Raw genomic sequence first — 58,161 nt, forward strand, 5'->3', positions numbered from 1 at the left:
CTGCAGCCAGATGTCTGCTTTCAAGTAGCTGTCTTGTTCAGCACTCTAGAAAACAAAGTTGCTGTGCAAGATTCAAGTCTGTGTTCTGCAAAACCAGTTGTATTTGATTTGGGAGGGCTGGGCCAGGGGAATAGTTGCGAAGAAATGGCCAGGATGGTAACTGCTGGGATATAAAGCTTTCATGGCTAGGCTGCTCTTTGACTCTAAAGCCAGCTGATGCCCTCCAATTGGATGGACATAATCACAGAAGCACAGAAAAACACCTTTAATGTCATCCAGTCCAGCTGTTATCCCAGCAATGCCAAGCCCATCACTCAATCCAAGTGCCACCACACCTACAAGTCTCCAGAGCTGGTGACTCCATTTCCCAGGACAGCCTCTTCCAATGCTTCACAACACTTTTGGTGAATAAATCTTTCCAAATATCTAATCTAAACCTCCTCTGACACAACTTGAGGACATTTCCTCTTGTCCTGTCACTGGTAACTTGAAGGAAGCGACCAACACCCAAACACAAGCAGAGAGACAAAGATGTGATTTCAAAGTAGTGTTGAAATCAGACCAACACCATGCCTTCCATTTTAAAAACCCCAGTTCACTGAAGAAAAGGAGCTTCCCAAACTGTTCTTAAAGAATATGTTCCATTGGCTTTAGGTTAGAAGCAGAATTAAACCTTCTCAGGTGTGCAATGAGAGCAGACAGCAGCCGTTCTCACTGACATTCCTGGTACACAACACTGTAAGTCACCTGCCAGAGAGCAGGGATGGACAGACAAAGGTAAATTCTTACATTAATCTGTCACACTGAGCCCTTTAATGTATTTACTACCAGCTGAACTTCTGGCTAGCTGCTCCTGTCCCACTACAAAGGAATCAATCTGTTGGTATCAGAGAGAGAGGATGATAACAAACAGAAGTTACAATCCATACCTGATCAAGAACACCACATGTACAGGCACATAGAACACCTAAACACCCAGCTCCCTCTCACCTATCTGCCACGTGTGCCAAGCTTCCAGACCAGGTCCTGGTCCCCAGCAAAGCAGAACTGGGTGCTGTGCAGAAGGGACAGAAGCAAGAGAAACACCTCCCAGACAACCTGCACCCCACACTGGCTGCACCCATGCACACCCCAGGCTTCCCCTGCACGCAGCCCAAGACTGCACAGCTGCAATTTCTCTTGCATCACCTCCAGAATGTGAGCAGTGTTTGAGGGTTCTAGTGAGAGTTTGGAATTGAGTAGTTCCCATACACAGCAAGCTGTGGCAAACCCCAAACACGACACCAGTGTGATGAGGCTGGAAGAAAGGGACTTTACGAGCAGCCCAAAACAGGAGGAAGGAATATTTACATCACCCAGGCTCTAGCTGCCACTTTAACTTCCCTCTCTTTGACACCTCCCTGGCACCTGCAAGCTGCTGCAAGAAAAGTGATGGGAATCTGTGCAGAAAGCTCTGTCACACCTTGTCCCTCTGCAAAAATTCAAATTTAGCCTTTTAACCAGGCAGCATCTATGCACGCTCTAATCACTGGCAGCATAAAGCTGTGCACAGTGCTTGGGTTTGGGCTCCAAAACTCACATCCCACCTCAGCTCATGGCAGCTCAGGAGGCACAGCCTGGAGAATGCAGTACCAGCTTCTCCTTAGCCCTTGCACTACAAGGAGGAAATAGTGGGAACTTAGGGTCAGAAGCATGGAGGATACATTTGTTGTGTGTTTAAGCTGTGTTGCTAAAGATGTTTTGCTCGGCTTTGCATGTGTGCCTGTTCCAGATGGTTTTCCTTGTGTTTAAAAGAAATAGGCATACTTAAAATCGACTTTACAAAACCTCAGCAAATTAACACTGATCTTTTCCAGACAATTCCTCAAATGAATGTTCTGCAAATGCCTCTTCACTGCATGCAGAGATTTAGATATGCTGGGAAATGGCTCTGCAAAGGATGCTCTCTAACAAGAGGAATTTAGGCACTGAAACCAGTTCAATTTGCCGCTTTTTGATTTTAATATGAAAAGAAATACTTTCTGCAAGGAAAGACTCAGCTTTCATCACCAGAACCCTAGCACAGACTTCACAGACTAAAGCAGTTCACAGATAAGTCCTTTCCATAAACATGACACATCTCTCGGCTTACAGAGGTTCTGGAGAAGCAAAGAACAGGCTGTGCTGACATCTGGTGGCTTTCTCTGCAGGCAAAGAGTTCATGGCAATAGGTCTTGGCTTTTCACTGCCCTTTTTTTTTTCTTTCCTGATGTAACTCCTTCATTTCCTTACAAGATTCAAACCATTATGATAAAACCATTTTTGTTTTCACTGACTGGGGGACCATGCTGTCCTGTGCAAGTCTTGCTGCAGAGCAAGAAAAGAGCCTTTGTTGGTCACTGTTAATCATATTGTAGACAAAGTCTCCATATCAAAGCATATTTTCTCATGAACAAATTGTTAAAAGTGTGCATTCCCTGCCGCAGGAAACGCTGCTATTGCATATCAGATGAGGTGCAAACCTCAGCATTAAGGCAAACCAGAAGTGGCAGCAAGAAGCAAAGGGAAGTGATTGGGGAAACGTTTGAAGCTGCGTCTGTGTCTCTGACTCAATAGGAAATGGGGAGTAGAGAGAAGGCAATATCCTGATAAAATGAAAAGCAACAAAAGTTGTCTACTGGGCGTTTCTTGACTCATTAATCGCTTGTAAATCTGCGCCAAGCAATTCTATGGAAAGGAAGCAATGGAAGGGGGATCTGTTGCCAGCCAGGAAGTAGGAGCTCAGTCCAAGCTGTTCAACAAACAAAAGTGTGCATTTGTCTCAGGCTTTTGTGACGCCTCCAGTCATCTGCCCACTCTGTATCTGGGATCCTGACAGTCACAGGAGACCAAGAATGAGCATCCTATGCTCTGGATTTAGCTTCTTGATCTTTGGACACTGAATTTCCGTGGCTATTTTTTTCCAAGGGCAGGCCATGGATGTCCCATCATGGCTGTGGGAACTCTTGGACTGCTACTTGCAGGCTCATTTTTAAGCAAGTAAGTGATCTGTCAGGGGGTGTTAAATACTGCCAGAGAGTGAAAGAGAAACACCACAGCTTACAATATATTTCTGGATCACCTTTATTCACAATGTTTACATCAGATAAAGCAGTTAACTGTAAAAGTGGTGCTTATCAGATCTTTGAGTTCTCCTTTATGCCATTGGTCAGCTCAGCTGTCCATGTCAGCAGATTTTTCTTAACCCTTGCTTCTTCAAAAGGCAACTTAACTACCTCTGGGCAGAAAAAAATCATTAAAACTGTGGATGCAGAAAGTATAATGTGACAAAGCCAGAAAAAATCAAGATGCCTATTGGAGCAGTTCATTAATACAGTTCCAAATTTATGAAAAAGCACCATTTTTATACCTTTAGTTCTACAGAAAGCAGCACTGCTCTGGCATCTCTGCACCAAGAGCATTGCACATGCAAATTTTGCTGTTTATTTACTTACACTGTTATGTCTTCTTCCTGTTTATGATAATTCCTTTCAAAACTTCCTCTCTTCTTCTTCAGTTTTCACACCTCCTAATCAAAACTCCAGTCTCTCTGGGGTGATTTTTTCTCCAAGAAACAGCCAAGCCAGACACACCACCCCAGGGTTCCAGTTTGACTGCCTTTCCCTACTGCAGTGTTACAACCCAGGATAAATTTTATCTTATTTCAGAGTCCTCTCTGGATATTGCTCTTCTGTTTAACAAAAAAAATGGTGAGTGGTTCCAAGAACACCCCAGTGTAACAGGAATCCTTATTAACCCCACAATGCCTAAGACCACTGGCAAAGCAGTATGACTTACCCCACTGCAGCTCTGATCAAAAGCAGCTGTAAACCAATGCACTTCATGATTTCTGCCAGGATAACAAACCACAGTACTAGCCCTGTGATTTCCTTCAACAGAAAGAGGATTTCAAAACAACATGGGCAAAGACATCTCAGTCTTTACTAATTTATTAACCAGTGTTCAGAGATTTCATTCAGTACTCAACAATCCTGGAACCAAACATACTTGGATACAAGGCTGTACCATATCCCACCAAAAAAAGGGTGGAACATCTTTCCTAACAAGTTTTCAGTTATTATCTGTGGGTTTGTGGTATTTACTAGAAAGAAGCATTACTGAAGCTCACAACTTTTTTTTTTTTTTTTTTTTTTAATAAACTAAATAAATAAATAAACACTGTAGAAAAACACTTCAGGAAGAAACCAGTTTACAAGTATGGCCATTGAGAGCATTACAAAAGGCTTCACTGTGCTGCTGGAGAAAGAAGCCAATGAAGTGCCATTGCCAGAGTGAACTGAGCTCACAAAGCAGTAGTTTAACTCTTCCCTTGGAAAGAGAAATTAATCTGGAGTGCCAGTCACATCATTCTTGACTATTTGCAGTAGAACACTTACAGTTTTTCTCCCTGATGCTCTAGAATTGCTCTTCCACTGTACCACACTTGGTGTGACACTGCAAGTTCGGAACTGTAGAAGCCCAGAAAGGACAATTGTTAAAATGTGGTGACTCTTTCAAACACAAATGCTTTAGAGAAAAGGGATCACAAAACTTATCCAAATCTGTCTGGAAGGGCTGGAGACCAAACTCAGTCATGCTCAGTCTGAGAGCCTGCATGTGCTGACAGACACCATTTAGATGCCTTGGCAGGCCAGCCTGACACACTGATGTCTCTGGTACACTATCTGTTCTTACAAAGTTTCCTTCCTTATTGTAAATTTGGCTGAACAAAGATGAGATAGTCTGGAGTGCAATGCATCAGCCTGAACTGTCTGAGAAGATGAGCACAAGCTTGTATTAACCACATAAATCTGCAGACATGGGAGACTGTAAGAGCACTGAACGTGGGCCCGTGTTTGGGAGCAGGCACCAGCAACAGAGAGGCTGCCTGGACAGAAAGAGAAGGCAAGAGGTAAATTCTCCTCATAAATTCATCAGGGCCTGCATAATGGCATCTACATCCCAGGAGAACATAGGTGGCTTCAGTGGCACAGGAATTCTCCTTACAAGATAAAGATACAATAATTTAATCCCAGTTGAGAAAGTAGTAGAGGTCTTCCACTAGAGAATAAAACTCTGAAGCAAAGCTGTTGGTGAACAAAACAGCCTAAAGTTGTCAGGAAGGATGAAGAAAACGAGGTGGGAACAATACACAGAGGGTTCTTTGGCCCTACATCTAAAACAAAGGGAAATTTTACTTAGATACTTTGGAAACCACACATGTCAATAAAAACAATAATCAAAGCCTAGGAAATGGCAGGGTTACTCCTCCAGGAAGTCTCATGGCTATAGCATTGTCAGCCCTCTCCCAGAGCTCAGCATAGATGTGTAGGTCTAAAGCAATTGCACGTGAGGCCTCATTCAATTCAGCAGAGCCCAAAAATCCTGCTCAGGCAGAGAGCCAGCATCACTCCTATTTCAGTGAGGGGAGGCTTAAAGGCACAGTGCCCCATGCTGGTACCCACTAAAAAGCATTTCATAAGTGATGTCTACCTAAAGGTACTTTATTGGATGCATGATTATTTTCTATTATTCCTAATTTGGTCCATGTAGTAGGAAAGGCCAGCATTACCAAGAACAAACACATAGCAACAGAGTATTTGGCTCATGGAAAGCACAAAAGAATCAATTCCAGTCTTGAAGACATGTGGCTCACAGGCTGGGCCTCTCCTTGCAAAAAATGCAATCATTCAGGTTTTATTCTTAAAACTGAACCATGAGCTTTCACTCCACTTGGAAAAATGCCCAATCCCTCCTTAGGCACACTGATGTCCTGGCAGAACTCGAGCTGCTAGCCTGGTGTGAAGGTGGCTCCATGAAGTGAAGCTAGAAACAGGCGAGCTGGTCTGTGGACACAAAAGCCTCCCAACAGACATTTGTCCCTTTCAGCATGCTAATGGAAGAGAGGATAATGGAGAGCATTCACCACTGAAAAGCATGAAACACTGGCCAGTCTGCACTATTTAAACAAAAGAGACCAAACAAAATGAGAGAAGTAAAGCTGTGACTTGAAACAGGGAGATTCTCTTCTCAAGTTCTTTAAAACACCCAGTGATTTGGTCATAAAATATTTCATTTCATTTGAAGGAGGTCTCACTTCATTTTCATTAGAAGTTAGTACTGTGATGGGATCATCCTGTGCACTCTATAATTTCCACATGCAGTTACTGTGTGCTGTGGGATCACACCAAGAACATGTGTCCCAGGTCAGGGATGGCACTGCCTGAGGCTCAAAAGCCAAGCACAGCAAAAAGAAAAGGGAGGAAGAAAAAAAGTCATTTATGTCCCCCAGTTTTTCTTCTCTCAGCCTTAGCATATTGACAGAAATTAATTTCTATAGGAAGGGAATTGCACTGTTTGCAAAGAAATCCTCTAGGATTTATTGATCTTTAAGAAAAATCTCATTAAGCAGAATAAGGAAAATTTACAACAGGTATGGGAAAACAAAACAATCTCTTGGGATCTTCACCAGGCCGAAACAGGATTAGCTCTGTAGTTTCTGTAATCTTCCTCACAGAAGAATGCTAATTCCGTCTCATTTTCTAGAAGGAATAAAAAATTAATATTTAGCACACCAGTAAATGAACCAGCAGCCAGCTATTTAGAATCTTAGAAGACAATTAGCAACTTTATGGTCAAAGACAATTATAAATCACCACCCGCTTTTTTTGAAATATTTTTGAAAAAGGTTGCCAGTATTAAAGATGTCGTTAAATTTCATTAAAAACATCCCAAACAAACAAAATCACCAAGAACATGAATGTATAGAAGTAAATATGTACAAAAGACCCCTCAAGATTTGTTTAACACAGTCTTCAGAATTGTTTGCAAAAGCATTCAGCAAATTAGGTGATGGCATTTCTAACACCTTCAAATGCCAGGAAAGTAATGAAGCGTGACACATTCTTTTTTTGTGCATTTTTCTGTTAGGAAAGGGAGAAAGAAACTTCTTTTTCCCATTAAATTAGCCTGTAGGTATAATAATTTAATACTTAGAGGATCAGTAGAATATTTTACAGATCACTTTACATTCTCCCTCATGACCCATCAAAATATGTGTCTGAAGAAGTTAATTTTTTGCCCTGCTGATGATTAATTCATGAGGCTTCGACAATATGCAAAGTGAAAGACACAAATTGGCTTCTCCAGCAATACCTTCAAATACCTCTAATTATTCACAGGGGATATGGCAGAGCTAAAGGACCCACAAAGGTTCAGAACAGTCACAATTCTTTCAACCCAGTAGGTCAAGGACTTCCTCTTCTAAAACAATAAGTCAGCAACATTACTAATTCAGAACAGAGACAAATCTGATGGAATGCCTTCACAATTATTAAACATGAAATTCTTTAAGGTGCTGAGCCAATAAATTCCACATTCATTTTTTAAATTAAACCAAGTTAATGAACTCTGCCCGTCTTGTAAAAAAAAAAAAAAAAAGAAATAAAAAAGAGCAGAAGGGATTATAGAATCTCAACTAGAAAACAGACACGACTATTTGTAATGAATACTGAACACTTTATTAACATACACCCTGCTTTTTTAAAAAAATGCAAGCATTAACTTTGCTGACTGGATAATAACTGTAATAATAATCACTACTACAGAGGCTTTCCTGAGGATACTTATCTAATGTCCTCATAATTTATAACTCTCTAGCCCAACCCTGGATAGTGCCAAGGGCAATCAACTGCAGCTTAGGAAAACTGTTCTGCATGTAGCAGAATTTCCCAGATTTTCTAATGGTGATTCTGATTGTTTTATTCTAGTATTTTTTTTTTCAACATCTAGTCTTGTCCAGATTAGATGTTGAAAAAAAATATCTCAATAGGAGATTTCAAATCTTCCTACTGATTTAAAGAAAATGTACAAAATTTATTGTTTTGTACAAAATGAGGACCAGTGGTACATGATACATGATATCACTTCCTTGTCTTACTCTTTTCTACTTCTTGTTGAAGGAAAAAAGTAAAATCTTCAATATTTTACTACAAAAACCTCACTCCTAACTTAGGTAATTTTCACGTCAAGATACACTGGAACATATCCAAATTCAAAATGACACAATGGCACATTGCATTTTCCAAAGAATGGGTTTTCCTCTCCTATCACAAATATCCTCTATACACTAATGACTAATAACTGCTGTTATTCAGAAAAAAAAGAAAAAAAAAAGCAACTTTAAATCATTTTCTGCCCTAAATGAACCACGCCTCCCTTTGTACAGAGACTGAGAACAGGCTGCTGCATTCCTGTTTCCTTTCAGTGTAACATTTAGACTGATGTTTTGACACCTTTTTTGAGATCACATCCAACTGTTTCACTGCTGTACTTACAAACCCAGTTTCAAAGACAGAAAATGTATACAAATACTCATCCACACCTTTTTGAAAGAAGACAGCTTTGTTATTTCTAATTCAACATTTGGCAATGTCATCAGTCCCTCTCCTGAACTGCACTGTCTCTTATTCCTTACACCGATAAAGATCATGATTAAATTAATCTTTTGCTAACTAAATTACAAATCTGCAAGGCTTGAGTGCCAGTAATCCTCTTTTTTTTTTTTTTTTTCCCTTCCTGCAGACAAAAAGACCTGGTGTGTAGTAAAAACTATGATTCATATTACAGGAACACTCAAAGACCTTTAGGAAAGGTATATTGGTGCCAGTTGTAGTTCACACCAGAGAAAAACATTGAAAAGACATCTCAAGTCACTTAAAACCAGAAAAAAAGAAAAACCAGAAAACCAGAAAAAAATTAAAATAAATCACAGGAAACAGGAGAGCCAAGTAACCTAGGAGAAAGAAATCCCATTCTGTAGCTGGGGAGCAATCAGTGAGCAGCAGGAGCAGGAGGGAGCCTCCTCTGTGAAGCCCCTGCACTTAGAGCACAGGCACTTAAAGCTTTCCAGCCAGGCAAATCAGATTCAAATGAGCAAATGTCCATATCAAGGTGGAATGTAACCAGATCCCCTAAGTACCCTGCTGCCACAAAGTCATTCAGCCACATTTCTGAGAAGCCCAAAGGACATCCAGGGACCATCAATTTTATCATGACAGACATTTCTTTACATTATTACCAAAAGACATGCCCTGTGTGTAGTCTCCTGTCAAAATGTGAGAAATCAGGTCAAGTTTCAACTGTTTGCTATGTTCAGCACATTCTCTAAGTGATACTGCTCGAGCTTTCCTGAGCAATCTGGCTATCAGACACTGTATGCTGCACATTAAACAAATCTAATCTTATTTCATTATTCCATGCTGGTTCCACTACTTACATTACTAACCAAAACATCAGTTTAAATGTTACTGATAAGACCAAGCAGGCACGGTACTAATAACCTATCTGTCAATCATTTAAAATTACTCTCAGCAGAATTATAAGCATACCCTCTAAAAATCACAATTTGCATTCTGAACATTTGGAGTGCAGATACCTGCTGCCCTCAGACCAATGATTTGAATAATGCTTCCCTGAATAATTATCAAGTCGTGTAAAGAGCATCAGAAATAGCATTTACTTTTCAGCAGCCTGTCCAAACATAATCAGCCAGCTATCAGTTTAATGCTACCACAAGGAACAGCATCTTCAGTCAATACAAATGTACTCCTACCTACTCCAGCTGCTTTCAGTGTGCTGTCTTCCTTCAAAATCAGTTTGTCATCATCTTCCAAACTCACTACAAGCTCACCAGTCTACAAATCAGAGAACCAGAATACAAAAATAAGAAGAATTTCCTGGGCTCCAGTCTTCTTTGACAGTGCAGAGATCTGTCTGCATCAAAGCATGCAAAAGGGGAAGAACACAGCTAATAATCTTACCTTAGATTTGTGTGCTTGGTGAATAATCTTCATTGTATCTGAAAGAAAACACAGTGTTTTCCTAAAATAAGGCCTAATAAGCACACAACACTGAAAGTTGTACTAGGGGAAAGACAAACAAACAAAGGGAGAAGCTTCAAAATCTTTTGTTATTTACAATTTTGTGTATTCAACCTGAAGGAGGAGAAAACATCTTTATCTCACAGTTCTGTGGCCACAGCCTTAAAGCAGTCAATGCAACATTAAGGTACCACATCCTACTGGACTTCTGTCTGCTGGCTGAACTGCAACAACCAACTAATGACCATCTCAATTGCCAGTCAAAACACATCTATTTAAATGCCACTTAGGGTGCTTTAACCTAACAGATTTTACACATGCAATTGGGGCAGGACCAACAGCATTTATGCACTGTCAGCTGCTACAGCTCAGTTGATAGGCAGCAAGTAATTAAGACACAGTAAACTTGATCACTTCAGATCATCCCTTGAAATTTTCCTTCTCATGAATACAACACCCACCATCCACAGAAGAAATTTCATTAAGCAAGTTCATTTTACATGAACATCTACAGCCTCTTCTCTTTAATGCTACACCCTCTTAAATAATTTTTATTTTACGTTTGTGTAGTGTAGTGCTTTTAGAAATTAAAAAAAAAAGTATCACTTTCTCCTGGCAACAAGGGCAGGCCTTAACAGAAGGGAAAACAGGGGAAAATAAGACAGTCACTAAAGGAACTGGATGAGTGCAAAGATCCAGAGGGAACAGCTTAAAGCTACGCAACACTAAAAAAAAAAAAAATTGAAGACTGTGTTTGAACAAATCTGGAGTAACACATCAATACCTTCCCAGCAAAGAAGAAAAACCAGTTCTGCTTGTCTGCTCATTTTCTGCTCTAGTTTAGTTTTGTGCATTGAGTGAACATTACATGTTGCAACAGTCTGCTAAGAGAAGGATGCAGCAAAATTAACTATTGGCTAATCCAACTTTCAAATTACCAGGAGCAAATATTCAGGTGTTCAGAATAACAGAGATCACATTCCCACTCAGAAGTTTGCCTCCATACCATTCTGGCCCATTTTGAACACTATTTAAAACATTACATAAGGTAAGAAGTACTCTGTATTCTCACTGCAGAGGTCACTGAGAAGGCAGCCCTGGCATGTTGTAATAACTGTGGTATAAGAAGCAAGACAGACATCAAATTGCAATTACCAGGACCCATCTTGCACAGAAACATTACAAAAAGACCAAGCAATCACAGAAAAAATATATTGCAATCATGAAACCTACTACAGCAAATAAACTCAGCCTGTGCCTGTTAGTTTTAAGCTCCTCTGTCTACTTTGATACCTTCCCTTTTCTCTAGTCCTTGTCCATCATGCCCTGAAGCATTGTCTCAGTTCTACTTGCTCAGAGCTCCACCACTGGCACCCAGCAGTTTACCATGGGTTCATCTGAGCTATTAAATGGCTTCTTTAACTCTGTTACAGGGATTAAACTATAGTCTCTTCCCATAAGCTAAGTCCTCTGACTGGCCTTTGCTATTTCATCCCCACTCAATCATACTGCCAAGGTTTTATCTTGCCTTTTCTGATAATGGGTCTATCATGGCAATTGGTAAGATACCACTTTCTAAATGATTTTATGAACTACCTGCCATACTGCTCCACATTCATGGATGAAAGAAATAAAATTTAGAAGCAGTTTATGGAACAAGCTGGCACCCAGACTGCCAGCATCAGTGAAAAGATGGCAATGACAAGGTGCTAAGATAAAACTGACTCAGAAGAGTTGTAGACCAAGAACCAGAATAATCCATACAAAGAAATGAAGAGAAAATGGAAGTCAGAAGCTTTGGGATGTGAACTGGAGCACTGAGCCAAAACTAAAAACGTGATGGCATTATATATGATGCTAAAACAAAGTGGTGCTGAATTCTGCAGGGAAGGAAGCTGAAACAGTCAAGGTGGGAGACAACCAGATACAACTGAGATTTCTGGCACTGCCAAACAAAACAGGAGGAAAAGTCTGGCTTTTGCTGCAGAAGTCTCACTGCCTTTCCTCACAAAAACATAGGAAAGACAGCAGAGCACTGTACAGATAGCAGAGATGCCAAAACCACGAACCTGGATGATTCACAGCCTGAGGGGAAGGTGAGGAACCTGGCTTTGATTTCCTGTGTGAAAATTTTCCTGCAGTTAGCACCATCACAGTAAGAGCAGGCTCCCAGTAACTGGTGCAACAGGTTTTAAAGTTATGCTCAGTTCTACAGGGCACAATCAGGCCCTCAGCCACCAGATATGTCTTGGGAAAAGCTAAACTGATCTCCAAGTGATGAAAGAAGCACCAGGGATACAACTGAGAGCAGCAGTTCTGGACAGGAACTCCTCAAACAGCCAAAGCCACAAATGGGGTGAAGGGCACCTCCAAATTCAAACTTACACTTCCAGATGTTATGACCTTAAGTAACACATTAAAAATAATAACAACATTCAAGTCCCTGCCACTGATGTAACATCAATCTTAATCCCTAACTCTTTTTCTAGCTTCAATTTGCAATGTTTCACCATCAGCAAGAGCACAAAATTAAATCCTTTGTTTTCTGGGAGTTTTTAAGTTGGCAAATAGAGATTATTACCCTTCATAAGTATTATAATTCACATGTAGATTTTTCACTCAGTTCTTTGAATGACCATAGAGGAAGGAGTTTGTCAACTCCAAGAACATGGGACACAGGATCACTTGCAGGAAAACTCCATGGGAGCTCTGAGAATTGCCAAGTTTAGGAGAAAATATGTGACTGACACCTGAGTTTACAAACTCCAAGAAAGGAAGTAACTCAGTCTATTTAAAAAGTTTTCTCTATTCCAAAGAGATGAATTGGACATGTTCATGCCAATTTGCACAAAAAGGAAACATAAACATAGCTTTGATAGAGTCAGCTTAAATTTCACATCATGCTATTTCATTCCACCAGCTTGTATATCTACTATGAGCAAAGTTCCTTTGTTTCTCTTATATTGTGTAGGCTATTTAAGACTTGAGCATTTTCTACTTTTTGCCTTCAGTTTCTGCTTCACCATCAGTAAATAGATACTGAAGTATAAAAGCACACAGAGAACTACAATTTCAAAGTGTTTTGAGACCACAAGCCGCTCATTAGGGTAAAGAAAGAGTTAAAAGGCACTTTAAAAAAAGTAATAAAAAATTAATATCAAAACCCATCCGTTCCCAATAGCAAATAATGTAAACCATGCAGCCTAATTCAAAGATTCAAACAGATTTTCACAGTAATGGTCAAGTTCTGCAGACAAGATCCCAGTGGCCTAACTCCAGCTACAAGAGCTGGACACGGTTGCAAACGTAGGCAGGCACTGGCACCAACAATAGTATTGTACAGCAATTATCTTTTAAGTTGTATAAATGCTGGTGTAAAATATCATGTGGTCATTTGATGGTAATTACAACAAGAAAAATAAAAACCACCTACCATACTTGTAATTTCTGAAAGGAGGAGGAAGTCCTGATCTTGAAGACACATCTATTAAAATAAAAGCACAAAGTTAAAACAAAGTTCTCTTTCTTAATTATTCCCAATCCTTCATTTTCCATTATTGTGCAATGTATGCATCCCCTGGGCAGCCTTGAAGTCAAAATAAATCTGCAACATAGGAGAGTTGTTTGAGCATCAAATGCTAAAACACAGCCTTTGGCCCAGATTCTGTAGTGACTCCATATGTGAATAAGTTCATCTGAGCATGAAGTCTCTCTGAACAAAACACCCCAGGAGGACAGTGAGTCAGTGCAATTAGGGTATGACCACAGCAGACTGATCCTTCAGAAATCTGCCAGGAACATCCTTTAAATGGTTTGCCCAGCATCTCTCTTTACCTTACACAAACAGCTGACAACTGTCATCCAGAACTGAATCCTTAGGTAAATATGCCACAAAAAGGAAGCCAAACTGCAGAAAATTAACTCTTTAGCTGCTTGCAGGACACAGCCCATAGGTAACTGCAGGAACATTGACACTTTCCCTGGTTCCTGTGACTTAAGCAGGACTCAGAAGGCCCAGCCACCAGCGGGGTGCCCAGCAGCAAGGTGGCTGAAGCCATGATTTCTTCAGTAGTTTAACCATTTATCTTAAACTGCCTCTTCAAAATAGATTACTATAAAGGAAGGAACAGGGCTTTTGCACCCCTGTGGAATGAGGTTCTAAGTCTTGTTCAAAACACTGGCTTTGTCTCAAATAACAGCAAGTTGCAATATTGCCCACATCAAAAGCAAGTTTCATAGCATTGGTTTTTATTTTCTTGCTCATAGCAGCAGCTGTGCCATATGTTCTGAAAGTGCTTGCAGTTTTCCAACATCATCCTAAGACTTTGCCATGCCTATCACTGTCTGGAAGTATGGAAATTGCCAAACACAAGACACCCATTGTCCCAGGGCAATGTCCTAGGAGTTGCTCAAATGTTACCAACTATAACAGCTCAAGACTTGTTTAAGATTACTTCATGCAAAAAAAAAAAAAAAAAAAAACCACCAAAAAAAACCCAACCAAACAAATTATGTTATTTTGTACCCTTTGAATGTCTCCATTGAGGTGTGTGGAAATACACCTGCAAGATTAAGGGTAACACCCTAATAATCACTGTGTGGGCTGGTCTGCAGTACTTGACTTTTACATTCACTGTCACTTTCAACCAGGCTTATAAAAGAGAAAGCCCACGGATGAGTAAATCTGCACCACAAAGCTCAGGACAGAGACAGAAACTCAGAAACAAACATGCACTGTGAGACCACACAGTGTCAAAAACAAATTTTCAAGATTTTCCTTCCTCACAAATAGCAAACAGCCTTGTGTTCCCACATTCCACATATTTGCGTAGTTAGGATCAAAGACATTCTAAATTCTATTCACTTAATAAATTTATGAATATTTGTCAGGAGGAGGAGCCTGAGGCACTGAGCTAAATGCAGCAATGCCCTTGTTTCTTTCAGACTAAACATGTGGATTTGGGCATAGGGGAGCAGTCCACCCAAATTCAAGCATGGCACATGGAAGCTCTCATTAACTCCAGACCTTTCACCTAAGGAAGGACAGCACACGGGGGGATGCAGACACGAATTTGGCATCTCCACCAGAGCCATTCCCATTCACTCGCTCCACAGGAAGGTGGAGGCACTTGGGAGCAGCACTTGGGAGTGAAGTGGAGGAGGCAGGCAGGGCTTACCCTGGCGCACGAAGGCCATGAACTCGCGCACGGTCTGCTCCAGGGGGACGCCGTGGAACACCAGGGGCCGGAAATTGCGGTGCTCGAAGGAGCGCACCAGGCGAACCGTGACGGTCGAGCCCTCTGCTGCCATCAGAACGAGTTCTGAATGACCTGGGAAACACCAACGGGGGGAATTACTGCCTTTCCTCTGCCTACGAGCACAGCTGGAGAAGGAGGAGCAGGCAGGCCTCCTGTAAAGAGTAAAACGTGAGAAATCCAACAGCATTGTGCCCTTCAGGATTGCACTGCTGTGATTCCCACAGGGTCTCAAAACAGATTCTGCACACCACACACTCCAGTACCTGTGCTGTGCAATGCTTCACCAGACTCCCCATTACACATGCAAAAGTGCTCTGGATAAACATAGCCACATTTCTCCTCACAGAGAAAAGCAAGGCACAATTCTTCCCAAGAATATTCATTGGGTTTCACATTCTCTGAACCTCAGAGAAAGGAAGAACAATTCTTATCATTTGCTGTGCCTGTGTTTGTGCAAAAGTAGAATGCAACATGGAGATTGTTTACCCAGAGTGATGGTGTTTTGTTTCCTTGGCCTGTCAGGGCTGTGTGTGTGTCTGTGTATCGGGACTGCTGGCTGACAGTCACAAAATTCTCTGCAGTTCAGTGCTTGGCAGGTTCAGTTTAGATGTAACGTAACATAGTGGAATATAATATAGAATAATATCGTATAATAAAGTAATTAATTAGCCTTCTGATAAGATGGAGTCCTCCCCATCATTCCTCCCTGCCATGGGGGTTGTCCTGTTTCAATAGATAAATGCAAGTGTGTTGTGTGGGTTTTAAGTGACTGAAGACTTCACCTGCTGGGCGCTAGAAGAATGTCCTAAAACAAACAAACCCAAAGACTTTTTTAACCTACTTGTGTTGGAGAGGGTAATACTCTGAAAAATGCCTAAGCTGCTACACAATGCTCATTTTTACCTCCCCAGGAAAAGTGAAAAACCACCCCCACATACACAGGCAAATCATTTTCCTGGTATACTACAGCATAATTAAGGGATTTAATTTATAATAGTCAGTCTCTAGAATGGCTCTGTGGGCTTATACTAGAGAGCAGAGCCTAAAACAGAGCGGCCTTGGCAACCCAAAACCCTCGTCAAACAAGCCCGTGTATTGTTCCATTGGGTTTTTTCTCCCCACAGGAAAATAAGCTCTTTTCTACCTTGATAAACATCTCTATCTTTGGTGCTGGGCATCCCTCAGCTTCCTGGCCACATGCTGAAGTGCCAGAGCTGCTGCAGCAACGGGCAAGGACTGCAGCCCATGTGCTCCAACATCAGCACGACCTTTGCACCTCCCATGCCTGAGCAGGATCTCAGAGTCCACCTCCACTCCTGAGAGACAACCTTTGACCCATTCATCCCCAGATGTTGGTTTTTGTGTGCCTATTTTTTTCCCCTTTTTTTTTTTTTTTTTGCTCTGGGGTTATTTAAGTGCCCCACCATCCTGCAGGTGCATCCCAACCTTGGCTGTATTTGCCCCAGCCATAGCCTGGCAAAGCAAACCACCAATATTTTCATCAAGCACTCTCTGCAGAATGAGGACAAAGACCTTCCACCACACATGGCAACTTGATTTTGCAGCACCTTGGCTAATAACCCCGAGTTCCAATTCCATTTTAAATGGGTGCGTATCACACACCACACAAACAACACATGCCAATCAAAAAAAGCGTACTTTGCACCTGAAAATGACTCGATTTATACTAAACAGCAAAGACGGATGTTTTCTTGGCGCTATTCCACGTGGGCTGGTGACTTGGCGGGTGCAGTAAAGGGCACAGCACTCAACTCACTTGCTCCTAAGCAGCATGAAGAAACACTGTGGGAACACAGAATGGGGAGCTTAATCAGAATTCGCCAATTTTCACTTTTACTACTCAAACCGATCGCACGGAGCGCTGGGACCACGTACTACCCCGCGCCCCCACGGGGACAAGCAGGCAGGTGGGAGGCGCTGGAGGCCCGTTCCTCTGGGAGAGAGGGCCCTCCCCTGACCCGCAGTAACACCGGGACCGCCGCCCGCCCGACCGGGCCCATTACCGCTCTCCGCCGGCGCTTCCGGGTCCCGCCCCGCCCACCAGCTCCGCCAATCGCATCCTTTCGGTGGTACCCTCGAGACGCGCAATTGGCTGAGAGGGCTCTGCCCCGCCCCTCGCGCCGCCGTTGTCTCCTCATGCGCTGATGAATGCGAGGCACCCGCGCCGCCTCCGCATTGGCTCCTTGCCCGCCCTGCGCCCGCCCCTGGCCCGCGCTGATTGGTGCCCGCGGGGCCCTCGGCGCTGCGATTGGCCGGCGGCCGGTCTGGCGAGGGGTGAGGTGGACGCGCGGCGGGGGCGACGAGGCAGAAGCGGCGGGGCCGGGACCGTGTGGGTTCGTCGCGATGACCGAGGTGCGAGGGGCGCGGGGAGCCGGGGGCAGCCGGGGGGCTCCGCGTACCTTCCCCTCACTCACCCCCTGCCGCCTTCCCCCCAGGCCGCGTTCCAGAAGGCTGCCGAGGAGGTGAAGCAGCTGAAGTCGCAGCCCACGGACCAGGAGATGCTGGACATCTACAGCCACTACAAACAGGCCACGGTGGGCGACGTGAACACCGGTAGGCACCGCCCCGGCGGCGCTGGGGACGCCTCGGGAGGCAAAACCTCTCCGTCTTCGCGCTTCCCTCAATCCCGCGGCGCAGCGAAAGTGCCTCAGAGCCGACTTGGCAGGGATTTGTGTGCGGGAGGGCACAGGCTGACCCGATAAGGCTTTGTGCAATTCCCGGTTTTTAGATTAACCCGGCTGCCGCCGTCTGTTCTTTGCAGTGCGGGCCTGAGGATGCTTTGTGTTAGCTGTGTGCAAATATTGGGTTTGGGTTTTTTGGAGACCTCTATTAGTGAGTAGCTGCTCAGGCCGAGGGGTGCTGCTTTAAAGCAAACACTTGTCGGCTATACAGACTTAAACAGCAAGGCGAGTGTTACAAAAGGTGGAATTGCAATACAAGGGTGGAATTGCAGTACTGGAGGGGATGACACATTGAGTTTATTTAGACTGAATTGGCTGCTAAAAATAGTACTGGAAAGCAAAACCAGAAGAATAAGAGAACTTTTATACGAGCTGCAATTAAATATACTTCAGAAAGACTGTACCAAAAATAAGTCTTCAAGTACACACTGTAGGATGTTTCTGCCTTCTTCTCTCACTACAGTGCTGTCCATGGCAGCTCAGTCTTTGGAATAACATTTAAGTGGAGCGTGTCACTATCGACCTTGTGTAACGCTGGAGTAGCTAGAATTAGAAAGGGAAAAGGTCATTTCTTTGGAGTGCTGGCCTCCTAACCCAGTAGCTGGCAAAGTTTATTGAGCGTCCATTGATTTAAAAGCTGGCAGTGAAGGGTACAGGAAATGGTAAGTAATTTAATATCCTTTTTTCAAAGCTGGCAGTGTGAGGGAGAAAATAATTTACTGTGGGTTTAAGATGTGGTCTTTTTGGTGTGGCTGGACATCAGCATTATTAGTGCTTGGCAGGGTGCAGCAGTGCTGTGGATATGCCACCATTCCTGCAAGTGTCTGCACTCCTGTGAAGCAGCAGCCAACGTGAGTTGGCCCGAGGAGGAGCCTGTGGGAGGGTGACTGGTGGGGTTTGTGCTGCAGACAACTGGAGCTGCCAACTGGAGCTACAGGTCACTGTGCCGTGGGAGCTGCACAAGGGTATTTGTGGATACTGCCCAGGTCTATTTGTGAGCTCTAAGAATTATCTTTAAGGAGAGAGAGAGAGAGAGGAAGTAAAGCCACAAAGGGGACTTTACACAAAGATTAACCATATACACGTCATTCACTTTCTGCTTGCCCACACCACAGCCTGCAGTGAAGTGAGTTAAATTTCCAAGGTTTTCAAATGCAGAAGTATAGGTTAGAAACACACCACTAACTTGATGATAATGAGTTCCAAGCTGTATGTTACTACAGACAGCTGTCTGTGTCTGTGTCTCTGCCTGTAACGGACCTCAGGGTGTTTCTGCTTTACTTTACAGCCTGTGTACTTTAATGGGACAGCTCTTATGTGACAGCAGGCTCTTCAGAAAGTACAACTAAACCAAGTGACAGTAGTTAGTGCTCTCCTGCTCAAAGGCTGCTGTCTCAAGGGACTTTTTAAGAGAGTCTGTTTCTGTTGTCACCAGCCATGTTGTAACATATTCCCCTGAGGTGATCTCCTGGCTACAGGTTAGCAAGCAACAGCTGCAGAGATGAGCCATTGTATTTAGTCACAGCTAAGAGCCAGCTAAGCCTTCAAGTGGGTATTACCTGCAGCCAGATCACACAAACTAATCCTGCTGCTTTATCCTGTCTTTCTCAGAGCGCCCTGGTATGCTGGACTTCAAAGGCAAAGCAAAGTGGGATGCCTGGAGTGCATTGAAAGGTAAGTGTCTGATTAAAGAAATTAATAAAACTACTCCTGGCAAACTAGTCTGAAAGACATGTGTAGTTCAGCAGGAAACAGGATTGTGTTGCCTTTTAATGCAAGAGTTCTAGAAGTTCAGAATGCCATGATAATAAATTTTAATTACCTCTGCAAGGCAGAAGTAATCCTGAAAAATATGGCCTGTGTGAAAGGGAATTGGGGTGCAAAATGCCCAGCTGGCCTAAGATGTTAAATAAATAAAGAAGAACAATAACAGCAGCTGAAATTGAAAGTTGTTTTCCTGGTCCCAGCCTAGTACCCCAGAGACTGAGCTCTCCCTCCAGCTGTTATGTATCTTCCAGTTAGGAAAGCTTTTTAAGACACAACTGAGCTCCCAGCTCTAAATGAGGAGCCAAACAAGTGGTCTGATCTGTGACAATGGGGCTTTTTCTGGTCTTTTAAGGAATAGCTTTCCTGTGATAACTGTCAATGGCATTAATAGAACAAATACACTGATTAGTTGCTGTCTGTGCAAAACCAACTTTGCTTGGAAGCACTGTGTTTTCACGACAGATAAAACATATTTGTTTAAAACTTTAGCAGTGGATTCACAGCCAAGTGATCTTCCTGGCTCCTTTGCTCTCCAGTGGCACAGACTAGAGCAAGGAATTGTGACTTGTAAAAGGTAATTCTTAATCTGTGAAAGGTATCTGACTGCTTCCTGTGTTCTGTCCTTCAGGAACGTCCAAAGAAGATGCTATGAAAGCTTACATAGCAAAAGTGGAAGAACTAAAGGGCAAATATGGCATCTGAGGACTGGATAAATCAGCTACATGCACGCCTGAAACCTGCCTTATTTCTAATGTGGAAAACTGGTTTCTAAGAGTAACCTTAGATTCCTAGTATATCATAGTCAGTTCTCCTCATGCCTGTAGTTCAGGAGAAATTATGTACCTGGCTAATGTACTGACACGGTATAAATTCCTTCTGGGAACAAAATCTGGAACTCATTAAAGTGCATTTGGTACTTCAGCTGTTGTGCTGGTGGTCCCTTAGCGCTCGCGGTGAGCTCATCCTGTGAGTGCTGCCGAGCCGAGCCACCTCCCCCATCCTTGTGCCGCTAGAGGGGGACGGTCCCCTACGTTCGGGCACCGCCGGCTCCTGTCCAAACCACTCCTCTCAGGCCGGTGAGTGACAGCCCACAGAAGCTGGAGCACCCCTGAGCTTATCTGGAAAAGGTTATCTCTAATGCTGTGTGTGCTAGGAACAAGGTGCTTGATTCTTATTGCCTGGAGCCTTCAGAGACTTAGTCAACAACTGCCAAATCATCTTTCATAAAACACTTCTGGGACATCTTATTTCCCAGCAACAATGTTGGGCTTCTAGAGTAAAGGCAAATGCTGAACACAAAGCCTTCCCTGGGCAAGGAGAGATCCCAGAGGCGGTGGAGTTGATCCTCTTGATGCTGTAAAAGCAAGAGAATCAATTTGATGTTGCCATGCAGTTGGCTGCAGTGAGGGGTGAGTCCCTATAGACTGGCTGAACACTGGCAAGACTGCTCAAAGAGACTTAGTGATCATCAACAGGAGTTCAATTACAAAACACACCGTTGTGACTGTCTCTAGTTGGCTCATGGTTTTGGTCTGCCTACTATAGTCTCTTGGAGCTGCTGATGATGGAAAGATTTTGCTTTCAAAATGTGACATTGAACTATTCCAGCATAGAGCATTTGAGAAGGCAATCACAACCTTATGCAGAAATAAGGCATTATAATTCCTGCTGTACTGGTTAGCATCTGAATAGGTGAGGACTTTAAGAACTCTTCAGATAAGCATTTGATTTACAGAACTACATAGGGATGAAAACTATCATTATGTATCTGTCTAGGTAAATACAGTTTTGTAGCTAGTTATACATGGTGAGTAGTAGATTTAGTGATTACTTCACATGCTTTCAAAAATTTTAACTTTCCCCTTTAGTACTTTTAATGGGAAATGCTCTTAGAGCTGCTTTTAGTCCTTTAAAATGTGTTAGGATAAAGAGAAAAAAAAAAAAAACAGTTTATTCTTGTTCCTCCTTGTTTTTCTGGGTAAGTAAAATAAGCATTTGGGGTTTTTTTACCTGCTCTTGTATCCTCTGTTACTTGAGATTGTCTTAATTAAATTCACTTTGCGAAAGAGGGGTAAGAGCAGATGTTCACCATAAGAAACACTTTTACCTCTTCTCTAGCCCTAAATTCCACATCTTCTACAGCTCCATCTTGGCAGCTGTATTTTGTGAAGCTGGTTACCTTTGAAGGATTCTGCCAGCCTTTACCAGGACAGAGCTCACACAGCAAGTGCTCCCACGTTGCTCTCCTTTGCTGGGAGCTGAAGCTCTGTGAGCACACTGTGCTTTGCCAGCATGTTTTCTGTCAAAACAGGTGTACTCAGAGTTTTGGCTGCTAAAGTAGTGGAGCTGGGTCTAAAGGATGGGCTGGGGGTAGCAAATTCTATATCCCAGGCCTCATTTGGATTCGTTTCCCCTGTGACAATTAATTGTTACAGTGCTGCTCTCCTTTCTCGTACCTCTAGCATTAGAAAAACATCACTTTGTACACAGTGCTTGTCCCAGAGAGGGTTTGCTCTTGGCCAGGCTTACAAATAATGCTATTTGCCAAGAAATACAAGTGACTGAGAATTCTACCTTGTATGTCTTTATTTGGATACTTAATTTTTTGCTGTTGTAACACCTTTCTGCTTGCAGCTTCACCATCCTTGAGAAAGTTACATCAGTGGTCTTACTATTTAGCTTGCCCTTTGACAATCAACTGTCTTTCAGGAGCAAGCTGAAAACTTCAAGATGTGGCAATAGCTCTGCAGTAAGTGGCTACAAAAGGCACGAAGGCAGAAGCAAAGGTACTGGTGGTGGCTGTGCACAGTGTTTGTGACAAGAAGCAGCAACACAAAATTTGGCTGGATGGGTAGTGATTGTTGAAATAGACTGAGCTGAGTTAAGGGGCTCGTTGTGGTTGGCTGGCAGCAGGATGAATGTCTGTAAATGTGTAAGGATGCTGGGCTGCCTGAAAACGTTGCTGACCTAGTGACCGCCTAGTGCTTGCAGGTAAGGTGTGTGAGGCACCTGGGCTGCATAGATAACACCTGGGCAGCAGTGACACCAGGGCAGTGGTGGTTTAAGGGCATCTGCAAACAGATTTGTAGGTTAGAGGTAATTGCTTTTATTAAACTAATAAGGTGGTAAAAATAGACAACCTTTATCATATACAGCCTGAGATTGGAAACAGAAGCAGCAAGCCTCAAACCAAAATATAATCCAGAGCCATTGCTCAAGGTACTTGTGGTGGAGGATCAGATGCTTTTGATGGCTGGGCAGTGCTGCAAACAGGGGATTGTTCTGACACCCGCTCAGGGAGTTGCTGCTATTTCCTCTTTATTAGATCAAAGAAAGGCCAGCAATATCCTGATGCTTGCAGAGCTTGGGAAGGAGGGGAGACGGAGACAGAGACGTGCGCTGAAGCCAGCCCAACAGGCAGGAGGTCAGAGGCCAGCTGGCACACACACACTCAGCTCTGCTCTGCTGAGTCTGCAGTGTGCAGGACAGAACCTGGACTTTGGATATGGCAGTAATAAATGTTAACTCTGTGTGTGATAAGGCAGTGTTCCTTCTATCACGCGTCTATGATCAGCTCTTGCACAGAGCAACACAGAGCTGGTTGGCACCCACTGCAGATGGAGATAAGAAAGGGGATGATGTTTTCCTTGGAAATCTCTTTCTGATGGGTTTTGCTTGCTTTTAACAAACATGTGGAGGTGCAACACTCACAGCACAGATTTAACAAATCAGTATTGGTGTGTTGCTTAAGGCCCATAACAGGTTTTTCAACGCTGTGAAGTAAATTTTTCACTTGGGTTAAAAGGCTCTCCAAGGCTGACTGCAGTGTGCAACTAACTCAAAATTCTTCAGTACTCATCTGGAATGATCCTGTTTCATGATGGAAGCATTTTAAACTTTGAACTTATATGACCCTGATGATACTGCTAAAAATAAATGGCAATTGCATTTGCTGCTGTTCAAAATATTTGCTCTTCCCCCAAGTGTTCAGAGCAAACAGTATTGGGCAATACTACTTTGGGGTGACTGACCCATCTAAGCCATTTTGTGAGATTGATTATAAATTAGGGAAACAAAGTGTGTTTTTGCTGGGACAGTTTTCTAAATACCACAGCTGTCACCCCAGAAGTAGGTTTCACACTCTTCCAAGTTGTCAAAGCTGTGTAGAAGTAAGACAGGTCGGTACTACATCGATGGAAGACATTTGAGTGCATTCACAGTAATAAACTCAGAAGGGTAAAAGTTAATGGAAAAAAAAATAGAATCTAATTTTTTTCTTCCCCCCACAAGTCTATGAAGTACCTTCCCATCTATGAATTAGCCAATCAGCTGCTCACTTAAAGTACAAATACCATCAATCCATTTTAGATGGGTCTTCATCATTGATAGAATGAGCTTGTATTTCTGTTAGAATCAGGGTATCCGTGAAAGTTAAACACAGCTTAAATGTTTTGTCCTTAGAATACAGAATTCACGTGGAGCTTGTCTGCAGTGATCTTTTAACTTTCATTCCCAGCTACTCCCAGTACACATACATTTATGGGCTGCATCAAAAGAAGCATCACCACTTTCTTTCTACACCCTGGAAAGAAAAACAATTACATTACTTGGCCAACGCAGCCAATGTAATTAACAAGCACCTTGTTTGGTGGGGACAAACAAGGCAGACACCTTGTTTGTCCCCACCAACTGTGCAAGGCACCAACTTGTGTTTCCCAAAAGGCTGAGACAATGGTATGTCATCTCCTCCTAATAAACACTGCTCCTTTGAGTAAGTTCTGAACTTGGGAGACAGACTAACCAGTTCAATGTACTTGCTACTTTTAAATCTTCTGATATGACTTTTTACTGATAGAAAAAATGTGTGACAGCTGAGAAACTGAATTATTTCCCTCAACTTATGTAGTATTGAAGTATGGACCCAAATTTTTCTAGTAGTGCTAAAGACTTAAAATTGGGTTGGGTTTTTGTTTTGGGGTGTTTTTTTTGTGGGTTTTTTTTTTTTTTGTTGTTGTTGTTTTTGGGGGTTTTGTGGTTTTTTTGGTTAGTTGGGTTTTTGTATTGAATGTATATTTCAAAGGAGATTTGTCAGAATGGTCAGATGCAAATATTTTGAGGTATTTCCTAAGCCAGTGTAACTATTAACAGAGATCCCTGAAAAAGGCTGATTCTGAAGCAGAATGTGTGAGCACCCAGTGCTGGATCTCTGCAATGTGATGCTGAGGTAGGTCTAAAAACTGAACAGAGGTGAAAACACAATTCTTGCTGGAATATAACATCTATTCCTTTAAGCCTGTCCCACTTAGTCTCTCTTCTTCTTAGACTTAACTGAGCTAGGGGATAAAATCACTGTAATGGAGTCCCATATAATCAGCATGTTTCTAACCCAGCTCTGAGTCCCTCAGCAAGCACTGTTTGATGAGGGTGGGCAGTAGGACCTAGAGCTGGCTGCTGGGTATAACTGGGTATTATCACCCTGTGCAGCAGCCCAGGGCTCTCATGCACAGCCAGCAGTGAGTTGGACTGCAGGGACACGTGGTAGCCCCAGTCTGGTGGCCAGTCTGCCTTCCTGTGGCACAGCAGAGGTGTCCAGGCAGGAGGCAAAGTGAAACCATCTGGCCCAGGAGCTTTCTCATCTTTAGTGCTTTTGCATGCCAGGGTGAGTTTGTCCAATTGGCTGCAATAACTTGCAGTGATGGGAGGAAAATCCTGAGGTAAAGTAGTTGTGATAAGGGGCTGCTCGGAGCTGTGTGGGCCTTGGCACAAGCCAAACCCCCTTTTGGTATATATGCTGCTGCCTGGGGCATGGTTCACCTAGGATGACTGCCTGAGTTCCCAGAAGCTGCTGGGCTTGAGCAGCTCGCCAGCAACTTGCTGACTTTTTGCCCCGTTCCAACCCAGCTAGGCTGAACCCAGCTTGAGCTGAATGCAGCTTCTTCAACCTGGATTTCCAGTCTACTACCAGGAAAAAGAGAAGGCAAGAGAACAGTGACAGGAGACAATTAGCCTCTTCCTTCTTTCACATAACACTTTCTACATGCTCACTGCTTTGGGAAGATGCAAAAAAATAAGTAACGTTTTTCCCCCTATAGAAACCTTGGACACCTCCCGAAGTCTCACTCTTCAAGATACTCAAGATCTATTTGTTTCAAAGGTCAGGTCCACATCTCTCTGCAGAGATACCTTGAACTAGGGATCTGACAAAAATGAGGGTTTAAATACCTCATCAGGTGAGTTGCTATGCCAAGAATTAAAGATGTGATCAGAAAGAATTTTATTAAATAGTAAAATGCATTTACAGAAGTAACTGGCTTCAAGGTCAGATGAGGCTGGGCTGGTGGTGCCTCAGTCACTTGTGTTCTGCTTCAACTCTAAGTGATTTTACTTAATTGGGCAATTGCTCCCTAAGCCCCTGGTGAGGCTCAGATTTTGGTCCTGAACCTTCTCCAGGCTTCTGCAGGAGAAAAGCTGGAACAGATTCTTCAGTGTTAAACTTTGCATAGTTTTAAATGAACCAGATGAACCTATTTCTGTGTTGTACAACAGTCTCTGGTAATTTCCATTATTTATGAACACATTTCCCTGAAAACTTTCTCTCCAGGGATAGGATGTGAAATGCCTAGTTAAACAATAGAGAAAAGGGACTTTCTAAACAAAATAATGAAGCTGGCAGAATACCAAGATCTCTACATTAACACAACCAAAAATACTTCTAAAGTGCCTTAAAGGTCATATTTTTTGTTGTCATTACACAGGTGATGTATTTTTCAGACAAAAAATGTTTTTTATTTTACAGCACTGAGCTCTTTATATTCTAATATACCATTTTCACATATGATTTTCAAAAATAGCATAGAGGCATTTGCCCACTTTTTTGTTTTTGGTCTTTTAAAGTCACATAGTATGTTTAGCTTGTTTTGGAATGAGAAATTAAGATAAACTCATTACATTTTAAAAAGGTGCAGAGTTCTCACAGGCTTTCTAAACTCAGACAGCTTTACCAGAAGATATCTCCAGCCAGGCAAGGGCAGAAATGAAGCACTCTGCAACCATCCTCTCCGGGGTGCCTTCAGGAAAGTGACTCTGAAAGTGCCTGTTCAATGCTCATTAAAATTCCAGGTTCAGTTTCATTCTCATTTATATTTGGGGAAACTAAATTAAATACAAAACATTAAAGCAATTTCTCCTTTTGTAGAAAAGGTACCATCCCCTACCACCCTTTTTCCTCAAAGAACAGGCTTGGCACATAACTATATGTTTACTAAAGAATCCAAGTATGACAGGAGAGCAGTTTTGGTTCCAAAAGTAACCACTTTAATTTCCTCATTCATCAAAGGTTTTTATGCATGTGAGCCTTACCATGGGCTTTTACAGGAAAAAAAACCTCTTGCCCAGCAGAATACCCCTCACCGTTAAAAGTTAAGATTTTTAACTGCTGAAGTCATTAGGATGACTCAGATGTTTTAAATGCAGATCTGTGCTTAATGATTTTGCTAATTGTGGGCCAAATTGCGTAATGCTTTGCAGCACTGAGCCAATGTTACAGAAAGCATAAGTTAGTGAGGTTTTTGCCAGATAAGAGTTGGTATATTTTGTCAGGCCCGAGTCTGCATTTGCTCAGCATGATTACATGCAAGCAGCATTTATTCAGCTCATGCAACAAATGAGACAACAAGACCTGTTTGTGCTTTTTGAGCCAAAAAACCATATATATTTTTGAATTTTGAACTTTGAAGTGGAAGGGTATAACAGCAAATGCATGTAATCAGTCTGCATATGCAATGCAAAATGCTGCTAACATGTGGAATTAGGAGTGTTCATAAAGATCTTCTATCAACTGGTGAACTTAAGATGAAAGGGATGTGGCAAGCATCAAGTTTTCTTGCTTGGATAGCACATTCAGAAAACAAAGTGTGTTGTTGACCACAAGCCCACAAAATGAGTTTTGACAACAGACCTTGCAAAGATTTGACATGAGTTGCAAAGGAGAAAATTTCAATTCTGTGTCTGATAGAAATATAATCTAACATTTTATACAACTTTGTAGAGAAACATTTAAACAAAAGATTCTGCAGGAGGAGAGAAATAAAAAGGTCAGCATTTATCCCTAAAATTGAAAGTATGAAAACTAAAGTTAGTGTTGTTCAGAACACTCACTCTTGCTAGAAGGTGTTACAGAAAACACCACAGCAGACATAAATGGTGTTTTAAAGGAAGCACAGTAAACCCTTATGAAGTTGCATAGAGATTAAAATAACAAGACAATCTATATAGATAGATGATTAGTTCAGAAATGGAAGTTGCAAGAAGGGTAAAGTAACAATAACTTCTACCACTCCATATTGGAAAAGGAGATCCTTCCAATGCCTTTTGGCTAGAAAGGGAATGGCCAAATTCTGATCCCTGTGAATATGAGGGAGGCTCAGAACAACGACCTGTCCACTGGACCTCAGACTCTCTGCTGGAGTCAAAATCAGATTTTGGCAGTAAAACAAGAGTTTCTGATGACACAGCAACACCCAGCTTTCTTGGGCTTTTTAAAAGCTGTTTCAGACCAAAAAAAAAGAAAAAATGTTGCCAGTAATTCGTTAGAGGATGTCAAAACATGAGTGAGAAAAAGAGCTAAGGGGTAAAACTTTGTGAGCAGAGAGGTTTTTGCTGACAGTACAGGTAAGATAGGTAAGGTAGAGCAGATAAGAGCGCGCGCACAGCCCAAGGTGCGAGGCCATCGCTGCACCGGAGCCGGTGCCGAGCGGCTTCGGGAACAAACACCCCCGGGGACCGGGCAGCGAGGGCAGCACGGGCTGCTCCTGTGCCCACAGGCGACCGGGGCCGGGTGTCACGGCAGCCCATCACTGCAGCCCCAGAGACGCTGCCGGGGGCTCCTGCGGTGTCCCGGGCGAGCGGGCAGGGCCGGGACAGCCTCCCCGTGCACCAGCGCCCGGCACTACACCACAGCACAGACTGTTCTGGGGGCAGAGCACACCGCGAGCCCTCCGAGGGGTGAAATGCGGGGACACGGGGACACGGGACGGGCTGAGGCTACAGCGCGGCGAGAGGCATCGCCACCGCCCGGCACACCTCCTGCCCAGGGACGTGCTCGACAGTGGGCTGAGGCAGGTCCGTGCCCCGGCCAGAGCAGCGCTGTCCCCACCGTGCGGGGCTGTGGGGGAGCAGCCTTGCTCCGCTCCGCTCCCCTCGATTCTACTCAGCTCAGTTCGGCTTGGTTCGGCCCGGCCCAGCCCGGCTCCGCCCGTCGGGGCCGCGCTGCTGACTCAGCCGCGAGGGGGGGGGGGGGCCGTAGGGCGCCCCGGCCCCGCGGGCGTGGCGGGCGGGGGGGCTGCCCTCCGCCCTCCGGGGAGATAAAGAGCGGCGGCCGCAGCCCGCCCGCGTCTCTCGGCGCCGCCGGCAGCATGACGGCCATCGGGGCGCAGGTACGTTCGCCGCTCTCTGCCGCCGCGGGGCTGCTGCCTCTGCCTGGCCCTGCGCGGCCGGGGTCGCTCCGACCCTGCCCGGAGCAGTGGGGCGCAGCCGGCCGGATTCCCTTTCCCGCCTTCTCCGGCCGGCGGCAGCTCCCCGGGGCCGCGACTCCCCCCTCCCCGCCGCACGTGGCTCTGCGGGGGGACTGGGGGCTCTTGGCTCGACTTTCCATCACATCTGGGGTCCCTTGGAGGGCGCCGGTCAGGCGGGGAAGTGCGTTGCCCACGCGGGTCCGCGGTGCTGCAGCCGAAGATTCCCCCCACTCTCCTCCCCAGCCCCCGGGGTAGCTGAGCCGTGCGACCGCGGGGTGAGGACCGAGGTCCGGGCCGCTGCTGCTGCCGGCTGGAGGAGGAGAGACCGGCTGGCTACCGCTCAGGAGGGCAGTGCTGGGAACTAGGAGCCCCCCCCAGCCCGCTGCTGCCGTCTCCCCCGTCCCAGCCACCGGCCTCCATCCTCCCAGGGGCTGATGGCTTCCTCCAGCCCTGCCACAGCAGGAGGCTGTGCCGCAAGACCGTGGGGCCGGGACCTGGTTCAGCCAAGACCTTTTGTGATCCCGGTCCCAGGCCTTGACGTGGGAGCATTGTTTGTGCAGCCAGTGAGAGCTTCATCCACCCTTCCTTTCTCCTGTGTACAGCCTTCCCCTGCAAGAAGTTTGATGTGCACAAGTAAATATTTTCAAATGCTGAATCCCAGAGCTTTGTCCCTCTGACTTCATTTCACCCCGAAGTAGCACTGTTAACTCTGTTACATTTTTTCCTCATGCTCTTCTTTCAGATGCAGCAGCTGCTGGCACACCGGAGACCACAGAAATCCTTCTTTGAGACACTCATCAGGAGCCTGATCATCCTGTGCGTGGCCATAGCCGTGGTCTTGTCGTCCATCTCCATCTGCGATGGCCGCTGGCTCTTTGCGAGGGGGCAGCTCTTTGGACTGTGGCACTTCTGCACCCTTGGCAACAACAGTGTCCTGAAGTGTGTCACAGACCTCAGCCTGGCCCAGGTGGAGGGGCTGAGCGTGGGAGTGATTCCCATCAGGAGCATGGTGTCCTTTGCTGTTGTGGTTGCCATATTTGGGTTGGAGCTGCTGATGGTGTCCCAAGTCTGCGATGATGCCAATGCAAGGCGGAAATGGGCAATGGGTTCCGTTCTCATCCTCATCTCTTTTTTGCTGTCAGCCACTGGTGTTCTGAGCTTCTCCATTCTGCTGAAGGACCACCTCACCTTCACAGGCTTCACGCTGACATACTGGTGTGAGTTCATCGCTGCCTTCCTCTTCTTCCTTAATGGAATCAGTGGACTTCACATCAACAGCCTCACACACCTCAGGAGTGGGGTAGGAAAAATCTAGGCACAAAGGATGTACCTCTGCCTTTGTGTAATCAGCTTTGCCAATTAGACTGGAAGAAAGAGAGTCTAATGAAGTTTGAAAAGGATGCCCTGTCTTAATTTGTGTGTAAGGACGGGAAGCGTGAGTCAGTCTTGATGCCTGTAGAAGACATACCCACCCACTGATCAGTGTGGAGAGCTGAGCAACACCAGCCAAGCAGAGACTGGGACTGGCTGCTACTGCAATATGGTTTTCTGGAGAAGTGGATCAAAGCAGAGGGTGTCCTGCTAAACATGCAGAGATTTGGAAGACTGCAATCTATCCCACATGTTGACCTGAGGCTTGCACAACACCAGTACTGCTGTGGATTTGGTGTTGCTGTGCTTTTCCTCATATTCTGGAGCCTGTGAAGAGTGTGATACAGCTTTGGTGTGTCTCATGGGTTTGTTGGGTTTGTTCTGGCTCAGGGACAGATGATTTCTGCCTCGCCGTGTTCACTGGTGTGGAGCATTTAAACTCTTCACAGGATCTTCTTTATTTTTCTTTCAAAAGAGAAGGTGCACAGAACTTGATCTGGTCACAGGTTTTGTTTCCTTCAGGCATGTTCCCTTTATCTGTTCTGTTCTTGGTCAGTTTTTTGGGGACACTTCAGACAGAGTAGCTGACCTGGGGCCAGGGGTAGGTGTTGGGTGATGCAGGTGTAGAGGGTAGGGATGTGCTGCTTTCCTCAGGCAGCAGTGCATATCCCTGTGTTTGTGGCCTCTCCCCAGTGTCACCACTCTCCTGCCACCCCTCAAGGACATATGCCAACCGGTCAACCAAACTGGCTGTCTCACAACCCTTGCACAGTTTACAGTAACAGGGCATTGCTCTTGGGATTTTTGGGGCAAGAGGGACAAGCTCTGCAGAGGCTTCATGGGCTGTTGTGGCTGGGCAGACCATGCAAAGACTGCCACAGCTTCGGGGATGTGTTTTGGTTATGGTTTCCACTGGGGCAGTGCTTATCCTGTAGCTGAGACTCCTGTAGCATTTCTTGTGGGAGGAGAAAGCCCTAGATCCTCCTGACCAGATCAGGTCCCTTTCTTCCTCTGATTAACAGTGAGCCTGGGAGGAGAAGCAGCCTGTGATTGCCTAAGGAGGGGCTGATGGGTGCAGCTTGAATCTGTCACCACTGATAGAAATGTTGAGAGACCTGGCCAAAACTATTTTACTAAGGCTGGCCTTCCTCCTGCCAATGTCTGAGTCAAGATCTCTAAAATTGCTACAGCTTTGAAGTTCTCCATGGTGTCTTATGTAAAAGGAGAGAAGACCTCATTTGTAGAGTAGATTGCCCTACATGTGTTCTCCTTGTCCAACACACAGCACTCAGTTGCTCACAGTTAAAAATGTCTTCAGAGTATTTCAGGGTTTCTGGTTTACTGTTTGCTTTGTATCCACTGGTAAAGCTGCTTATATCCTTGTTTTAGAACAAATGTTTCTACATGTTTCATCCCTGTACCTTGTCTGTTGAGCAGGGTTTTAGTTTCATGTGCAACAAGTTTGACACAGTTTTTCACCTGAAACAAATGCATCATAGCACAGAAGTCAAAAAGCCTGTGTATGTGAGCCATGAGTAAACAGCTTTGTCTTTGAAAGCTAAGATTCTTAAGCTGTGCCTGAGCTGGAATGTACCACACTGATGAATGTGCTTCTGTGCTTGCTTTCAGGACAGTCTCCATTCCTTCTTGGACTTCTGTAACTTCTTAAGGCAACACTCCTAAGCCCATTTTGCAATGCAGGTTCAGACTTGGCTTGCTCTGGACAGTGCCAGTTGTATTTTTGCACATGAGTCTGCTCATCTTTCTGTCAACATGATGCAGAGCTGTGCTACCCAGACAGCTCCTGAAGCTCTTGTGATGTTTGGGGCTTTGATGGGGTTCCTTGGCCCATTCTCAAGGACAAGGACTTGTGCCTGTGTCTCTGGAAAACCTCACTGTGACTGTCTGTGAAGGTGCCTCTGGTTTGCTGAATGGCACTGTTGAAGACATGCTGCTGGGCTGAACTTGCACATGCTTGTGTGAGCTGGTGCTGTTGGCTTTAGCAGAGCCATTTAGGCCAAAGAGATCCTGCAAGTTCTGGTCCCAAACTGTTGCACTTTGGTGTTACCAGGTGTACCAGGAGTACCTTAACTAACCAATGATTCAGCTGTGGTGCCTGGGGGTGCCCAGGTAAGGCAGGACAGTTCCCCTACATGTAAGGGTGTCTATGGCTTGTCTAGAAACACGAATGTAACTTCAGAGTGACACTTTGGTGACATCCAGACTTGGAAATCACTTCTGAGTGTACATTCCCTCATGCTAGCAGGAGGCTGTGCCTCCATCCCTTTCCTTGGAAGGCAGCCACAGCCAGACTGGGTTCCAGGCTGGTGCCTCCTGCTCGGGTTAGAGGGAGACTGGACAATTGGCCATTGAGTTCACCCTAGACGTGGTGCAATTGTGAATGATTTTTAGGATGCCCTCTGCCAGCTGAAGAAGAGGCCTTTTGTTGGGGGTAGGGAATCGTCTGGGGAAAATGGAGTAACTTTTTTTTCCAACTGTTTTTTTGTATAATACTGCTCAATTATGCTGGGAAAAGATGCATTTTGACAGTTAAATATTACAAAACAGAGTTGACTTCTCGGAGATTCTTATATAGAGCAACTTGTGCAGCAGTGGGTCACTGTTCATTTTCTGAAGCATTTGGAAGTGTCAAGCAATATTCCTGAAGTTTGTTAAATAAATTGACTTGAAATAAGAACTGTAATTCACTCTTTTTGTCTTTTGATATTGGGGTGCAGATTTAAGGGGATGAGGGAGGTTTTAAATAATCTCCCAGGCACCATTCTGTGTGTTTACCCAGCTAAACTGATGAAGAAATGACTGCTTGGCCCTCTGCCAAGCTCTGACCAAGGGAACTGAGGCTGCTACACACTCCCCTCTCCTTTTCCCTCCAGTGTCTGCACCAGCCCAAGAAGCCAGCACTGCTTTCTTGTCTTGCAAAACAAGAAGGGCAGTCAGCTGTGTTTCTTCGTGGGAATTTGAGATAACCTTGTAGGCGCTTTAATGACTTCCTACTGTTGCATGTGCTCTGTTTACCAGCTAAAGAGCTCTTTCCTGTGTCCTTCACCTTCCTGTTCCCACACTACACCCCGTGTCTGAAGCATCCTTGCTCTTTTCCTCAGCTCTGATTGTTTGGCCTGCAAGAAGTGGTATCTGAGTACAAAAGTATTTATGTGCTTTTCTCAGAGCTCACTGTATTAGCAGGCTTGGTTAAGTGTCAGGAAAAGAGCTTCCCAGCCACACCACTGAATTAGTTTATGTAATCTCAAGTTAATTAGCACCTGGTGTTCTCTTTCCAACAGGAGAGGTCGTTGGCCTGTCTCAGTTTAACATCTCTTAAAAGCAGGGTAATGAACATCACTTCTTGTTAATGAGCCGTTTAGACTTAGCTACTAACTTTAATTAGACACTTGTACACAAGCCATTGCCTGTGGATAAGAATAAGGAAATGTTGATACAGGGCATGCTAGCTAGGGAAATTTCCTGCCTGGACTGTGTTTTCCAGAATCACAGAATGGTTGAGGTTGGAAGGGTGCACTGGAGATCATCTAGTCCAGCCTCCCTGCTCCAGCAGGGTCCTCTAGAGCATGTTATTTTGATCTTAAGTCCCCAATACCTTCATCAGCTGTGCTTGTAGGGACACCAGGAGTGGCGTTGAGCTTTGTTTGCTTTTGCAAGCCACAGGAAGGTGATTACAAAGATATATTACATGACTGTCCTCACCTGCTTTCTCTTTCCTTCTGCTGGGGCCGATGGTAAGCTGATAATAGCCCTTCTTCTCAACCTTCTAAGACAGCTGGCACATGCAAGAAGGGCCTCATTTCTGGCTGAAAACAAGGTCTGCCCCAGGCAGTGTCCTGGAAGGGGTGTTGCCTGAATTCCTGAGGCCTCTCACCTTCACTGGACCCAACCCCATTGAATTGGTACCAGCCCTTCTGAAACAGCCCATTTCAGCTCCCCTGCACTCAGGCATCGCACAATGTAATTATTCACTGAACAACTATTGGTTTTTGCTTCTGACAGTTTTGCTAGGAACTTCCTTGTTGCCAGTGTTGGAAAGAAAATCCATTAATGACTTCCTCTTAAATTCATCAGCTCCTAGGCTGCTGATGCTCCTGCTGGCTTGCAGAACAACTGGCTCCTCAAGGCATCTGGGTTGAATAGCCAGAGGCTGTCACCAGTGTCCCTGAACAATGACAACTACTTATGTGAAAGGTGGTACTCAAGTCCTGTTTACTGGTAAAGCCACCATATTACATTGAATATCCAGGAGCAAGTGCAATGAAAGGAAAGTGGGTGGGCTCTATGAATATGGAGTTTGTGTTCACCCTCTGTGCCTTCATCTCCTGCCTTTGCATTGCTCCCTGAGAGCTGCTTTCCTGCTCCTCTTCATCTGCTTACAAACAAGTCGATGTCCCCAGAGCTAAGCAGCTCTTTCCTCTGGCATCCTTCAGCACAGCTAAACAAGCAAGATCCCCAGCAGTGCAGGGAGCCTTTGTAGTGCCTGCCCAGGAGATGGGGGAGGTAAGTACCCATTCCCCTGTGGTGGTGGTTGGCAGCAGCTTCCAGGACAGAAGAAGTTTTCTTGCCAGCAGAAACCAGGACAAGGTCACAGCATCCTAGCTCCAGGGGCTGCCTGCTCCCGGTATCTTCCCAATTGGACGTGCTCTTCCCCAAGAGTTGAGGACTCCAAATTCTAGCTGACATACAGAAGTTTTTATGGAGTTACTCAGCTCTTCATACAACCAAGGCTTGTGCTTGATGCCTGAAGAGAACGCGTTATACAGAATCTGGGAATAATTCATTTTTCTTGGTAATTTCAGATAAAACCAAAATGGCCATGTAAAAATGATAATTTATGCTAGAACTGGGGGTTTCTAAATACAAAAACCAGCAGTATTTTTTTCTGGGGCATGTGGCAGGCCCCTGTACAAATAGGTATCATGCTCAGCCTGGGTTCCTCCCAATCTTGTGCTGGTCCTAACTATGTGCTGCAAGGCTGAGCTCTTAGACTGGCTCATGTGAGAGCCAATAATTGCATCAGATCTAATTAATTGCATGTTATTGTATCTCTGAATCTGTATTTCTTCATTTATGCTGGACGGAGGTACTTGCATTTAAAACAAACAGCTGCTTTGGCTTGAAGGATGAATGTTTAATTCTCAGAGAGGGAACATACAAGTTGTTTCACCCTTCTTGGTCTCATTCGTAGGCCAGAGAGAAAATTAAGGTTACATTTTTTTGGAAGTATCTGACTTGCTAAATTCCCTGGGACGGAGTGAACCCCTAACAAGTTTGGAGGGTCTGCTTGGCTTGGGTGAGTCAGCAAAAAGGGAGATTTTTAATTCCAACCTTCAGGGAGGGGCTTTCACTTCTCCTTTAGTCATAGGACTGATCCTGCTCCTGTTCTTCCTTCCACTTGTTTTGGCTGATTTTTAAAGGACGAAGCCAACTTGAAAGCTTGCTATTTCCAAAAATATAAGTTTAAAGTAATTCCTTGAAACACTAGCCAGTTTACAGCTTTACATCTTGTTGTTTTTTTCCTGGTTGTAAAGAGGTTCAACTCACCTACTGCTGGGTGACCTGCATGAGCCAAGAAAGCCAACCAGGCAGGGCAGGCTGGAGCAACCACCAAGCTCTCCCTGCTGCTGAGTGCCCATCCTCTCCTGGCTGCCCTCTGTGTGCTGCTGCTGCAGCACCTGCTGCACCAGGGAGGCTGTGGGATAACTGTCAGCACTGCCAGTGAAAAAAACATTTTTTTCCTCAATCTCTGAGTTTCAAAGAGAACTAACATCACTCAAAAACCTGCTTCAGTACAGGTAATTTAAGTTTGAATGTATCCTTTGAACTACTCTGCATGTTTGTCTTCTGATAAAATGGCCAAAGCCTGCCATGTAGGCATTTGGTGTGATTAAAAGCTCGTTGGAGCAGTTTTGGCAGAGGGGGTTGGGGAATGCTGCTCAGGCAGCATTTGACATGCCATGCATGTTTTGCCAATGTCTTGTAGGTGATCGGGAGGAGGGAGAAGTGATAAACACCATTTGCTTTCAGTTCAAGTCTTTGCCCTTGAAGAAACCCAGCCAAAAATCACCCCAGCTAGGGAAATGTGGATACAAAATCATGTAGGAGATTTGATTTCATTTGTCAGATGAATTATTTTATCCCTTTCCCACTCAAAACAGGGAAATCTGCTTAATTCTGTCCTTAAGAGCAAAAAGCTGTGATAGCTCAGATACTTTTTGACAGTGTATTACAGTGCACAGCCTTGCAGATTTTAGTACACAGAAGAACTGTAGACTCTAAAGAGATTTTTGGTTGCCACTATGGTACTCTTTTTCACCAGGTAGTTTCTACTGTCCAGTTCAATTGACCTTTAGATGTCTCAAGAGCTTTCATTTCTTCCCTTCAAATACAAGCTGGTCAAGTCTCAGAGGTACAGACACAATAGGGATGAGCTATCTTACTGAAGTTTTTTTGGTCACCTTTGGAATATGTTGTAATAGCTTTGTTACCATTTCAAAATGATACAACTATCCAATTGGACCACTGTTGTTCCCAAGGTCTCCGCTGCTAAAAGAGGCAAAGGCAAAAAAACCTGTCTGAGCCTGCCACTGTCACTGGTGCAATGGATCTGCAGTCAGAGAGGAAACTGGAGCTCAGCTGTGCCTTATGTTCTCAGTGTCCATCATCCATTCATCCATGTCACAACAGAAAGGCTTTGAACCTTGATAAATTCTAGGGATTAATTAATTTTGCATTTCAAACCCATGGAAGCTGGCATGTAACCTTCATCATATAAAATTCAATGTCCTCCCAGCTTCTGCAGCAGAAAAAATAAAGAACATCAAAAAAACACCAGCCTGACTTAGCCTGGAACATGCTGGAGAGCCACATGGAAAATGGAAGGTCACATTTAAGGTAGAACTAGCAGCAGGTGTGGAAAGAAACACAAATTACTGTGGGCAGAAACTCAAGGAAGACCATAATATTTTGGCCCATTTTGCTTTGCAAAATAACCATGGTGCTGCACAGGATATACACGAACAGATGTGCTCCAAGAACCGCTGATCCACAGCCAAGTCCCGCTTTGGACATGGACACAGGACTCCCAGCTCAGTCCATGGGACTCAGCCACGTGTATCTGAGCATGGAGGTACCCTCAGGAGCACAGAGTTAAAGCACACTTGACCTTTGGAGGGTTCCTCTCCTGTGCTCTGCTGGGCTGGACCTCACCATCTGCATCTCTTGGGTCAAGCCGCTTCCTCCGTTACTCGCTGACGTGCTGAGATGCTGTCGCCAGTGCTTGCTTAAATGCCACTGCCTCCATTTTCTCTGAACTTCCAGCTGAACCTAGGTAGAAAGGTCACAAAATACTTAGTTCAGCTAGTTTATGTTGGAACCCTGCACTGCAGAGAGCAGCATAACAGGAAAATGAGAGTGGGTTATCTTTGCAAGGGTTGGGCTTAGTTATTTAAACCCCAGTTTTAGGGGTTAAGGTAGGGCCTGTTTCTTGACACTTCTAGTGATGCTGTTCTTTCAGCCACCCAACTTTCTATTTAATTGCAGGTGAAACTGTTCACAGAATCTAGCTGGCCTTAGGAAGGGTTTGGTTTAGATTTTTCCAGAATTTTCATTTTAAATATAAAACCAGGACATTTTGGCACTCTAAGGTAAAAAAAAAAAAAAAAAAAGCAAATGTTCCTTTCAAAACCATTTTCTCTGAACCCTGTTGAAAGATCAGAGTATTTCAAAACCCTCCTTTATTTTAAAGTGACTTTTTCTTAGGCGCTGGCTTGCTTTTTTTCCCCCCGTCCAATTAGCTCTACATCTTCCAGGTTTGTGTTTCCCCCTCCTCTACCAGCAGCAACATTTCAGAGTGCAAGTTCTAGCCCAGAAGCCTGGGAGTTGTCATGCAACTACAATGGAAACAATCCCTCTACCAGAAGCTTTACCTTATGAGAATCCTAATAAACTTGGACTGGGTATAGCTTTTGATAAATTCCCTCCTAAGGATTGAGTAAATAAAGCAGCCATGGATGGGGTGGCAGATAATGGTGTCATACCTCAGAAGCAGTCAGCTGTCAGTGTGACTGTGTGAGGGATGGTGCTCCCACCCTCAGTTCCCAGACAGTAATAATGTTATCTGATTTATGAAAGGGTTGTGGTAGTTGAGAGGTGAAGTTTGCATCTGGCATACAATTACCTAGGCTTGCCTGATCTAGGAGGAATTTCAAGAGTGATGTTAGGTAGCTGGGAAGAAAACCCTCAGACAAAATGTGTAATTCATTGGGGGATGTATCCCACTGATTAATGAGGCATGCTTCAGCAATAAAAAAGAATGTTATACACACACGAAACTCACCTCACCATTAAGAAAACAATAAAGTACAGCCACAACAAAGCCCTAAAAGATAAAAGAACCGTGGTCACAGGATTGCAGTTTCAGCTTTTGAATGGGGATGAGGCATCTCAAGGGAAATCAGACAGCTTGGCTTTGCCATTGAAAACTCAAGTCTCTTGCAGAGTTATATGTTCTCCCTCTTTTTCTTATTTTAAAGAAATAATAGCTTGTCAAATATTACCTGGAATGATCCAAGAGCCAATTCAAAAAACAGCTGAATTTCCATTGTGCCGCTGCTTGCATCTTCAGGGAAAAAAGCAAAGATGATATAGTGGACCCCAAAGAGAGGGATGAGGAGGAGTGTTGACTTTGCAAGTCTCCTGAGAATGAAAACAGAGGGAAAAGCAGGTGTAGAAGGAGCAAGAGATGCTCAGGTGACCTTGAATGTCTTATAAGGGATGTAAGGGACATACTTGTATTGGTTGAAATCACTGCTCCGTTTTTCAGGGGAGCTGAGCTTCCTCATTAGGATTCTTAAAATGTTGACAAAGAGAATGAAATTAATCTGAAAAAGAAAAAAAAAACAAACAAAACCAAAACAAAGTAAGAACACAAAAGCAACCCACCAAACAACAGACCCAGTATCCACTTAGGTAACTGGTAGGTATCAGCAGAGCCACTTTGGGGGGTTTGGAACAAGCAGAAAGAATAGAGGGGTTGGGTCTGGCCTGCCTGAGTCCATGTTCCCATCCCAGTCTCTGTTCCTGCTGCTCCAGTCTGCTTGGCCACCCTGGGCTTGGATGCTGGCTGCTTTCCCTGCTGGTTTGCTGCAGCTTTAGTTATGGAGATGGTCAGGGCTTGTTTTCCAGGCAAATCACCAAAGGGCAGGGAAACCAGGAGCATGGGTTTGGTCCCCCTGGCTGTGGGGCTCTGACAGCCTCTGCACAGTCTGGCCCACTTTGGATGCCAGCAAAGAGGCAGCCCTGCTGACTGGGACTAGGAGTGCTCTTTGTTCCCTGCTAAAAACACTCCGTGTGGTTTGGGATCACGAGGCAGAGTAGTTAAAAGTGGGGAGAGGAGAGAGTCGACCCTGGAGTTCCTCCTTTTGCATTTCCCCCCTCTGGAAGGGTGGATAGATATCAGATAAAAATGCTGATCTGCTCAGTTTGGGAGCAGATGAGGCAATAGCTGTTTCTGCTCGTTTGACCCTCAGGCATAGAGTGGGAGTTGCAGGGGAGGTAGAGCCGCCTGAGCGTGTCTGTCTGTCTGTCTGTCCCGCGGCCAGCGCCTCGCACCCCGTGGGGAGCGACCGCGGTCTGATCTGCCCTTGGCTTGCACAGCCTGCAGACCCGCACCCCTTCTGCAGCACCCTGCTCTGTGGCTGGACCCCAACCCTTCCCTGAGCCGGGAAACACCAGTGCAGAGGTGCATCCTCCTCATGGGGGGTCCAGCATGCCTGGGAGCATGGCAGCAGGGCTCGGGGGTGTGGGTCTTCCTAAAAAAACTGGGTCTCCTGGAGATGGGACAGACACAGCAAGTCCCTGAGCTCTTTAAAGTTACCGGATGGAAAGGGAGCAGCTGTGACCGCTGAGGGAGTCTGGAGAGGGCTGGGAGTTTGGGGAAGTTGGGGAGGGAGGAGGAAAGGAGTAGAGCTGGGGAGAGATAGAGGTGGAGACCATGAAGGAAAGAAATATTCAGGGGTGGTGGGGAGCAAAGGAGGTTCAGGTCTGGGTATGCTGGGATTTTTAACCTATTAGGCCAGGGAGGAGCCGTGTAGGTTGAGCAGGACTTTTCACTGATAAAAACCACAGGGGAAGGGGGAGCCGTGGGATTCCTGCCCGGAGGAATTGCCCGCGGGCAGCGCAGGAATGAGGGAGAGCCTGGGAGCACAAAGGTGTTTACCGGTGCTGATTTTCTGCCCTTTCAACTGCTGAGGGCTGTGAGGAATACAGAGATTAGATCTGGGTTCTTAAGATCTGGCTGTTTGTTTGGTTATGGGCTTGAGTAAAGCCTCTTTTGAGGAAAACCTGCAGAGCCATGCAGGCAGCTTCTGCCTTCAGCAGCTAAACAAGGCAGGATCAGCATCCTGAGGACACTTGGAAGGCGATAGCGGGTGGGAGCCGCCAAAAGATAAAGATAAACTAAGATTGTGCTTTTTGTCTTGCCTGGGTCTTGTTGGCTTTTATATATTGCTGAGTGGCTCCTAGCATGAGGGTTGTTTCATAAAGAAAAATAAATGCCATGACCTCGTTAAGTTGATCCTAAATCACTTGTGTGGTCTGCTGCTTGTCTTGTGGGGATGCAGGATTGCTCACTGGTCAATAGGAGCAGAACTTTAACCCACCATCTCTGCTGCCTGGGTTTCTGAGAAGTGTGCAAAAAAAATGGTTCTTACTGGAAACGTGAAAACCTCAATCAGCCCTTGGGGTTTCGCTTGGAGTGTCAGTAGGTTACTTGAGAGTAACCAGCAGTTCACATTTCTGGGCTAGGGTTTCAGACAGGTCATTGCAGCATGGTCTGACCCAGAGCATCTTCATCGGGCAGAACAACTATCCTAAGCAGCAGCTCCAGCCCCCTGGTACCTAAGGCTCTGAAGGAGAGTACCTGCAAATGCTCAAAACACAGGTGTTGAGTACCATAGACACCAAACTGCTCTTGTCGTCACTACTGCCTTGCACTGGGCAGGCTCACACTGAGTTTCAATGCCTGTGCCTTAATTCACTGAGCAGTGCCTCAGTGCTGTCCGCTAATATGTGATGCGTGCAGCCTGTGAACTGTTTTCATTCCTGAAAACAAAAGCCAGTGGTCATGTAAGGCAAGTTGGTTTTGGCTTTGCTGAGAGAGGCATTGACCAGCAGACAAAAAAGTAATTGTACTGAAATGTACAGCCACTCATTTCTCCTCCGGAGCTTTCCTTGAAACAGTCCAAAACAAGCTTCCACAAAACAGCCAAGTTCATGTGAAATCAACAGGATGTTGAAACCTGATCTTCTTCAGGCACTTGCTTCTTGGGAGGACACTCTGGCTTTTCTTGTGAATTTAGCTTTGGGCCATTAGTTACTGACTAAGTCCTGCTGAACAGAGTTGCTTAAGCAGTAACTCATGGGTAACACCAGTTCAGACACATGCCTAAGATCAGTTCATTAACACACTTCTAAAGCATGTTGAGTAGATCAGCTGCGACTTCACAGTACTTGAAAATACAGTTTGAATCTGCTTGTCCCAGAAAAGACTTACAAATATAGACACAACTATGGGGCCTCTAATGATCCACCAGGTATTGGCATCAGTGTTAATGTCCCAACACCTGTAAAAGTAGAAGGTGCAGTCAGTTATCAAAACATTGGTATCTTTTCAAACAGGTTTAGTCTGTTTTGCACCTTAGATAGGCCTCTATTCTCTTTTCTACAAAACTAATTTCCTGTTCTCACTGAGTGGTACAACGTGTCTGACAGAAAACTGCCCACCTGCACTGGACAGAAACAAGTCCTTCCCTTAAAGTACAAACACTGCTCAAAATTTGGAAAGGGAAAAGAGAAAGAAACAAAGTTTCACTGTTCAGAAAGTTAAATACAGATACTGAAAACATGTGGTCTGAATTCATACCTGAATGCTACCTCCCACCCTTGAAAATGCTCAAATGGAATTGGAAGCTTTTTCTCGTGTTGCTCAGCTGTACTTCTACTCACACCCACACTAGGATCCAGGCTCCCACCACAGCAGGATGTTGATTGATTTACTTGCTCCCAGCAATTAGAAATGAGCAGGACCCCATGGAACAACGTGCACAGGGGCTGCATGCTCCCCCTGGCATGCTAGCTTCCCCCACTCCACACCACTTACCCAATATTTTCATGGAGCTGCCGAGCAGTGGCCCATGCAGCCACAAAGACCATTGGGGCACCTGCAATTGGAAAAAGCAGTTACTGCTTCACAAGCCCATGCCAAAGGTAGGAAAAACCCAGTTGTCCTCACTGAAGGGAGAACCAGTACCCCATCCGAGGGCGATGAACCAGCAGAGGAACTTCCTTTCCGAGAAGAAGGAAATCACCAGGAGAGTGTGGAGGTACAGTCCTTCCACGAGGAGCCAGCTGTAGTTAGACATGATGCAATATTGAAAGAAGACCATGGTGAGCTTACAGCCAGCCTGAGGAAAGACAGGATAATTAGCTCCTGCCTGGGTTTGTTCCTACCTTCTAGCAGACAGAGAGCTGAAAATTAATCTTGGCAAATAGAGATTTTATAGTAATTAGGGGACTAAATGGGTGTCCTCGAGACAGGGGTTCACATGACAAGAAAGCAGAGCTGGCACTCCTAAATGCATTAATCAACTGCCTCACTAGAAGAACTGAATGTGTCATGGACACTTGGATTCAGGTTACTGTCTCAGGGGAATTTCACTATTACTACCTTCCTAGTACCAGTACCACAACTATCACCTTAGAGAAGGATATGAATGTATTGTCAATCCTTTTTTTTCCCCCAAGAAAAGTAGTTGATAAATACAATCTAAAATGTTCTCAAAAAGTTATTTTTCTGCAACAAATATCCAGCAAAACCAGTGGGATAAAACAAAACAAAACAAGCCTATTTTTGTGCCTCTCCCTAATTCTTACCTTTTAGTTTAAACCATTGACCATCATCTCCAGTGCTTTTCACCCCTCCTCACACCCAAATTTTCAAAATAGTTTGCGGCCAATAAGAAGAAAAAGGCAAAAGCATTTCAAAATTTGGGAGGTCCTAGGCTGTCTAAGTGCAAGCCCTTATCTTATTATCAGGCCTCACACTGCAGTGTAAGTCAACAATACTTAATGTGTTGTCAGAGAAGGGGCAGAGCATACCTCTCTTCTCCCATAATCCCTAATGATGAACATAAAACTGGGATGGAGATTTCCTTCCCTGTAGACTAAATCCTGCTAGGATCCTGCTGGGAAATTGAGGGGTGGAACAAGCTGGTGAGCAGAGAGTTACCGTGTATGCCCCACAGTAATTTGTGTCCTCAGAGGAAAACAGGACGGCATCCTTGATGAAGTTGGATGAGGCTCGCAAAATGAACGACGTGAAGAGGTGCATGTGGATGTAGTTCCTTGTGCAGCGAAGCCTTCTGCAAAAAAAAAAAAAAAAAAAAAAAAAAAAAAAAAAAAGAGAGAGAGATCCAGTGAAGTGACATTCCTCACCAATGTAAGGAACCTGTGGCTGTGAACAACAGGTTTCAATCCTTAGTAGTGATAAACTGACAAATGAAGAACAGTGTAGTTCTGTCTGTGAAAGGAAGACTAATGCATTTCCCAAGAGGGATATCCTAGAGAAGACCTTAAAAAGCTACAGTCATATCTGCTCCACTCAGGTACTAAAACAAGCTGAATGTTGCCAGGAAAATTGTGATTTCATGCCAATATGCTTGTTCTAGCATCCCTCCCTCCCTCCTTTCTGTAGTAACATGAACCCAAGGTGTTTATTCACACCTGGATGAATTTATTTATTCTGCCAGCACAGTGCACTTGTGCCTGCAGTGTTTTCTGTATTAAATCTTCACATAGTCTGTGTCCAGAGGCTGTGCAGCCTGAATATGAATTTGCAAAGTAGTTGGGTTTCCTTTTGCCCAGAGGTGCCGCCCTGACATTTACTGTAAGGGAAATTATTTCACTGAATAAGCAGCACAGTACAAATTCCAGGTTACAGGGATGAGTGAAGATAAGCTGCATGTCAGATTGCTAATAGAAACCTGAAACACTTTACCACAAGTCAGTGCAGTGGCGCTTAGAACAAAGTTTTAGCCACAGCCTCAAGTGGGGAAAAGAGCAGCAGGGAGAAAGACACTCTGCCCAAAGGACACTGAAATCATGGGAAGATCTCATCAGGGAGTTGGTGCAAATGCCATTTGCAACATGCATCCGGCTATTATTTGGAAAGAAAAGGGGAGCACAATATAATGAGCAGCCCTGACATTTTCTGGGAGACCAGGTTCAGAGATAAATTTTGTACTGATTTCTGTAAAGGTTTTCAGATATACTTCAATTTTTAGCTTGCCTAGAAAGTAAATAGAAGGATTTCTGTCAGCTGAGATGACCAGAAGTCCTGACCAAACACAAACCAGAGATGGTTCTCCTCACCTAAAGGAGGCCAGGACCACCAAGGCTATCATCAACGTCACGAGGGAGGTGCAGTATCCAATGGTGTACATGGTCTTCAGGGTCATGAAATAGGAACGCTGCAGGGGAACATATAATCACACCTTTACCTTGCCTGCCTCACAGACATCAGCCCACACCAAAAGAAAGATCCCTCCTCCTATTTAATGAATACATTTTCTTGTAAAATCAGCTAAATCAGCTACTGAAATTTCACCCTGAGCAACCACTTCCAATCATTTGTGGGAAGTATCCATGCTGAAAACCACCAATAGCTATAGCCCCACCTGCGTTAAATCACAACATCAATCAGTCTCTCCTAAAAGTGTTTCTCCCCAGGGCCCCAGAGCAGCAGATCTGTGCTCATGGGCACTCAGACTCACTCTGGCCTCGTTGGTGGTGTCGTTGACATTGTAGCCACAAGCAATGTCAGGTCTCGGGTACGGCTCTGACCAGCCCTCACTTGTACAGTTTCGGTACACAAAACCTGTGTGGTAACAATAAAAAAAACAGAATGGGGTATGACCATTTCCAGATTTATCTTTGCTGTCCTCGGGGTTCAGTCACCATGTAGGGTTGCTCCAAGAGCTGGGAGAGTGTGTTGCCACAGGCAGTGCACTCTGCATAGCTGGAGGCAAAATGCAGCTGAGCTGATTCTGTTGATACTTGCCCAGTGTACTTGTGTGGGTCATAATATTGTTTGCCCACTCAGGGATGACTGTGATGGATGTGTTTTTATTAACTGCAACATAAATAATACTGCTCGGTACATCTGGTGTTTCTTGGCCACTATTCCAAGATCAGCAAACACATGACTTGTTCACAGATTCAAGCTCCACGAAAACCTGATACTCTGCTGAATGCTCCCACCTCCTTACTGTGGTTTGTCATGCTCCAAATAGAACACAAAACTGTAGATGATCACAGATTTTCAGTAAGATTTAAATGAATACTAAAAGTCTTTTCCCCACACTGGGCATTATTTTACACAGTTGATTTCCTTGCTTACTTGCAAATTAAAGGGTAAGAAGAAATTCCCCTCACTTAAGCTCAGCTTCTGGAAAGCTGAGTACTCGAGTTCAACTGTGTCCCTTGGGACTGTCTTCAGAGAAAAATAGACATTTGCAGAATTCAACTCATTTTTCAGACTGGTATCCACAGAGGGCAATTTGCCTGACCCTCTTCTGCTGGGATGTCTGACTTTTAGACTCCTAATGCTGAGTGAGATGAATGCCCAGCAAGCTACACATGGCTGAACATGATAGTTTTGAACTTGTCCACATTTATGTTTGGCTCTAGAGTGGAAGTGGGAAGTCCTGCCCAACACCATTTACAATGTCACTGGAAGAAAGTGGCCCTAGCAGGCATGTATGTTATGTGCTGAAGAGAAACTTTTACAAAGAAGTAAAACAACTTCCCACTGTCCTAGTCACATTGATCTGCCTGGTAAGAATCACACTTCAGAAACATGGAGTGAAATCCTGGCTTTGTTGCAGAGATGGCAATGCTAGCAGGTATTTAAAGGGGACCTGAAACTTGCAGTACAAGCTGTGCCAGAGGGCACCATAAAAGTCCATTTTTTTACCACACATTTAGCCATGAGGACTTTAGGGTGTCTGGCTCTTGCAAAACACCCCTGCAGTGCTGAGGAAACTGAGGGAGATGTGTTTGGCGATGGTTAATCCTCTTTGGAGCCCTGCTGGAATTGTCAGGACAGAGTGAGGGCTCCTGCTACCTCTGAGCTAATGCTGGTGACCTGACAGCATGTCTGCACTTGATTTGAACTCACCTCTGTAAACTTGCAAGGCACAGCAAACAGGCTTAGAACCCTGAGTGGAAAGAGCTCTGGGTGTGTCCTTATCAGACTATTATTCTGATGTTTTTCTGAACACCTTGTTCCAGCTTAGCATCTTTGAAAGGGCCAGGCTTGCTTTATAAGCCAGGTTTTTTATGTTTTGCTGCAGTGCAGCAACAACAGGAAAGAAGCAGCTCTCCCAAAAGGTTCTCCCCAGCCTGTCTTGGCACCCAGCAAGGGGGTGGTGTGGTGGCAGATTCTCTACTTCAGCATGAGCAAAGCACTGTGCTTGTAAACAAGCCTGTGGCTGTTTTGTGCTCGAGGCTGTCAAAGCAGATCAGACAAGAGGTGAAGTTCTGTGCTGGTGTGCACACACTATTGCATTACATGCAAAGCACAGGAGATTGTGCCATATGACTGTACATCATATGGATGGGCACAAGGAAAATTTTTACAATGCTCCTGGGTCATGGGTGACATACACACTGGGGAAACTGCATCATGCCCCACTCAGAGCAGACTGGGAGTCTGCAGTCTGTCTTAGGATTTGGCTTGGTGTTTACTGGTACTTTGGAACTTCCTAGGCAAGAAGGAACTCTGGTTAAAGGGATGGCTGTGGGACTGGGGCTATCTGACGTAACCTTTGCCTCTGAATCCTCATGATTGTCACACCTTCCTTCATTCCTTGCCTAAGACACCATGCTCAGTTCTGTTACTTGGTTCCAGATAACTTTGTTTCTTTGGTCTGCTATGTAGAAAGGGACCAGACAGTCTGGTCTAGATCCAAGTCTAGAAGTGAGCACAGAGACCAGGGTTTGGGCAGAGCTCAGAGCCATCCACATGGCTTAACATAATGGCCTTTGGCATTTGTGGCTGCCCATCTGCTTTGTAAGTGGTGAGGAGAGAAAACCTTTGCTCCTCTTTTGAAGCAAGCAAGTCTTTTTTTTTCTTTTTCAAAATTGTTTCAAACAGGGCAATGACTGTAGCAGTAAATAAACTCTGAAGTCACAAGCCAACCACAGTATAAAACCAAAACAGAAGGTGGCCATGAGAATGAGGGTAAACTATTGCTGACTTTGACCCAAAATGCCAGATGCAGAGACTGAAACAAGATGCTAATGATGATGGACCAGGTCTTGGGGTTCTGGTTTGTACACTGTCATTCTGATTACTGTTTATCAGCTTCTCGATAAGGACGACAACTAAAGTTTAAGCTGACTCTCTCCAAGATAAGGGAGTGAACATCTGAGATGTAATTATGACCTTTGGATGTACAAATTCCGGCTTTCCTCCCCGGTGAGAAGGACAGAGGCAGGGAGCAGTTCCCTCTAGTGGCTGGACCAGCAGGGATTTCAGTTCCGGCATCTGAGGGCCGGGATCACTGGGCTGAAGTAGATGCCAGTCGGATGGTTTCCTCAGCCATCTAAGCCTTTGTGTAGTTTATCCTTTGGCTTTAAGGGCTTAAGGGCTCAAAGGGCAGATAATGTTCATGTGTACAGAAAGTAGCAAGGTTTTTATTTTAATCTGAGTGGCTCATGTCTGATTTCATTTAAAGAGCACTAAGTGCTTCTCCTTTGAGTTATGTAATCTTTATTAGACAATCTAATACTTTGTCTCCTGTTCCTCCCTTCATAAAATGAATCTGTCTGCTTTTCTGCAAGTACTGGACCTCATTAATCTGTGCCCTATAACTGAAGAATACAAAACCTTCTTCTCATTTGAATCATTAACTCCCTAAAGAGAAACATAAACACATTTCTTAGGCATTACTGAAAAGCAGAAATGAACAGAAAGCAGGCTTACTTAATAGCTCATGATTACCGTAGTCTACTGGGAGTAAATTTCACTTCATTTCTAGCTTAGATATCCCAGAAAAAAAGGACAAAAAATATTGCTTGAGCTCACCTCTGTTGGAGTGAATTGTTTGGTGAGCCATGAAACCTGAATTTCCATGAGATTATGTCACTTGTATGGATCCTGTCACAGGCAAGAGAGAAACCGCCAGAGCAGATTTCCTCTTAATGAAGGCAAAAAAGGGGATCTTTTCTGCCTGCTTAGCTGGATGTTTTGCCAAAGCTCGTGTGAACCTAATGCTGTGTGAAGTTTTGTCCCCATCAAGCTCCTCTGGGACCAGCCACTGGCTGTAGGAGTTATTAAAAGGCAAAGATAGAAATAAACACAGAGCCTGAGTGGAGAAAACCCTTTTCCTTGAGAAACCATGCTAAAAACCTGATTTTTCAGGATAGCATTTAATTCCTGCACTTTTTTCTATCTGGCTAGAAAGTACAAACACTTTAAAGATCTTGTTACTGTAATTCCAGGCTTTTTCATGTTCACCTTAGAGGGGGAGACAGACCTGCTAAGTAACTATTGTTCTTCAAAAGAAGGAGGGGAAAATATTCATTTCAAGTTCAGACCTGAGCATGGCATCTTTGTGAAGAAATAAAAAATAAAGTGCTTAATAAATAAGTGTTTAATAAAAACATCATGGTGAGAAAAGCACCATTTTAGCATTACCTTTTTTCCCAGTCAGCATCTGAAAGAATTCAGGGCAGTGAGCATTGACAGTCTGTCCCACAGTGGATGAAGGCCAGCAGCTCATGTTGTCCCACATTCCAGCACATCTGCCTGGGGGGGACAACAAGGAAATATCATAGAGCATATCCCAGTGACACAACACCATGAAACTTCTTCTGGCAATGAAACACTGGGAGACATCTCCAAGCATCTCCCACAGACCGAGGCAGCTACAGGAACAAAGATGCTCAGTGCTCTGAAAAGCAAGCTGGATGAGACAGTGCAAGTCCTGCTGAGACCTGGATAGGACAGAGCAAGTCCTGATTGTTTCAAATCAGCCTCATCAAGCTCCCAGACCTGTCCCATTCTTGTCATTGATCCCACTGGTCTCTACTAGACAAAGCATAATATAGAGCACAATCAGGCCTTTTGCTACCTAGCTGTTTGCTGGTAACTACTGAATGGCCCTGGAAAGATGAAGGAAATCAGATGGGAATTTTTAAATTTATTTTCAGTCTTTCTAAAGCTTTCACTTTGAGTCATCCTAATCTTTTCCTTACATAATATTTTTGTAAATATGAAAAAATGCAAGTAGATGACCTGCTTGAGCAGGGAGGTTTGACCAGATGAACCATAGGTCTTTTCCAACCTCACCCATTCTGTGATTCTGTGACTAGGAGTTTAAAAAGCTCCAGGTTGATACTTAAACCACAGATCACTTAAATCACAGACTATTCTGAGTTGCAAGGGACCCACAAAGAGAGTACAACTCTTAAGTGAATGGCCTATTTGGGGATCACACCCACAACCTAGACATTATTAGGGCACTATGCTCTAACCAGCTGAACGAATCTCACCATACTGGAGAAAGGATAGAGAGGAACAGCATCAATGTCTTTTATTACCATAAATACTCCTCTCTTTCACTGTGCTCAGGCTGCAGTGAAGTGAACAACACCAACACACCACTCACTGAGCTTGGCTGCTCAGACTCACCTCATTTCTCTCAGTTAGGTGCAAGGGCTGCTTATTTTAAGGATGGGCTTGTCATGGTCCCCTCTCACAGTCATGGAGGGAGGGAGACTTTTCCAGCTGCACCCTCAGCTTGACTGCATTGCTTCTGGCAGGGTTGATAGAGATGCATCAGGGAGCTCATCTGGTGGCCAATGGAGCAGTGTATGATGGTGATCTCTACTTAGACATCTTACTTAGGTGCTGGATGCTGGTATGGATTAATTTTGGCCTGAGGTGCAGCGTGTTAGTGGAGAAGACCTACATTTGATCTCTTTGTACCAAAGAGAAACTGCAATCCTACCATTTCTTATTCTGCTCTTCTCCAGATACAGGTAGAAATCATTCAGACTCATTCCCTTTTGCCTCCACTCCCTGTCAATGGTTTTAGCACAGCCTTCTTTGAGGTTTCTCTGACAAAACAGGGGAAAAAAAGGCCACTGGGGCATGTCAGGACTACCCTGTGTCTGCTGTATCCGGACGTGTGCCGTCTGCCCTGCATGCTCCCTGAAAGCTGAGGGGAGGAAGTGCTGACCAAGCACTCTCCTCAAACACTTCATGCTTTATAAGGCCAACCTCCATTAGGCTGACAAAAATATTTACATTTCTAGAAATGTATTGATTTCCTTCTGTGCAACAGTCCTAGTGCCTGAAAATACAGAGCTGCTCACAGCCAGGGCGGCACCTCAGCCCTGGTGTCCTCCCTGTGCCAATGTTTATAAGTCTTGGAAAGGATTTACTTCAAAGCAAAAGTTTAAAGGCAAGAAAAGCATCACCTTAGGTGATATTTATGACTTAACGTGCTGCATTGTTTGGTTTATCCAACCTTCATGCCAACACCACAGGCATAAAACCCCAAAATCAGACCTAGTGCATAGAAAAACCTGGCAAAATTGTGTTGGGTGGTTTCCATCCAGGAAGAGAAAACAAAAACCAGCTGAGCTACTCTTCCTATAGGTGGGCTTCTTGCCACTCATGGATAAATGCCGGTGTCTCCCATCCCCGGCTAGACAAAGAGCCTCAGGGTGGAGAAAAAGCACAGCAACATCTCCCTCACAGAGCCCTGTGCTCTTTGGGATCTCCCTCAAACAGCACTCAGAGCATTCTCCCAGCAGCAATACACGGTGTCACCATGACCAGGGGTTCCAGGTCTCCAGTGGCTTCCCTGCCCTGCTCCTTGCTCCCAAGAGAATTTCCTTGTCTTCACTCATGCACTAAAAAGGGCATAACTGTGACTTGGGTTAAGTTAATATTCCACTGCTCCCTTTCCCAAACTAATGTTATCATAAGGGCAGAGTTCCTTTTCCCTTTTACTGCTGGAGGATAAGAAACACTCACTGCTCAGGTATTTGGTGCCTGATTCCCCAGCAATGAATTCCTTTGTGCCATCTCCACAGACATGTAAGCACTGAAGCAGAGAAGGCATGGTGGGAGCTTGTCCCCTACTTTGTCCTTTTTCCTGCCTGTGCCAGTCAAAGCTGTAGGTGTAGCTGTAGCAGGTGCAGGAAGGATAAGGTGTGGAAGGTGCCCCACACCCTGTGAAGCCACCTTTATTCCTCCCTGCATGACCCACCAAGGATATGCAATGAATTCTTCAGCTCTGTTTCTCTCTTCTTCAAACTGAAATACTTGTATGGAGTTTTCTCCACATGGACTTCAGGCATGCAGATACCTTAAAGGCTGGAGGTATTTTCAGGTATGTTATTTCCCAGGATAGAAGCATTACTCCCTAATTTACCAAGGCAACAAACCTCTCTTAGAGTTTGAAAGAATTTTAGGTAGAATTACCCCATTTAAAAATTCCAGTAATGAAAGGCCTTGGGTGAATTTTAAGGTGTGGATCCAGTTTAAAATTGGATTAAATCTCTGCTGAGAAGCTACTTTTTGACTGAGATAAAGCAAGACCATCTGTAAAATGGTACTGCCTGCTAATGCTAGTGCAGGTCCACACTGGCACAGTCCTGTAGAGTTTTACTTGTCTGCATCTGCTGTGGAGCTCTGGTGCCAAGGAAACACAGAGCTGAACATTAGAGCCATATCACAGGATCAAAGTAGAAAAAGAAATAGGCTGACAAACCACCCTGCTCTTCACTGAAGGAAACAAACTATACTGATTTATTCATATCATCAAACTTCTTACATGCAATGAGACAGATCTACCTTATGGAGTACCTGCCATAAGGTATCCTGTCACTGCCATGCAGCTGTACTGCCCTGAAGCTGTGCTCACACCCATCAGTCTGCAAGGGACAGGGATAAAACAGTAACAGAAAAATGCAAGGTATCCAAAGAAACCAGCAATTGATCTTCCCTCTGAGTTCTGTCCTTGGGCCAGGTCATAGTGAGGCTGTTCTGGGTCTCCAACACTCTCTGATAGAGAGGAAGGCTTTGAAACTAAGAAAACACCATAACTAACTCCACATGGTAGCCTATCTGTGGCCAGGACAGCCTGCACACAGCACATCTATGGGAGCTCCTTCCCTTCTCATGCTGGTAAGAACCTTGCCCATGTTACAGTGCACAAAAGTCAGAATCAGTTCAGTCTGTGAGATGTTGTGAGTGACACAACCCCATCCTCAGTGGTGATAGCTGGTCACACACTAAAAATAGTCATGTGTTGCCTACACCCAATGTTCCCTCTGAGATGCTGACCCAGCAGCTGCCTGGGGGAAATAGCACGCAGTTCAGAGGCAAGGTTTAATAATCTCTTGCACATGACCCCAGTTGCTCAGCTGTGAAAGCAAAGCTGTCTACATGATGAGGACTCAGTACCACAACTTTCCCAGGCCAAAAAGCTCCTTTGTATGATGATAAATCCTTGCTGAAATTCAAGAGTTCTGTTAGGTGACAGTAACTTGGAACAAGGAGGAAGCAATGAGGACCTTCAAGCCACGTGATTGAAATATTGGCTGCTGGTCTTCATTGATTTTTAAGGTAAATATAATTAAGTAAATTTGCAGTTGCCAGGGTGACTTTTTAAATTATCCTTTTCCAAGAAGACATGATTGCAATTTGCAAGACTTTGTTGCTGGTGTGTTCCTTAGTTGTGAGGATTGCAGTCAAGCAACTGGGTTAGAAAGTTCCCACAATTTTTCCTGTCACAGTAAGGTCAAAATCCCACTCTCAAAGCCTTGTAACAGATCTTACCTGTTTTTCTGCTCTTAAAGGAGAGATGTATTCTAAGTGCATACCTCCTATGGGAAGGGATGCCAGGGTATCTGAGTTTGAGGCACCCAGTTCATGTGATAGCAGGTTTTATCATGTGCATTTGTTCAGCCTTTACCTGAGCTCAGGAGCAGATCATTTTCAGTCGTTCTGTTCCTTGCCTCCAGGGAAAGAGTCTCCACACACTTTTCTTCCTCCCTTTTCAGGACGCTCAGAAGGTCACAGACAGGTGGAATAGCTTTGATCTACAAATTTTAAAAGCAGTGGAATCACTTTTCCTCTTAAAACTTATAAAATCTCAACTGAATCTATCTTTTTTATACTCATATTCCCCATGCAAATCTATCACTTGATTGTGAGCAATATTTCCTTGAAATACAGAAAATTTTCCCAGTTAAGTCTGCATTTTTGTAGTAGCAGCAGGCGAACACAGACTGAGTTTATGTCTTCTCCCTTTTGCTGACATTACTGACATTGAGAAAAATGTGTTATTCTGCTAAATTAAGTACATGAACAGGATGCTCTTCCAAAAGACTGCAGAAACATCCAGGACACTGCTGGAGATAGAGATCAGTCACTCACCCATGGCTGTGTTAAATCATACACCTGGCAGCTCATTTTCCTGTGCACAAGCGATCCAAATATGCCCACTGCTTGCAGACCACCCAAGCCTGTTTCCCTGCTACCATCTGGTAGCTGCAGGAGCCCACCTAAAAGCAGAATCTCACCCAGATTTTAGCGAGAACCTAGATGATAATTTGTCCTAAGGTCCTTTTCATATCTTCCCAGCTTTCTTTCTCATAAAACCATGTGGAAATGTTAATGTTCACTCAATCCTGATGTAGCAATTAAATGTGTGTTTATGTTTTATGCAGCTGGACCAAAATGAGTGAAAAAACCAAACAGCTACAGACCATTAAAATGACAAATACTGAAAATCATTACAAAATTATTTGCAGGACAGGGTCTTAACAGTTACGTTGTTCAGGAAAAAAGTATTTTTACCCTTTGCAGGGTAAAAGTTATTTTTACCAGTGTCTATTCTTTTTGACACAAGAAACCTGAATATAGGTGGATGCCCATTATAACTAATTAGATAGTTTCTTTCTAATGGATAAACCCAAAGTCTTTATAAATTCTCACTGTGGAACTTTTATGTACATATACATAAATACATATGTATGTACATGCATAATGAAGAGATTAGAAGCCAGTCATCAGGCTCTATTAGTTGAAAATTATCAGATAGACTTTGTTTATGTTCTTTTTTCAAGAAAGTTAACCCTGCAGCATCACATTACTGCTCAACCTAATAAATCTTGTAGCATTGCCGATCACTTTCAGATTAGATTTGGGAGAAAGAACAATCCCTGAAAACCTTGTAATGAGAACTATTGCTTTTCTACAATTAAATTTTAGCTATCAGACATTAGAGGCCATATTCCCACTATCTGGGCTGGAAATTTTTTGAGTATTGTATTTGTGAACAGAGTTTGATCTTTTCAGCAGTGTTATCATACCTCATCTAATTGGTCTGGTGTGTAAACTTGTGTTTAACTTCAGTATCCTCCTCCCTTGTCTTTGTGCATCATGAATGAACTAGAAATCATCTAGTTTTGCACAATGTAATAAATTTTCTGGAATCACACATGCAAAGACTTTATATGAAAGAAACTCTCTTCTGATGCCAGGATTTGAATGCTGAGCATTTGAAGTGGCCAACATAACCAGTCTGGGTTGTTAAGATGATACTGAACATATGCAAAAATAAATGCTAGGAATCATGCTAACAATGATCTCAGAAACAGGGGAATACTCCATCTTAGAAAAGCCTCTACATTGTGTGGGCACTGTTTTCCTTTAAGAAATGTGGGTCCGAAGAAAGTTTTTGTTTTAGAAAGATTTAAATTCTGTGTTATTTCTTTATGGCTAGAATGAGGCCACACAGTTTTAGCACACACAGCTGTGAAGGTCACCCTGATGATCTAATACAGCATTACTTTCTTACACTAAATGTGTTGTTCAAGCAGGAGTACAGCATAGGTAGTGCCTTACATTTACTGTTTTCCCCCACAAAGTGATGTCCACCCTATTCTTCTAATCAGCTGGATACCACTCCTGGGAATAGAGGTACACCTAAAAGGATTTTAAGCCCAGGGAAAGCAGAGAGCTTCCAGGTGTGGGTTTAAAGACCTTATTTTCAACCAGCCCTGTCCCTGAGCCAGTCTGTGCCAACACAGGCATCCGAGGGAGCGGGCTGGGTGCGCGCACTCGGATGTTTGCGGAGCGATGCGAAAGCTGCTTCCCATGGCGCGGCCGGATAACCCCACTCTGCCACCAGCTGTGCTCAGTCTCACTTGTGTTTACCATCCACAAGTGGGAGCAAACAGCCTGCCTCCGCTGCTTGAGAGCAAGGAGGAAAAGGGGCTCCTCTACGTGCTGTTTCTATGTCTCATCCTAAACAGTTCCCTGAAACAGTTGTGATCTCCTTGACACTTCACCAGCTACTAAAAGGATACTTAACTCTATCCCAACTGAAACCGAGATGGAGAGAAAGACCTCTTCATATTTTGTTTAAAGACAAGATACCAATCCCATTCCAAACAGAGATAACTGCAATAAATACATCTCCAGAACGGGCAGAAGGCTGCAATATTGATAGCAACAGCCAACACAGCTTTTAAAGTGTGAAATGAGTGGATCCAAATATTATCCAGAATTCACAGCCATTTCATTTTAAAATAAGTAGATTTATTTAGTATAATAAGAGGATTTATGGAGCAAAAGATGCCTGGCAAAATCAAAACAGGTATTTTGAAACATTAGAAGAACCAATAGAAATAGGTGCTCTTGGGGACACTCTGAGAAATGACATCTATTTACAGAGTCCTTTAGGTAGTACTAAGATCAAGAAACCAAAATTACAAGAAAACCATCACAGTCACAATTTTTATTGCAGAAGATGATCAAAAGGCAAAAGGTTTGAAGATTGCATCCACTCTGCAATTAAAATGTCTAAGCAGAGCTCAGGTTTTCTCACAGTTGGAGCCAAATTCCCTACTGGGACAAAGAAATTGATTTTTCCATTTGTTGCAATGAAACAGTGATTTGATTCTTTCCTAACTTCTCACACCCAAGCCAGACATATTTCACCCCTTGTTTTATATGCATTCAAAATCTGAATAACCTAAGCAGCACCTGGAGATCACAGCCCAGGTTCCACTCTCCATTCTGACTGATCCAAGCACCTGGAGCTCAGCAGTGACGATCTGCCACATAAATCTCAGTAAAGTGATAAAGCTAAAAAAAAGAAGACAAACTTTGTGATATAAACATGGCTTCACATTCTTTCAATCTGAGTCCAGGGAGGCACTGCTAGACGTGGGCATTGCCCCTTAAGGGATTGATTGCTGGTATAAATCAGTAAAGCTTCTCTGAATGGAGTTAAATCTTTTCTCCTTCAACACAGCATCTTGCTGTGTTTGTCAAAGTATGTTAGTAACACTTCTGTCTTTATAAAGGTGGGGAAACTGAGGCATCCAGCATCTAGTCGTCTAGTCACTGTCAATTAGTGAAGGAAGCAGCAGAAGCAAGAAGAAAATTTTAAAATCTCACGTTCTACACAGATCTTTTTAAACAGAGACACCACAACTTCATGGAGTAGAGGTGCTCGGCATTACTCAGATAACATGTGATTCCATGCAAACTGGAGTAAATAGATCTGAGCACCTACCGGGACAGCTGAAATCCAGAAGAACACCCAGATGGACCACATAGTCAATCACAGTCTGTTTTCTTCATCCCTCATGCATCAGAGGTCAGCAGACTGTTTGTATGCTCTCCAGCGTGGCTGCTAGCTCTTTTCACTTCATCCTTTTCCCTCCTTGCCTTTTTCCCTTCCCAGCTTTGACCATCCTCAGCCAATGTTTCTCTCCAGCTGCTGAGCTCTAGAGAGCATCAGCAGTGACAGGACCCCCTCCCCCTCCCGTCCACCCTGCAACTCTCCTCCTCCTCTGCAGAAGCGCCATGTCCCAAGAATTACAGCACCTCTCTTGAGCATGTTCCTACTGTTGTCTGCCTCCCTTCCTGGCTATTATTCACTGCTATCGATGGGTGTCGCTGGGCAATGATCGTTCCTCATGCTCCCACAATAAGGGACCAAGCAGGACTCGCCTGTAAGATGTCAGCTCTGTAAGATGGCAGGGGCAAACAATCACGGGGAAGTACAGCCCTGGAATAAGTGCTCTGCTGAGAAACCAAGTTGGAGGAATGTTCTTCGGGCTGCCTGCACTGCTTCTGCTCTCGATAGCTCTGCACATGCTTCCTGCAGGGAGCACACATCCCTGAGAGGCAGAAATCAGGAAGCTGGCAGAGCCTGCTGCAGGTGAGCCAGCTGCCTGCATGTCCCACCAAGCCCAGCTGAGCACAGCTGCCAGAGCCAAAGACAACTTCTAGTCTGGGATAAACAGAGAATCTGCTCTTCCCTTCCAGGGAGGACTCCAAATACTCCCTAGATTTCCTCCTCTTATCCAGCATCTGAAGAAACAGCCAGTCTGCATTTCATCCAAATGCTGTAGGCTGCAAGGTGTCATTGTATTTGGATCCCACTGGTACCTTGTTTCCAAGATATAGATTTCAGACATCCTGGCTTTTGCAAAGATAGTTCCTTGGCAGTCCCCTCACCTGTCAGCA

General features: G+C 44.3%; 4 protein-coding genes across 11 annotated transcripts; 2 read left to right on the top strand and 2 right to left on the bottom strand.

Moving 5' to 3' along the window:
• Window positions 1-6,374: 6,374 nt before the first annotated feature.
• C8H2orf76 (chromosome 8 C2orf76 homolog) lies at window positions 6,375-17,715 on the bottom strand. 8 transcript variants are annotated; one of them, XM_059852614.1, is made up of 7 exons: window positions 17,578-17,715; window positions 16,824-16,960; window positions 15,077-15,229; window positions 13,333-13,383; window positions 9,840-9,877; window positions 9,632-9,713; window positions 6,375-6,560 (listed from the first exon to the last, which is right to left on the bottom strand). In XM_059852614.1, the coding sequence occupies exons 3-7, from the start codon at window positions 15,207-15,209 to the stop codon at window positions 6,484-6,486; spliced, it is 381 nt and encodes a 126-aa protein (XP_059708597.1). In that variant the 5' UTR covers window positions 15,210-15,229; window positions 16,824-16,960; window positions 17,578-17,715; the 3' UTR covers window positions 6,375-6,483. The 8 variants fall into 8 exon arrangements, with proteins under 8 accessions (XP_059708597.1, XP_059708598.1, XP_059708599.1 ...); XM_059852615.1 differs by having other exon boundaries at window positions 16,817-16,960; XM_059852616.1 differs by lacking the exon at window positions 17,578-17,715 and adding an exon at window positions 17,182-17,258.
• On the top strand, window positions 17,383-20,547 carry DBI (diazepam binding inhibitor, acyl-CoA binding protein). The gene is made up of 4 exons (XM_059852621.1): window positions 17,383-17,530; window positions 17,614-17,731; window positions 19,471-19,533; window positions 20,255-20,547. Exons 1-4 carry the CDS (start codon window positions 17,522-17,524, stop codon window positions 20,326-20,328), a joined length of 264 nt encoding a protein of 87 aa, XP_059708604.1. The 5' UTR covers window positions 17,383-17,521; the 3' UTR covers window positions 20,329-20,547.
• Window positions 20,548-28,905: 8,358 nt separating this feature from the next.
• Window positions 28,906-33,213, top strand: TMEM37 (transmembrane protein 37). Its single transcript, XM_059852622.1, has 2 exons — window positions 28,906-29,060; window positions 29,881-33,213. The coding sequence occupies exons 1-2, from the start codon at window positions 29,040-29,042 to the stop codon at window positions 30,451-30,453; spliced, it is 594 nt and encodes a 197-aa protein (XP_059708605.1). The 5' UTR covers window positions 28,906-29,039; the 3' UTR covers window positions 30,454-33,213.
• A 2,430-nt stretch (window positions 33,214-35,643) lies between these two features.
• On the bottom strand, window positions 35,644-57,692 carry SCTR (secretin receptor). The gene is given in 15 exon segments (XM_059852623.1): window positions 35,644-37,859; window positions 38,872-38,913; window positions 39,092-39,230; window positions 39,324-39,415; window positions 42,088-42,157; window positions 42,694-42,754; window positions 42,844-42,997; window positions 43,822-43,954; window positions 44,964-45,061; window positions 45,365-45,468; window positions 49,294-49,404; window positions 53,588-53,714; window positions 57,203-57,301; window positions 57,304-57,360; window positions 57,362-57,692. Coding segments are annotated over 15 exon segments (1,632 nt in total). The 5' UTR covers window positions 57,530-57,692; the 3' UTR covers window positions 35,644-37,682.
• Window positions 57,693-58,161: the final 469 nt, after the last annotated feature.

Source organism: Haemorhous mexicanus, chromosome 8, assembly GCF_027477595.1.
Source record: "Haemorhous mexicanus isolate bHaeMex1 chromosome 8, bHaeMex1.pri, whole genome shotgun sequence".
NCBI lineage: Eukaryota > Metazoa > Chordata > Aves > Passeriformes > Fringillidae > Haemorhous > Haemorhous mexicanus.

Bases quoted from the DNA above. Each gene is read 5' to 3' on its own strand.
- C8H2orf76 (XM_059852613.1), bottom strand. From the start codon at position 17,178: ATGGGCCCGGTCGGGCGGGCGGCGGTCCCGGTGTTACTGCGGGTCAGG. The intron at 13,384-15,076 runs GTAAGCCCTGCC...TTATTTTAATAG, and splicing joins CATGGCCTTCGTGCGCCAGG to ATGTGTCTTCAAGATCAGGA. The intron at 9,878-13,332 runs GTAGGTGGTTTT...GTTTTCTTTCAG, and splicing joins TTTCAGAAATTACAAGTATG to ATACAATGAAGATTATTCAC.
- DBI (XM_059852621.1), top strand. The intron at 17,732-19,470 runs GTAGGCACCGCC...TGTCTTTCTCAG, and splicing joins GGTGGGCGACGTGAACACCG to AGCGCCCTGGTATGCTGGAC. The intron at 19,534-20,254 runs GTAAGTGTCTGA...TCTGTCCTTCAG, and splicing joins TGCCTGGAGTGCATTGAAAG to GAACGTCCAAAGAAGATGCT.
- TMEM37 (XM_059852622.1), top strand. From the start codon at position 29,040: ATGACGGCCATCGGGGCGCAG. The intron at 29,061-29,880 runs GTACGTTCGCCG...CTCTTCTTTCAG, and splicing joins TGACGGCCATCGGGGCGCAG to ATGCAGCAGCTGCTGGCACA.